The sequence below is a fragment of the Hyla sarda genome, chromosome 1 (assembly GCF_029499605.1).
Source record: "Hyla sarda isolate aHylSar1 chromosome 1, aHylSar1.hap1, whole genome shotgun sequence".
NCBI classification, from domain to species: domain Eukaryota; kingdom Metazoa; phylum Chordata; class Amphibia; order Anura; family Hylidae; genus Hyla; species Hyla sarda.
In genome coordinates this window covers 609042657-609098360 of record NC_079189.1, presented here as the reverse complement: position 1 = coordinate 609098360, position 55704 = coordinate 609042657, and the positions used below count along the sequence as shown (strand labels likewise).

The 55704-nt window shown below is 43.8% G+C and overlaps 1 protein-coding gene across 5 annotated transcripts; it reads right to left on the bottom strand.

The window, feature by feature from the left end:
• Positions 1–23768: 23768 nt before the first annotated feature.
• LOC130298005 (zinc finger protein 436-like) lies at positions 23769–54390 on the bottom strand. Of its 5 annotated transcripts, XR_008849732.1 has the most exons (7): positions 54313–54390; positions 39718–40392; positions 38730–39176; positions 25759–25906; positions 25303–25482; positions 24024–24150; positions 23769–23940 (listed from the first exon to the last, which is right to left on the bottom strand). XR_008849732.1 is itself a non-coding variant. In XM_056550887.1 (3 exons), the coding sequence occupies exons 2-3, from the start codon at positions 40382–40384 to the stop codon at positions 38275–38277; spliced, it is 1569 nt and encodes a 522-aa protein (XP_056406862.1). In that variant the 5' UTR covers positions 40385–40392; positions 54313–54390; the 3' UTR covers positions 38175–38274. The 5 variants fall into 5 exon arrangements, 4 of the variants coding, with proteins under 4 accessions (XP_056406862.1, XP_056406882.1, XP_056406870.1 ...); XM_056550887.1 differs by lacking the exons at positions 23769–23940; positions 24024–24150; positions 25303–25482; positions 25759–25906 and having other exon boundaries at positions 38175–39176; XM_056550907.1 differs by lacking the exons at positions 23769–23940; positions 24024–24150; positions 25303–25482; positions 25759–25906 and having other exon boundaries at positions 38175–39176; positions 39730–40392.
• Positions 54391–55704: the final 1314 nt, after the last annotated feature.

Sequence of the window (55704 nt, the reverse complement as noted above, 5' to 3'; positions counted from 1 at the left end):
CCTACTATTGTGGGGGAGCTGCCTACTATTGTGGGGGGAGCTGCCTACTAATGTGGGGGGAACTCCCCGACCTAATGTGGGGGAACTGGCAATCTAATGTGGGGGGAATCTAATCTAATGAGCGGAGCGCTGCATTTTACCAGAAGACGGGGAGAAGTCATTTTTCGGTACCGGTTTCGGCCGGGACATTTTTTTTTTTATTTCGGTTTTCGTTTCGGTTCTGAAATTTCCATTTAGGTGCACCTCCAATAATAAACACTATTAAAACAAAATCTAATAGAATTTTTTTCAAAGAAATTGGGGATTCAGCCGCAGACCATATAGTTTGGAATACCGCCAAAGAGGAGAAAATTATGTATGCTATTGGGAAAAAAGAGTACACTAAAAAGGAAAAGGAATGAATACAAGATATAACGGAGGCAAAAAAATAAATTTATATTAGAGCAGAGTGAGGCTAACAAAAAAGGGACTGGGAAAAATAAGCAAGTAAAAACTAGAAAACTTATCTAATGGAAAAAAAGTTTGTAACATAGCATTCTTTAAAGGGACAACTGCAGCGGAATTACACAGGATAGGGGATAAGTGTTTTGATCGCGGAGGGTCCGACCGCTGGGGACCCCCCCTCGATCTCCCTAACGGGGCGCTGGCATTAGCACCCATGGTGGACGTAGCGTCTAGGTCGACAGTGTCGTCCCGTCTCCTCCCCGTCCCCATACAGTTTCTATGGGGGGATGCGGGGGAGGCACGAATGCTGCCTCCCCACCTCTCCCATAGAGATGTATGGAGGAGGCGTGCCGGCCGCAACGTCATGCTGCGGCTGGGCACGCCCCCCTGCACGGGGACAGCTGCGGCCTCGTACAGGAGATCGCCGGGGGGCCCCCAGCGTTCGGACCTCCCGCGATCAAAACACTTATTCCTTATCCTCAAGATAGGGGATAAGTGTTTTATAACGCTGGCAGATGTCCTTTAAAGGGACAAGATAAATTTATGGAGGGCGGGTAAGCCAAATAAAAGATTAATGGCTTTAATAATGAAATCAACAGGGAAATAAATCTATCCAAGCAGTGAAAAAATATGAAGGGGGAAAATCAAAAAATGACCCCGTAGAAATATTAAAAGAATTCGAAAGCTACTTTAGTAAATTGTACAGTTCTGAATCGGAAGTGAGCCGATCACAAATAGTTAATTATTTGGAAAAGATATAAAAACTACCGAGCATTCCAGAACAAGAAAATAGGTCTGATTAATAGCCCAATCACAGTAAAGGGAAACATTTAATGCCCTGGCCCACAATTAAAGGGAAACACCGCACCAGGGTTTAGATGGTATACCATTTGAGATATACAGAATATATGGTGAAAATCCTAATACTGGCTCTGGTGAGAGTCATTAAAGGGGTACTCCGGTGAAAAACCTTTTTTTCTTTTAAATCAACTGGTGGCAGAAAGTTAAACATAATTGTAAATTACTTCTATTAAAAAAATATTAATCCTTCCAGTACTTATTAGCTGCTGAATGCTACAGAGGAAATTCCTTTCTTTTTGGAACACTGATGACATCACGAACACAGTGCTCTCTGCTGACATCTCTGTCCATTTTTAGCAACCGTGCATAGCAGATGTATGCTAAGGGCAGCATGGGTGGCTCAGTGGTTAGCACTGCTGTCTTGCAGTGCTGGGGACTTGGGTTCAAATCCCACCAAGGACAACAATAAATAAAGCGTTATTATTATTATAATAACGTCAGCAGAGAGAAACTGTGGTCGTGATGTCATCAGAGAGCATTCCAAAAAGAAAAGAATTTCCTCTGTAGTATTCAGCAGCTAATAAGTACAGGAAGGATTAAGATTTTTTTAATAGAAGTAATTTTACAAATATGTTTTAACTTTCTGCCACCAGTTGATTTAAAAGAAAAAAAGGTTTTCACCGGAGTACCCCTTTAATAGCTCACTGTCAAATGGCAATTTGCCAAGTTCGATGAAGGAAGCCAAAATAATACTTATATTAAAACCAGAGAAAGATAAGTTAGAATTGGAATCTTACAGACCTATCTCACTATTATCAACAGACATAAAAAATAATATCCAAGACCTTAGCAAACAGACTAAAAAAACATCATATCGAAAAATTATTCATACAGACCAATGTGGGTTTTATCCCTAATAGGTCCACCAGACAAAAATATACACAGAGTTATGTCCCAACGTTTCAGATGATCGAGGGAGAGGGGGGTCCCACTCCATCCTGTCCTTTAGATGCCGTTAAGGCATTTTGACAGAGTGGAGTGGGAATACCTATGGGAAAGTTATGAAAAAAATGTGGAGTGGGGGGGGTGATATGATTAATCTGATTAAGTTAATGTATCAAGATGCCACTGCAAAAAATTAGTATAGATGGTTGTTGTTTCTGGCATTTTTCCCATCTGTCAAGAGGTACACGACAAGGATGCCCCCCTCTCCCCCCCTACTATTCGCAATGGCAATAGAGCCACTAGCAATACGGATAAGAAGAGAAGATGCCGTTGCGGGCTTTGGTGTGGGGGGGGGGGAGAGGGGGACAAAAATCACACTATATGCGGATGACATGCTGTTATTCTTAGAGGATCCCTCAATTTCCCTTCCCATAGTAATGGATATAATAGAAAAAAAACTGTAAAATTCTCAGGATCAGCAATTAACTGGAAGAAATCCGTTCTTATGCCATTAGGCTCGGATACAGTAGTATCATTTACATGGTTTAAACCTCTTAAGGACCAAGGGACGTTCTGGAACGTCCCCCGCACCCTGGGCTTTAAGGACCAAGGGACGTTTCCAGAAACGGTTCCTGGTGTTTTCTTCTTCCCCCGGTCCTCTTGCCGCGCGCCGAGCAGAGATCGGAACTGCATTCCTGCTGAAATCCTTCAGCAGGCATGCCGTGCAAAATGCCAAGGGGGGGTCCCCGGGACCCCCCCCCATGTCGGCGATCGCAGAAAAATCGCATGTCAATTCAGAACATGCGATTTTCTTCTATTCCGGGCTGATCAGGTCCTCTGGTGACCCGATCACCCGGAAAAATTGTGATGATCTGACCCTGTCAGTGACAGCCCCCGATCATCCTGAAGGGTAGGAGTTAAGTCGCAATGCTGCGATTTCCTCCTATCCCCTGCCATTGGTCAGAATTGATTCTGACCAATGGCAGAGCAGGACAGTGGGGTTGCCATGGCAACCCCCCATTCTGCCCACCCCTGGATGTCGAGGGGATCGTGGGAAGAAGATCGAGGTCGGTACCTGCAGGAGAAGATGCCTGGAGACCCCGATTGTTTGCTGGAGACTGCTGGATCCTGGGTCAGGTAGGGAAAACTACTGTGGGGCAGGGGGGGAATTGAAAGTGAAAAGTAAAGTGATCTTTACTGTGGCAAACCACTAGGAAGGCCAAAACTGCAAACTCCCAGCATGCCCCAGTGGATTTGGTATTAAAGGCGTTATCATAGACTTGCATTGAGGGGGGCGGGTTGTGATGTCATGAGGGGGGCGGGGGCTATGATGTCACGAGCTCCCCAGCGCCGGCTCCAGTGTTCGGAAACAGTTTATTCCAAACGCTGAGCAGCGGAGTACCCCTTTAATAATTATTTGGAGTATAGTAGGGATTATGAAGACACTTAAATTGGATAAGTTTAAAAATTCATATTAGTTGAAACATTAGTGAGATTATTTAGAGCGGTAATCCAAGATTTCAGTTGGCAAGCTAATTCCTTCTTTTTCCCATTTTTCTTTTGATATACTCTTTCTCATCCCTTGCCCAATTCATCCCTCAAATTATATATATATATTAGGGATCGACCGATTATCGGTAATGGCCGATATTATCGGCCGATAATCACAATTTTTGGGCATTATCGGTATCGGCAATTACCTTGCCAATAAGCCGATAATGCCCCACCCCCCCGCCACCGCCCCCCACCGCACCGCGACCGCCCACCCCCCCCTGGACCCGCCGCACCGCACCCCCCGACCCCACCGCACCGCGTCGCACCCCCCCACCGTGATGCTGGGGCGGTATACCGGTATGGATTTTTTGCCCATACCGCTATACCAGTCGGGCCCCCTCCCCCCACCCTCCGAGTCAATAAAAAAAATTTAACTTACCCGTAATGGGGGTGGTCCGGGGCCATCCATCCTTCCTTCCTGTAGTGTCCGGGGGCGTTCCGGGTGAAGAAGGACAGCCCGGCCCGGTTCACTCTTCACCCGGAACGCCCCCGGACACTACAGGAAGGAAGGATGGATGGCCCCGGACCACCCTGACAGGTAGGGGGGAGAGAAGCGGGGTGGCGGCGGCGGCCTATGGCCCTGCAAAAAGCCACTGCAGATCATTGATTTTAAAGCGCCCGCTTGATTTAAATCAATGATCTGCAGCGGTGTCGCAGGGGGTTAAATAGCCGATAACTTATACCGGAAATATCGGTATAAGTTATCGGCTATCGGCCCCTAACCTGCACCGATTATCGGCATCGGTATCGGCCCCTAAAAAAAACGATATCGGTCGAACCCTAATATATATATACCATTCTTTTTCTTTTGAATCCCCGCTACTTCAGATTGTAACCACTCAAAAAAAAAGGATTAATAATTTTTAATAATTCTCTATTCTGGGTATATCTGTCTGCTTGCTTTATGCTCATTTAAATAGTTGAAACACAAACCTTGCTCCTTTTTTTTTTTATCCCAAAAACCGTGCGTGACCAATTTTACTAAATTCTATTAGCCCCTTGCCGCAAATGGGACGTTTATTAATGTCTGTCTGCGGCTCTCGAGGTATGACGCGCGCTCAGCAGGTGAGCGCACATCATACCCGGTCGGTCCCGGTTGCTATAGGCAACCAGGACCCACGGCTAATGCTGGATATCGCCGATTGGGCTGATGTAAGTCATTTACCCTTTAGACGCATTGATCAAACTTGATCACCGCGTCTAAAATGAAAGTAAACATTGCCGGTTAGCTCAGTGGTGCTGTTCGGGACCGCCGCAGTGAAATAGCGGCCTCCCGAACAGCTTGCAGGAAACGAAGAGGATCCCTACCTGTCTCCTCACTGTCCGATCGCCAAATGACTGCTCCGTGCTTGAGATCCAGGCTGGAGCAGTCAAGTGGCAATAACACTGATCAATGCCAGGCTATTGCATGGCAGTGATCAGTGTAGGAAATCAGTGTGTGCAATGTTATAGTCCCCTATGGGGGCTATAACATTGCAAAAAACTAAGTGAAAATAAAGTGTTAAAGGGGTAGTTCAGTGGTGAAAAACGTATCCCCTATCCTAAGGATAGGGGATAAGTTTGAGATCGCGGGGGTTCCGACCACTGGGGCCCCCTGCGATCTCTCTGTACGGGGCCCCGGCTCTCCGGCCAGATAGCGGGTGTCGACCCCCGCACGAAGCGGCGGCCGACACGCCCCCTCAATACATCTCTATGGCAGAGCAGGAGATTGCCGAAGGCAGCACTTCGGCTCTGCCATAGAGTTGTATTGAGGGGGTGTGTCGGCCGCCGCTTCGTGCGGAGGTCGACATGCCCCCTTCCCGTGGGCTGTCGGGGCTCCGTACAGGAGATCACAGGGGGCCCCAGCAGTCGGACCCCCCCCCAATCGGCAACTTATCCTCTATCCTTAAGATAGGGGATAAGTTGTTCACCACTGAGTCACCACTGGACTACACCTTTAATGTGATTTAACCCCTTTCCTAAGAAAAGTTTGAATCACTCCCCTTTTACCAATGAAAAAATAAAACTGTGCAAATAAAAATAAACATATGTGGTAAATGTCTGAACTATAAAAACAAAATGTTAATTAAACCGGTCAATGGCGTACACGTAAAAAAATTCCAAAGTCCAAAATACCGTATTTTTGGGTGACTTTTTATACCATAAAAAAATAAAAAGTGATCAAAAAGTCCAATCAAAACAAAAAAGGTACCAATAAAAACTTCAGATCATGGCACAAAAAATGAGTCCTCATACCACCCCTTATACGGAAAAATAAAAAAAGTTATAGGGGTCAGAAAAGTACATTTTTCAACGTATTAACTCTGGTGCATGCAGTTATAATTTTTTTTAGTAGTAAAATAAAATCAAACCTATATTAATTGGGTATCCTTGCGACCATATGGACCTATAGAATAAATATAAGGTGCAATTTTTACCCAAAAATGCACTATGTAGAAGCGGAAGCTGCTAAAAATGACAAAATGGCTTTTTGGTTTGGTTTTTTTTTTGCCCCACAAATAGTTTTTTTCTGGTTTTGCCGTAAATTTTGTTGTGAAATTATTAATGGTATTACAAAGTAAAATTGTTGGAACAAGCCCTCATATGAATTTTATGGTGGAAAATTGAAAGTGTTATGATTTTTAGAAGGTGGGGAGGAAAAAACTAAAGTGCAAAAATGAAAAATCGCCAGAGACGGAAGGGGTTAAATTCTCATTATTCCATAACAATGTGAATGGGAAACTCCCTTTAATTTAAAAAAAAAAAAAAAAAAAAAAAAAAAAAAAACCTTAACCACTCCCATGTTTTAGCAAAAACATTTGCACATGTGAATATACGATGGGGTTTCCAAGGAGGACCCCACTGCTGACACAGAGACCTGTAAAAGCAAGATTACATTTTGCCAAAATGAACTTGGGTAAGCCAAAATCCTTCTGGGAAAACGTCTTGTTGACAGATGGGACCAAGATAGAGATTTTTGGTAAAGCACATCATTCTACTGTTTACCAAAAATGGAATGAGGCCTACAAAGAAAAGAACACAGTACCTACAGTGACATATGGGGGAGGTCAATGATGTTTTGGGGATGTTTTGCTGCCTCTGGCACTGGGGGCCTTGAATGTGTACAAGGCATCATGAAACCTGAGGATTACCAATGGATTTTGGGTCGCACTGTACAGCCCAGTGTCAGAAAGCTGGGTTTGTATCCAAGATCTTGGGTTTTCCAGCAGGACAATGACCCCAAACATACGTCAAGAAGCCCCCAGAAATGGATGACAACAAAGCACTGGGGAGTTTTGAAGTGGGAGCAATGAGTCCAGTTCTAAATCCCATTGAACACCTGTGGAGAGATCATAAAATTGCTGTTGGGAAAAGGCGCCTTCCAATAAGAGAGACCTGGAGCAGTTTGTAAAGGAAGAGTGGTCCAACATTCCGACTGAGAGGTGTAAGAAGCTTATTGATGTTATAGGACTGATTTCAGTTATTTTTCATTTTCTTTAAAAATTTCAGGGGTGCCAACATTTACGGCCATGACTGTACATACATATATGCATATATATATATATATATATATATATATATATATATATATATATACACAGATATATATTAGGGCTGCACAATTTGAGGAAAATGTGTAATTGCGATTATGGAGGTAAATATTGCACTTTCGATATGCGATTGCGATATAATAAACAAATGGTGAAATCGATCCTATTTCATGTCCAATCCCCAAATTTCATATAGTCACATCCCCTCCCCCCCCTTGACTTCCTTTTAGGAACAGAATGGGGGGGTTTCCTTCTCGCCTTCTTATAGCCATAACTTAATTTTCCACCAACAGACCCATATGAGGCTTGTTTTATGCGCCACCAATTGTACTTTGTAATGACATCACTCATTATACAGAAAAAAGAGTGGTGATTTAACCTATTATTAGGAGAGGGGCTTATTAACCCCTTAAGGACCAGGGGCATACGGGTACGCCCTGATGTCCTGTTACTTAAGGACCAAGGGCATACCTGTATGCCTGTGGGAATTCCGGTCCCCACCGCTCACCGCGCAGTGAACGGACCGGGATGCCTGCTGAAATCATTAAGCAGGCACCCCGTGAAAACCCCTGGCAATTTGCGGAGATTCCGGGTCAATCGGGTCCCCGGTGACCCGGAAAAAAAGGATGATAGGTGCCGTCCGACACCCTATAGCAGCAGGAGTGAGGTGGCACTGGTGCCACCTCACGATTGTCCTGATTCATCGGCCGTTACCGGCCAAGGAATCAGGACTCCTGCTGTGGGGGTGTCCCTAACAGCACCCGCCTCCAGCTGTTGCAAACTACAACTCCCAGCATACACTGATAGACTGTACATGCTGGGAGTTGTTGTTTTGCAAAGTAACAAACTCTGTGTTTTGCAACCAATGTGCCTCTAGCTGTTGCATAACTACAACTCCCAGCATGTATGGTCTGTCACATGCTGGGAGTTGTAGTTTTGCAACAGCTGAAGGTCCCCCCCCCCCACAGGCCGGGTTTTACAGGGAGTTTTCTGCTGCAAGTTTGAGATGCAGCAAATTTTCTGCCACAGCTCAAACTCCCAGCGAGAAACTCACTGTAAACCCCCCGCCCTAACTGTAAACCCCCCCACCCTAAAAACACTACACTACACAAAATAAAAAGCAAAACACTACATATATATATTCCCCTACACTGTCATCTCATCCCCCCCCCCCCCCCAAAAAAAAAAAAAAAAGGCTTGTATGGCATTGTTTCCAAAACGGAGCCTACAGCTGTTGAAAAACAACAACTCCCAGTATTGTCAGACAGCCACTGACTGTCAAGGCATGCTGGGAGTTTTGCAACAGCTGGAGCCACCCTGTTTGAGAAACACTGCTGTAAGGTATTTTGGTGGTGGAAGCACATCCCCAATTTAGGCCTCAAATACGCATGGCGCTCTCTCGCTTTGAAGCCCTGTCGTATTTCAAGGAAACCATTTAGTGTCACATATGGGGTATTTACGTACTCGGGAGAAATTGCGTTACAAATTTTGTCTTTTTCTCCTTTTACCCCTTATGAAAAGGTAAATTTGGGGTCTACACCAGCATGTTAGTGTAAAAAAATGTAATACTTTTAATTTTCACAAGAGGTAAAAGGAAAAAAACAACAAAATTTGTAACGCAATTTCTCATGAGTACGGAAATACCCCATATGTTGACGCAAAGTGCTCTGCGGGTGCACAACAAGGCTCACGAGCGCACTATGTACATTTGAGGTCTAAATTGGTGATTTGCACAGGGGTGGATGATTTTACAGTGGTTCTGACATAAACGCAAAACAATAAATACCCACATGTGACCCCATTTTAGAAACTTGACCCCTCATGGAACATAACAAGTGGTATAGTGAGCCTTAACACCCCATAGTTGTTTGACGAATTTTCGTTAAAATTGGATGTGAAAATAAAAAAATGTCATTAAAATGCTGGTGTTACCCTACATTTTTTCATTTTCACATGGGAAATATTAATTGGGTATCCCCCCTAAATTTGTAGCCCCATTTATTCTGAGTATGGACATACCCCATATGTGGATGTAAAGTGCTCTGCGGGCAAACTACAATGCTCAGAAGAGAAGGAGCAAAATTGGGCTTTTGGAGAGAGAATTGAAGGCCAGAACAGTGGACCCCCCCCCCACATGTGACCTACACCCCTCACGTAATGTAATAAGGGGTACAGTGAGCATTTACACCCCACAGATGTCTGACAGATTTTGGAACAGTGGTCCATGAAAATGAAAAACATTTTTTTTCATTTGTACAGCCCACTGGTCCAAAAGTCTGTCAAACGCCAGTGGGGTGTAAATGGTCACTGCACCCCATATTACATTCTGTGAGTTTCTGAAATATGGTCACATGTGGGTGGGTCCATTGTTCTCTATAGCACGGGGGCTTTGTAAACGCACATGACCCCCAACCTCCATTCCAAACAAATTCAATCTCCAAAAGCTCAATGGCACTCCTTCTCTTCTGAGCATTGTAGTGCGCCAGCAGAGCACTTTATATCCACACATTGGGTATTTCCATACTCAGAAATGAAATGGGGTTACACATTTTGGGGGGCATTTTCTCCTATAAACTCTTGTAAAAATGGTAAATTTGGAGGAAAAACTGCATTTTAGTGAAAACATTTTTTTTTTTATTTACACATCCGACTTTAACGAAAAGTCATCAAACACCTGTGGGGTGTTAAGGATCACTGTACCCCTTGTTACATGCCTTGAGAGGTGTATTTCCAAAATAGTATGCCATGTGTTTGTTTGTTTTTCGCTGTTCTGGCACCATAGGGGCTTCCTAAATGCGACATGCCCCCCAAAAACCATTTCAGCTAAATTTGCTTTCAAAGAGACAAATGTGACTCTTTCTCTTCTGAGCATTGTAGTGCGCCAGCAGAGCACATGATGTCCACACATGGGGTATTTCTATACTCAGAAGAAATGGGGTTACAAATTTTGGGGGGAATTTTCTCCTATTACCCCTTGTAAAAATTGTAAATTTGGTGAAAAAAACATCATTTTAGTGAAAAAAATGTTTTTTTCATTTACACATCCAACTTTAACAAAAAGTTGTCAAACACCTGTGGGGTGTTAAGGCTCACTGTACCCCTTGTTATGTTCCTTTAGGGGTTTAGTTTCCAAAATAGTATGTCATGTGTAGAAAGGAAGATTGTCCAGCGCCAGATTTCAAATAATCCAACAGAATTCACAGACAGAGGATAATGTCTTAGACAATAGGGTTTATTTACTAACGTGATCCCGACTCTTTTTTGTCGGGTTTTGCGCCCAAATTGTGTCGCATGACACAATTTGCGACCACAAAAGCCAAAACCCTCCATTTTACAAGAAAAATCCAAAAAGGAGCGTGGCCGTGAGATAAAGTGGGCGTGGTCCTGACAGTTTTGAAAAATCCCAACATATTTACAAAGGTTTCCACAGAAAATGTGGTGGATTTGAGCTGAGGAAAACCCAACAGATCCGAACAGTTGTAAAAAAAAAGTAAAACGTAGGGAAAAGTGCAAAATGTAGGGAAACCTTAGTAAATGCCTGGAAAATACCAGTCAGAAATTACCAGTCGAAAATAAAACCAGTCGGAAAAAAAACCCATAAAGAAACCTACACTCCACTCTTAGTAAATAAACCCCAATGTCTTTGACATTATCCTCTGTCTGTGAATTCTGTTGGATTATTTGAAATAAAAGCAAGCTTTTACCTGCACGCCTGGTGTTGGACAATCTTCCTTTCTACTTGTGGCTCAAGGCTGAGGGCGGACCGGCGTGTCCCTGCGCAGGTGTTCTGGTTATTGTTTGGGGAGGTGAGCGTTACAAGCAACTGCTATTGAGTATGCCATGTGTTTTTTTTTTTTTTGCCTGTTCTGGCACCATAGGGGCTTCCTAAATTTGACATGCCCCCCAGAAAAACTCACTCTCCAAAATCCCATTGTCGCTCCTTCCCTTCTGAGCCCTCTAGTGCACCCACAGAGCACTTTATGTACACATATGAGATATTGGGTTACAAATTTTAGGAAGATTTTTCTCCTTTTACCCCTTGTAAAAATTCAAAAACTGGGTCTACAAGAACATGCAAGTGAATTTTCTCCTTCACTTTGCTGCTATTCCTGTGAAACACCTAAAGGGTTAGCACATTTACTGAATGTCATTTTTAATACTTTGAGGGGTGCAGTTTTTATAATGGGGTCATTTATGGGGTATTTTTAATATGAAGGTCCTCCAAATCCACTTCAAAACTGAACTGGTCCCTGAAAAATTCAGATTTTGAAAATTTTGTGAAAAATTTGAAAATTGCTGCTGAATTTTGAAGCCCTCTGATGTTTTCCAAAAGTAAAAACATGTCAACTTTATGATGCAAATATAAAGTAGACATATTGTATATGTGAATCAATATATGATTTATTTGGAATGTCCATTTTTATTATAAGCAGAGAGTTTCAAAGTAAAAAAAAATGCAACATTTTCAAATTTTTCATAAAATGTTGGATTTTTTCACCAAGAAATGATGCATGTATCGATGAAAATTTACCACTAACATGAAGTAGAATATGTCACGAAAAAACAATCTCGGAATCAGAATGAAAAGTAAAAGCATCCCAGAATGCTTAAAGTGACAGTGGTCAGATGTTCAAAAAATGCTTTGGTCCTTAAAGGGGTATTCCAGGAACTTTTTTTATTTGACTATGCTGCAGTGGCTGTAAAGTTAGTGTAGTCCATAATATAGTGTCTGTACCTGTGTGTGACGGTTTTCTCACAATTCTTCTGTGATTTTCACCCCAATATTTATTTTTACCAGCATACAAAATGACTGCGGTCTCAGATTTTTCCCAGCTTGCAATGCGGCTGAGACCTGACTCACTGTTACCCCGAGCGCTCCGGGTCCCTGCTCCTCCCCGGAGCGCTGGTGGCGTTCACCTCCATGCAGCGCCCCGGTCAGACCCGCGGACCAGGAGCGCTGCATCAGTGTCACCGGCGGGGATGCGACCCGCGTAGCGGGACGCGCCCGCTCGCGCATCCCAATCCCCTCACCTGTCCTGTCCTCCGTCTGCGCGGCCCCGTTCCTTAGGGCGCGTGCGTGCCGGCTCTCTGCGATTTAAAGGGCCAGTGCGCCACTGATTGGCGCCTGGCCCAATCAGCACATTCACCTGTGTCCTCTCTATAATACCCACTTCCCCTTCCTAGTATCGCTGGATCTTGTTGCCTCAGTGCCAGTGAAAGCGTTTCTTGTGTATGTTCCAAGCCAGTGTTCCAGACCCTCTGCCGTTGCCCCTGACTACGATCCTTGCTGCCTGCCCTGACCTTCTGCTACGTCCGACCTTGCTCTTGCCTTATCCCTTGTACCGCGCCTGTCTCAGCCGTCAGCTGGGGTTGAGTCGCTATCGGGTAGAACGACCTGGGGGTTACCTGCCGCTGCAAGTCCATCCCGCTTTGCGGCGGGCTCTGGTGAAAACCAGTAACCCCTTAGACTCCGCTCCCCTGGTACGGCCCACGTCATCACCCCACTGACACAGAGGATCCACCACCAGTATCCTCACTGTATACCCATTCGGACCCTGACACTCACTAGTCAGCTGATGACAGGGAGCCTATCTGCTTCAATGGGTGGAGCGATCGCTTGGTGGGAGAGAGATCAATCTGCAACTAATGCAACAGCTGTAGGCACCCTGATTGAAAACCACAGGTCTTTTGATGGATGCAGCTCATTTATATTTTAATGGGTGGGGTGGCTGATGTGTGGGAGGGAGGAAAATGGAATTGTGGGATTTGTAGTCAAAAAAATAAAAGTCAAACAGGAAATACAAGTTCACAAAAAGCTAGCCACAGTGTTATGGTCATCTCATGACATAGCCATTTAGTCACAAGACAAGTGCAGCTCCTTCCTAAGCATGTCCATTGCTGAGTGCCAGGTACGTACTAAAATCACCTTATGGTGGATAACCCCTTTAAGGTGAAACTGGGCTGGGTCCTTAAGGGGTTAAACTTTTTTTTTAACACTTTATTGGTTCACTTTATTGGACTATTAGAAGGAATCATTTGATTCCTCATATATATCACTGAAGTTCTATTGAACTTCATTGATCTGTGTGATCTGTGCTCATTTGGTTGAGCCTGATCCAGGCAGGCTCAATCAAATACAGATGAGGTGAGGTGAGCCCTCTGGCTACCTCCATAGTGGATCGCTCTTCTTCTCCTCCAGCGATAGGATTTCCAAATTCCTGATTATTTATATATATCTTACTATTGTGAGGTACTGTATTTTCTTGCACAGTTATTGAAGTGTCAGAACCACAAATCTTAATCATTTCGTACACAACAAGTGGTGCCAATGGGTTTCCATGGCAGCCAGAGGCCTAAAGCTATTCATAAATGCTTCCGGCCGTATAAGACTTATTAGAATAAGTGAAGTTCCTACATCACAATATCCAATGCTGAAGATGGAACCTAATTTTATGCCTCTAATTTGGTTATGTACCCGAATTTGTGCCTTTTGAATTTCTTTTTGAGGCGGTTTGATCTCCAGAGCCAGAGACCTATGGAGTCTCCCTGTTTGGTCTTCTCGATGAGGAGCAGAGGCTACATCATAATTGTATTGTACTATACGAAACCCTATTCCTAGCAAAACTATAGAGAGATATCGGAGACTGAGATAGCGAAACTGGAGATACAGTATATATATATATTTTATTTTTTTTATTTTTTTTCTACTGCTCTTTATTGTCCTAAACAATAATATCCAGCTGTATTTCTATTGGCATAGAAGAAAACAATACCATTCCAAGTACTTACTGTACACTCTGACCTCACTATACAAAGTGGCTTACTACCAGCCACCCGACAAAACAAATTTTAAATTTGTTACCTCATACAACTGACAATAGTCCCAGGAGAGGCCAGCAGACCTCAGGACTTAAGACCGAGTCACACATCCTCCCAAGGCAGACTGACTCTCCACTATTCTTACAGCCCAGTAATGAGCTGTGTCCAGCACCTGTGCTGATCTGGGCTCATCTGAATACCTGGAGTGGCCTAGGAAGCAGGATGAAAGGCCCCAATACCAACTTTCCTTTCATTCTATAAAAATCCATGCCAAAAATAGGACTTAATAAAATCACATAGTAAGTCTAATCTTGCTAGAGATTTAACAATCTCCTGGATTCCCCATAACTCACCCAGCTTCTTCTGGACGAGACATGTGCTTCCTGGAACTTGGTGTCCACAGAAGACCACAAAAGTACCTTGGGAAAATATAATTGTCACACACTGCGCTCCAGCCGCAAGCACCGGCCGTGAGCGCATGGTCCCTGAATCCCCGACCGCTGGCGGGGCCGGGATTGGCATTGCGGGATGCGCCCGCATACGAATCCCAGCCAGTCACTCACCATGCTCTGCTGCCGCCTCCTCCTCTGTGTCTCAGCTCCGGCATGCGCGTCTCCCAACTCCTAGGGCGTGCGTGCACTCTGGAGCTCTGAAATTTAAAGGGCCAGTACGCCCATAATTAGTTGTTGCACCTGACACTACATTATAACGTCCCTGTACCTCCCACACTTCCCTGCCGGATCTTCAGTGCCCCTAGCCTCAGTTTAAGCGACCCTTATAGCCTGTTATTGTTACGCCGAGCGCTCCGGGTCCCCGCTCCTCCTCCTCCCTCGCAACATCCTCGCTACTGCAGCGCCCCGGTCAGATCTACTGACCGGGTGCGCTGCGATACCGCCCCCAGCCGGGATGCGATTCGCGATGCGGGTGGCGCCCGCTCGCGGAGCGCTCGCGATGCGCACCCCGGCTCCCGTACCTGACTCGCTCTCCGTCGGTCCTGTCCCGGCGCGCGCGGCCCCGCTCCCTAGGGCGCGCGCGCGCCGGGTCTCTGCGATTTAAAGGGCCACTGCGCCGCTGATTGGCGCAGTTGGTCTAATTAGTGTGTTCACCTGTGCACTCCCTATGTATGCCTCACTTCCCCTGCACTCCCTCGCCGGATCTTGTTGCCATCGTGCCAGTGAAAGCGTTCCCTTGTGTATGTTCCAAGCCTGTGTTCCAGACCTCCTGCCGTTGCCCCTGACTACGATCCTTGCTGCCTGCCCCGACCTTCTGCTACGTACGACCTTGCTCTTGTCTACTCCCTTGTACCGCGCCTATCTTCAGCAGTCAGAGAGGTTGAGCCGTTGCTAGTGGATACGACCTGGTTACTACCGCCGCTGCAAGACCATCCCGCTTTGCGGCGGGCTCTGGTGAAAACCAGTAGTAACTTAGAACCGGTCCACTAGCACGGTCCACGCCAATCCCTCTCTGGCACAGAGGATCCACCTCCTGCCAGCCGAATCGTGACAGTAGATCCGGCCATGGATCCTGCTGAAGTTCCACTGCCAGTTATCGCCGACCTCACCACGGTGGTCGCCCAGCAGTCGCAACAGATAGCGCAACAAGGCCACCAGCTGTCTCAACTGACCGTGATGCTACAGCAGCTACTACCACAGCTTCAGCAATCATCTCCTCCGCCAGCTCCTGCACCTCCTCTGCAGCGAGTGGCCGCTTCCGGCCTACGACTATCCTTGCCGGATAAATTTGATGGGGACTCTAAGTTTTGCCGTGGCTTTCTTTCACAATGTTCCCTGCACTTGGAGATGATGTCGGACCAGTTTCCTACTGAAAGGTCTAAGGTGGCTTTCGTAGTCAGCCTTCTGTCTGGGAAAGCTCTGTCATGGGCCACACCGCTCTGGGACCGCAATGACCCCGTCACTGCCTCTGTACACTCCTTCTTCTCGGAAATTCGAAGTGTCTTTGAGGAACCTGCCCGAGCCTCTTCTGCTGAGACTGCCCTGCTGAACCTGGTCCAGGGTAATTCTTCCGTTGGCGAGTACGCCATCCAATTCCGTACTCTTGCTTCCGAATTATCCTGGAATAATGAGGCCCTCTGCGCGACCTTTAAAAAAGGCCTATCCAGCAACATTAAAGATGTTCTGGCCGCACGAGAAATTCCTGCTAACCTGCATGAACTCATTCATCTAGCCACTCGCATTGACATGCGTTTTTCCGAAAGGCGTCAGGAGCTCCGCCAGGATATGGACTTTGTTCGCACGAGGCGTTTTTTCTCCCCGGCTCCTCTCTCCTCTGGTCCTCTGCAATCCGTTCCTGTGCCTCCCGCCGTGGAGGCTATGCAAGTTGACCGGTCTCGCTTGACACCTCAAGAGAGGACACGACGCCGCATGGAGAATCTTTGCCTGTACTGTGCCGGTACCGAACACTTCCTGAAGGATTGTCCTATCCGTCCTCCCCGCCTGGAAAGACGTACGCTGACTCCGCACAAAAGTGAGACAGTTCTTGATGTCAACTCTGCTTCTCCACGCCTTACTGTGCCTGTGCGGATATCTTCTTCTACCTTCTCCTTCTCTACTATGGCCTTCTTGGATTCCGGATCTGCAGGAAACTTTATTTTGGCCTCTCTCATCAACAGGTTCAACATCCCGGTGACCAGTCTCGCCAGACCCCTCTACATCAATTGTGTTAACAATGAAAGATTGGACTGTACCGTGCGTTACCGCATGGAGCCCCTCCTAATGTGCATCGGACCTCATCACGAAAAAATTGAGTTTTTGGTCCTCCCCAATTGCACTTCCGAAATTCTCCTTGGACTACCGTGGCTTCAACGCCATTCCCCAACCCTTGATTGGTCCACAGGAGAGATCAAGAACTGGGGTACTTCTTGTTTCAAGGACTGTCTTAAACCGGTTCCCAGTACTCCCTGCCGTGACCCTGTGGTTCCCCCTGTAACCGGTCTCCCTAAGGCTTATATGGACTATGCTGACGTATTTTGCAAAAAGCAAGCTGAGACTTTACCTCCTCACAGGCCTTATGACTGTCCTATTGACCTCCTCCCGGGCACTACTCCACCCCGGGGCAGAATTTATCCTCTGTCCGCCCCAGAGACTCTTGCTATGTCTGAATACATCCAGGAAAATTTAAAAAGGGGGTTTATCCGCAAATCCTCCTCTCCTGCCGGAGCTGGATTTTTCTTTGTGTCCAAAAAAGATGGCTCCCTACGTCCTTGCATTGATTACCGCGGACTTAATAAAATCACGGTAAAGAACCGCTACCCCCTACCTCTTATCTCAGAACTCTTTGATCGCCTTCAAGGTGCCCACATCTTTACCAAACTGGACTTAAGAGGTGCTTATAATCTCATCCGCATCAGGGAGGGGGACGAATGGAAAACTGCATTTAACACCAGAGATGGACACTTTGAGTATCTGGTCATGCCCTTTGGCCTGTGCAACGCCCCTGCCGTCTTCCAAGACTTTGTTAATGAAATTTTTCGTGATCTCTTATATTCCTGTGTTGTTGTGTATCTGGACGATATTCTGATTTTTTCTGCCAACTTAGAAGAACATCGCCAGCATGTCCGCATGGTTCTTCAGAGACTTCGAGACAATCAACTTTATGCCAAAATGGAGAAATGTCTGTTTGAATGTCAATCTCTTCCTTTCCTAGGATACTTGGTCTCTGGCCAGGGACTACAAATGGATCCAGATAAACTCTCTGCCGTCTTAGATTGGCCACGCCCCTCCGGACTCCGTGCTATCCAACGTTTTTTGGGGTTCGCCAATTATTACAGACAATTTATTCCACATTTTTCCACTATTGTGGCTCCTATCGTGGCTTTAACCAAGAAGAATGCCAATCCTAAGTCCTGGTCTCCCCAAGCGGAAGACGCATTTAAACATCTCAAGTCTGCCTTTTCTTCTGCTCCCGTGCTCTCCAGACCTGACCCATCTAAACCCTTCCTATTGGAGGTTGATGCCTCCTCAGTGGGAGCTGGAGCGGTCCTTCTACAAAAAAATTCTTCTGGGCATGCTGTTACTTGTGGGTTTTTTTCTAGGACCTTCTCTCCGGCGGAGAGGAACTACTCCATCGGGGATCGAGAACTACTGGCCATTAAATTGGCACTTGAGGAATGGAGGCATCTGCTGGAGGGATCAAAATTTCCAGTTATCATTTACACCGATCACAAGAATCTCTCCTATCTCCAGTCTGCCCAACGGCTGAATCCTCGCCAGGCCAGGTGGTCGTTGTTCTTTGCCCGTTTTAACTTTGAAATTCATTTTCGCCCTGCCGACAAGAACATTAGGGCCGATGCTCTCTCTCGTTCCTCGGATGCCTCGGAAGTAGAGGTCTCTCCACAACACATCATTCCTCCTGACTGTCTGATCTCCACTTCTCCAGCCTCCATCAGGCAAACTCCTCCAGGGAAGACCTTCGTTTCTCCACGCCAACGTCTCGGGATTCTTAAATGGGGTCACTCCTCCCACCTCGCAGGCCATGCGGGCATCAAAAAGTCCTTGCAACTCATCTCTCGTTTCTATTGGTGGCCGACTCTGGAGACGGATGTTGTTGATTTTGTGCGGGCCTGTACTGTCTGTGCCCGGGATAAGACTCCTCGCCAGAAGCCTGCTGGTCTCCTTCATCCTCTGCCTGTCCCCGAACAGCCTTGGTCTCTGATTGGTATGGACTTTATTACAGACTTACCCCCATCCCGTGGCAACACTGTTGTTTGGGTGGTCGTTGATCGATTTTCCAAGATGGCACATTTTATTCCTCTTCCTGGTCTTCCTTCAGCGCCTCAGTTGGCAAAACAATTTTTTGTACACATTTTTCGTCTTCACGGTTTGCCCACGCAGATCGTCTCGGATAGAGGCGTCCAATTCGTGTCAAAATTCTGGAGGGCTCTCTGTAAACAACTCAAGATTAAATTAAACTTCTCTTCTGCTTATCATCCTCAATCCAATGGGCAAGTAGAAAGAATTAACCAGGTCCTGGGTGACTATTTACGGCATTTTGTTTCCTCCCGCCAGGATGACTGGGCAGATCTTCTACCATGGGCCGAATTCTCGTACAACTTCAGAGTCTCTGAATCTTCTTCTAAATCCCCATTTTTCGTGGTGTACGGCCGTCACCCTCTTCCCCCCCTCCCTATTCCCTTGTCCTCTGGTTTGCCCGCTGTGGATGAAGTGACTCGTGATCTTTCCACCATATGGAAAGAGACCCAAAATTCTCTTTTACAGGCTTCATCTCGCATGAAAAAGTTTGCCGATAAGAAAAGAAGAGCTCCCCCCATTTTTGCCCCCGGAGACAAGGTATGGCTCTCCGCTAAATATGTCCGCTTTCGTGTCCCCAGTTACAAACTGGGACCACGCTATCTTGGTCCTTTCAAAGTCTTGTGCCAAATTAATCCTGTCTCTTACAAACTTCTTCTTCCTCCTTCTCTTCGTATTCCCAATGCCTTTCATGTCTCTCTCCTTAAACCACTCATCATCAACCGTTTCTCTCCCAAACTTGTTTCTCCCACTCCTGTTTCCGGTTCTTCTGACATCTTCTCCGTGAAGGAGATACTGGCCTCCAAGACGGTCAGAGGGAAAAAATTCTTTTTGGTTGATTGGGAGGGCTGTGGACCTGAAGAGAGATCCTGGGAACCTGAGGACAACATCCTAGACAAAAGTCTGGTCCTCAGGTTCTCAGGCTCCAAGAAGAGGGGGAGACCCAAGGGGGGGGGGTACTGTTACGCCGAGCGCTCCGGGTCCCCGCTCCTCCCCGGAGCGCTCGCAACATCCTCGCTACTGCAGCGCCCCGGTCAGATCTACTGACCGGGTGCGCTGCGATACCGCCCCCAGCCGGGATGCGATTCGCGATGCGGGTGGCGCCCGCTCGCGATGCGCACCCCGGCTCCCGTACCTGACTCGCTCTCCGTCGGTCCTGTCCCGGCACGCGCGGCCCCGCTCCCTAGGGCGCGCGCGCGCCGGGTCTCTGCGATTTAAAGGGCCACTGCGCCGCTGATTGGCGCAGTTGGTCTAATTAGTGTGTTCACCTGTGCACTCCCTATGTATGCCTCACTTCCCCTGCACTCCCTCGCCGGATCTTGTTGCCATCGTGCCAGTGAAAGCGTTCCCTTGTGTGTTCCTAGCCTGTGTTCCAGACCTCCTGCCGTTGCCCCTGACTATGATCCTTGCTGCCTGCCCCGACCTTCTGCTACGTCCGACCTTGCTCTTGTCTACTCCCTTGTACCGCGCCTATCTTCAGCAGTCAGAGAGGTTGAGCCGTTGCTAGTGGATACGACCTGGTTACTACCGCCGCTGCAAGACCATCCCGCTTTGCGGCGGGCTCTGGTGAAAACCAGTAGTAACTTAGAACCGGTCCACTAGCACGGTCCACGCCAATCCCTCTCTGGCACAGAGGATCCACCTCCTGCCAGCCGAATCGTGACAGTTATCCTTACCCGTGTATCCAGAAGTTCCGCTACGTTATTAGACTCAGCACCTTTGCTGCCTGCCTTGACCTTCTGCTACGTTTGACTACGCTACTGCCTTATCCTTTCGGTAGCTCGCCTAGCCGAGCTACCTGTGTCGAGCCATGTCAGGGCTAGCGGCCTAGGTGTCTCCTGCCGCAGCAAGCCCATCCTGCCTTGTGGCGGGCTCTGGTGAAGACCAGCGGCACCTTAGACTCCGCTCCCTGATACGGTCCGAGTCATCAGCCACACAGGTTAAAGGATCCACATCCTGTGATATTGTGAACCAGAAACCTGGACTGTTACAGACTGGAACAATATTGTATTTAGTGATGAATCCAGGATCTGTTTGGGATCTGACAATGATCGGGTTGGAGTATGGAGGCCTTGTGGTGAGCGCTTCAGTCCTGCCTTTGGAGCTACACACTGCCCCCTGTTGGTGTGATGATCTGGGGAGAGATCACATATGACAGTCGGTCACCCCTAGTAGTGAGGGACACTAACAGCTCAGTGATATGTGCAGGACATCCTGCGGGCACAAGTGTCACCTCTCATGGCTTGTCAATGAGTGTATATATATATATATATATATATATATATATATACACCAACTATTCTATACACACGGATAATACATAGATGTGTTATCTGGATTTTATTTGCTTTTTAGATACTGGACAACTGGTGGTAATGTCAGATATTTTTTAAATATAATTTCATGCTCTAAATTTTTTCTCCCCTGTGTAAAATTTTTGATAAGTTTTTCTTTCCAATTTCAAACATTTCCCACATTCTAGGCATAAAAATGGCTTCTCCACATGTGAATTATCTGATGTGTAAAAAGACCTGGTTTTGGGGTAAAACATTTCCACATTCTGAACATGAAAATGGCTTCTCTCCTGAGTTCTTTGATGTTCAATAAAACTTTATTTTCTGGTAAAACATTTCTTATATTCCAGGTATGAATATGGCTTCTCTCCCCTGTGAGTAGTTTTTAATGTTTAATAAGATCTGGTTTCTAAAACTAACTTTGTTCATATTATGCACGCAAAAAATCGTATGTGAACTTTTTGATGTTTAATAAGAACTGATTTCTAAGTAAAACATTTTCCACATTCTGAACATGAAAATGGCTTCTCTCCTTTGTGAGTTCTTTGATGTTTAACAAGATAGTATTTTTGAGCAAAACATTTTCCACATCTTGAACAGGAAAAACGGCTTCTCTCCAGTGTGAATTCTTTGATGTTGAACAAGATTTGATTTCTGAGTAAAACATTTCCCATATTCTACACAAGAAAATGGATTTTCTCCCACGTGAAATTTCTGATGTATAATCAGAAGTGATTTTCTATTAAAACATTTTCCACATTCTAGGCATAAAAATGGCTTCCTCCCTGTGTGAGCATTTTGATGATAATCAAGATCTGATTTCTGAGAAAAACCTTTCCCACATTCTAAACATGCATATGGCTTCTTCCCTGTGTGAATTCTTTGATGTTTGACAAGATATGATTTCTGAGAAAAACATTTCCCACATTCTGAACATGAAAATGTCTTCTTCCCTATGTGAACTTTTTGATGTATAATAAGACTTGATTTCTTAGTAAAACATTTTCCACATTCTTGGCATAAGAATGGCTTCTCTCCTGTGTGAATTCGTAGATGATCAACAAGACTAGCCTTTGCAGTAAAACATTTCCCACATTCTGGGCATGAAAACAGATTTTCCCCTGTGTGAGTTCTTTGATGTCTAATGAGTTGTGATTTCTGATTAAAACATTTACCACATTCTGAACATGAAAAGGGCTTCTCCCCTGTGTGAATTCGTTGATGTCTAATAAGTATAGATTTCTGAGCTTCTCTATCAGTGTAGGCACTTCTCCTTTATAGTTATAGCAGACTTAAAGGGGTAGTCCAGTGGTGAAAAACTTATCCCCTATCCTAAGGATAGGGGATAAGTTTGAGATCGCGGGGAGTCCGACCGCTGGGGCCCCCTGCGATCTCTCTGTACGGGGGCCAGGCTCTCCGGCCAGATAGCGGGTGTCGACCTCCGCACGAAGCGGCGGCCGACACGCCCCCTCAATACATCTCTATGGCAGAGCCGGAGATTGCCGAAGGCAGCGCTTCGGCTCTGCCATAGAGTTGTATTGAGGGGGCGTGTTGGCCGCCGCTTCGTGCGGAGGTCGACACGCCCCCTTCCTGTGGGCTGTCGGGGCTCCTTACAGGAGATCACGGGGGGCCCCAGCGGTCGGACCCCCCGCGATCTGCAACTTATCCCCTATCCTTAGAATAGGGGATAAGTTGTTCACCACTGGGTTCACCACTGGACTACTCCTTTAATACATATTATTCCATAAACCAGTGGTTCCTAACGAAGATGCCTCCAGCTGTTGCAAAAATATAACTCCCAGCATGCCCAAACAGCCGAAGGCACCCTGGTTGGGAAACACCACCATAAATTCATCAATCACCACATTTTTATTATCCAACACGTTTTAACTACTAAGTTGTCGTCATGAACGCTATAGCACAATGTACGTTGCAAACATCTTAACAGGAACAGTCGTATCCGTAACCCACCTCCCCTTAAATGTCAATAAAAAACAGGACATTCTGACACGCTGCCCTGACACATGATAGCATCGGGTCTCACTCATGAGATTGTGAGTTATAAGCCAAAAAAGCGAAAAGTCAGGGGTTAAAATGCAATCATAGTCGGTCTCAAGAGTTTTACCGATGCAATCAAATCTTTCGTCATGTTTGGGAAACACGTCAAAAGTTGTTTTTAACACCATTAACGCTATAAAGAAACATAAACCATCACTTTCACAAAAAAATGCATACATTTTCCTTACAAAACAGATAAAACACCTAAACATATTTGACATCATTATGTCTGTATGGACCCGAACTGTAAAAATATACCATTATCTGATAAATTTTTTAAGGTGTGGCCTATGGTCCACACACAGCTGAGAAGACTGTGACTCTACTGTGCATTTAGTGGTTATTACTCACCTAGGCAGTTACCTGTAGTAATGTCCTCCTTATACTGCTCATCACCGCTCACATCTGTCTCTTCTTTTTTCCTTATGTCTGTAGCATTAATATAGATCAGATCTTTCCCTGTAGGAATGTCCTCCTTATACTGCTCATCACCGCTCACATCTGTCTCTTCTTTTTTCCTTATGTCTGTAGCATTAATATAGATCAGATCTTTCCCTGTAGGAATGTCCTCCTTATACTGCTCATCACCGCTCACATCTGTCTCTTCTTTTTTCCTTATGTCTGTAGCATTAATATAGATCAGATCTTTCCCCATAGGAACGTCCTCCATATACTGCTTATCAAGAGGACAGGGACACCTCTCTGGTGCTGTTCTCTTACTGGATCTGACTGTAGGGAACACAAACAGAGACTGAATTCATTCTTTACATACAAATAATGAGAGGACGTGTGTGTATAGTCATGTCTATTACCTGGTGATGTGAGGGGCTGCTGATCCTCCATCATCACCTGATCCTTGTACTGATCCTTGTGTCCTTCTACATACTCCCACTCCTCCATGGAGAAATAGACCGCCACGTCCTGACACCTTATAGGAACCTGACACACAATGATACAGTCATCACCCCGACCCCTCCAGTGGTGTTACTGTATAATGTCCCAGCATTCCCAGCAGTGTCACCTCTCCAGTCATCACCAGACCCCTCCATTACTGTATAATGTCCCAGCATTCCCAGCAGTGTCACCTCTCCAGTCATCACCAGACCCCTCCATTACTGTATAATGTCCCAGCAGTGTCACCTCTCCAGTCATCACCAGACCCTTCCATTACTGTATAATGTCCCAGCAGGGTCACCTCTCCAGTCATCACCAGACCCCTCCATTACTGTATAATGTCCCAGCAGTGTCACCTCTCCAGTCATCACCAGACCCCTCCATTACTGTATAATGTCCCAGCAGTGTCACCTCTCCAGTCATCACCAGACCCCTCCATTACTGTATAATGTCCCAGCAGTGTCACCTCTCCAGTCATCACCAGACCCCTCCATTACTGTATAATGTCCCAGCAGTGTCACCTCTCCAGTCATCACCAGACCCCTCCATTACTGTATAATGTCCCAGCAGGGTCACCTCTCCAGTCATCACCAGACCCCTCCATTACTGTATAATGTCCCAGCATTCCCAGCAGTGTCACCTCTCCAGTCATCACCAGACCCCTCCATTACTGTATAATGTCCCAGCAGTGTCACCTCTCCAGTCATCACCAGACCCCTCCATTACTGTATAATGTCCCAGCAGTGTCACCTCTCCAGTCATCACCAAACCCCTCCATTACTGTATAATGTCCCAGCATTCCCAGCAGTGTCACCTCTCCAGTCATCACCAGACCCCTCCATTACTGTATAATGTCCCAGCAGGGTCACCTCTCCAGTAATCACCAGACCCCTCCATTACTGTATAATGTCCCAGCAGTGTCACCTCTCCAGTCATCACCAGACCCCTCCATTACTGTATAATGTCCCAGCAGGGTCACCTCTCCAGTAATCACCAGACCCCTCCATTACTGTATAATGTCCCAGCAGTGTCACCTCTCCAGTCATCACCAGACCCCTCCATTACTGTATAATGTCCCAGCATTCCCAGCAGGGTCACCTCTCCAGTCATCACCAGAACCCTCCATTACTGTATAATGTCCCAGCAGGGTCACCTCTCCATTACTGTATAATGTCCCAGCATTCCCAGCAGGGTCACCTCTCCAGTCAGCAGCTCCATCATCTTGTTGATGAGTTCTAGGATCTTCTGTTCATCCATTTCCTCATGTATCAGGGAGTGAGGTGGGGGCCCCGGGATTGGGCTCAGGGTTCTTTTCCATCCTTCACACACAGGGGCCCGACAGCGCCCACTAGAGGACTTCTTCACTACTGTGTAATCCTGTGTATGGAGAGACACATTAATATCACTACATACATTCCCAGAATCCCTCACCTCTCCAGTCATATCCATCTGTTATTACATAGATAAGAATGAGGTCATGTGACATCACTCCCAGGATCCCTCACCTCTCCAGTCATATCCATCTGTTATTACATAGATAAGAATGAGGTCATGTGACATCACTCCCAGAATCCCTCACCTCTCCAGTCATATCCATCTGTTATTACATAGATAAGAATGAGGTCATGTGACATCACTCCCAGAATCGTTCACCTCTCCAGTAAGCCGGAAGAGTATCTGTAGGGTGAGGTTTATGATCCTGTCGGCCATCTTGTTCCTGTCTCTGTCCATGGTTGATGGGTCATCCAGAAGAATTCTCTTATATAGAAGATATCAGCAGAGGATCTTGGATTGGAGAAACCTGAAGGGAAGAAGAGGAGACGATGAGAATGGCGGCTGCTAATAGAAACAACAACAGACGGCGACAGAGAAAGAGACAAATGCACAGAAAGTTCTGGATCTTGTGATCAATGAGAAAAACCCATAAGAAGTGATGAGAGGCCGAGATATCATCTATGAAGCCTCCTCATCTGACCATAAGTCTATGAGGGGAATGGTTACAGGAGAAAAGAGTGATTATATGAGGGGAAATGGCTTTATGAATTTCATAGAGCCGTTCCCCCTCATATAGCCTATGTTACCCCCTCCTATAGCCTATATTTACCCTTCTACAGCCTATATTCACCATCATATATCCCATACTTACCCTCCTATAGCCTATATTCCCCTTCCTATATCCTATACTTACCCTCCTATAGCCTGTATTCCCCATCCTATATTTACCCTCCTATAGCCTATATTCCCCTTCCTATATCTTATACTTACCCTCCTATAGCCTATATTCCCTATTCTATATTTACTTGGGGTGTAAGAAAAAATCGATTTACTCGATTATCGAGATTTTTCCTTTGGCGATACTGTATCGATTCAAAATATTTTTGAATCAATCTTTTTAGGGATGTGGAATTCGTATGTCCCGACGCCCGGGACATGCAGTTCCAGGCGCCGGGCAAGTGAATTTTTCCGGGTTGTGCAAGCAGGGCCGGACCTGACAAGCGCAGCGGCGCTCTGAGTGTATGGAATGGGACTCGTGCCCGCTCCATACTCTGCGGCCTCGGCTGGCTAGTAACCCTTTAGATCACCACTGTCAAAGTTGACAGCTGCGTCTAAAGGGACCTGTGAATACTCCCTGGTGGGCTAGTGGGGTGAATCACCCCCCGGCTGCGTGATTGCGGGTGGGTGATCCACTGTGGAGGTAGCCGGAGGGCTTACCTCTGCTTCCTGCTGTCCCGTGGCTCTGTCATTGATAGATCCTGGCTGGACAAGGCTCTATCAATGGATCAAAGAGTAATGGAATTCAAAAGAACTCCATTCATCTGTCTGAGGACTCTAATGATTCCTCCTAAAAGTCTAATAAAGTGTATAAAAAAAAATGTTTTAATAAAAGTTTAAAGGATAACTGTCAGCGCCGCTTATGAATATTCATCCCCCCCCCCCTCCCTCCAGTTAGGAGCAGCAAAGAGAGGGGGATGAATATTCATAAGCGGCGCTGACATCAGTGCCAGTTAAGCTGCAGGAGCCCCGACCGTGCCAGTTACAGCAACATATAGACATAGAATAAAAGTACAATTGCGGGTGAACGGCCGGGCGGATCCAGGTAAGGTAGGGCTCGTTTTAATCAGTGTCTCCCGCACCATCCACCAGTACTGTGGATAGTGCGGGAGAAAATATCTGACAGTTTTCCTTTAAAAGACACACATTAACCCCTTCCATATTAAAAGTTCAAATCACCCCCTATTCCTATATAAAAACATGTAAACATAATAAAAATAAAACATATTTGGTATCACTGAGTGAGTAAAAATCGCAATATATCGTTTTTGAGACAGAATCTGGATATATCGCGATATATCGTATCGTCATACGTGTATCGCGATACGTATCGTATCGCCAGGTTCTTGCCAATTCACACCCCTAATATTTACCCTCCTATAGCCTATATTCCCCTTCCTATATCCTATATTTAACCTCCTATAGCCTATATTCCCCTTCCTATATCCTATATTTAACCTCCTATAGCCTATATTCCCCTTCCTATAGCCTATAATGACCCTCCTTTAGCCTATATTCCCGCTCCTATATTTACCCTCCTATAGCCTATATTCCCTATCCTATACTTACCCTCCTATAGCCTATATTCCCTATCCTATACTTACCTCCTATAGCTTATATTCCCCATCCTATATTTACCCTCCTATAGCTTATATTCCCCATCCTATATTTACCCTCCTATAGCCTATATTCCCCTTCCTATATCCTATATTTAACCTCCTATAGCCTATATTCCCCTTCCTATATCCTATATTTAACCTCCTATAGCCTATATTCCCCTTCCTATAGCCTATAATGACCCTCCTTTAGCCTATATTCCCGCTCCTATATTTACCCTCCTATAGCCTATATTCCCTATCCTATACTTACCCTCCTATAGCCTATATTCCCTATCCTATACTTACCTCCTATAGCTTATATTCCCCATCCTATATTTACCCTCCTATAGCTTATATTCCCCATCCTATATTTACCCTCCTATAGCCTATATTCCCCATCCTATATCCTATATTTACCCTCCTATAGCCTATATTCCCTATCCTATACTTACCCTCCTATAGCCTATATTTCCCATCCTCTATCCTATATTTACTCTCCTTTAGTCTATATTCCCCATCCTTTAACCTATTTGGCGGGAGTTGTAACCTTCAGGACAGCAGCAGATGACTCTGGCTACTACGGCTCTGGTTCTGGGCAACCGATGAACGGCAGTCCGCACATCCCGAGTGGTTTCGGTGGGGCCAATACTGGGGGGATGCAGGTAGGTCACTGAGGAGTGCCTCAGCCAGGGTCAGGTCCGTATACATGACTGTCGAGCAGTGTTATAATCATTACTGGTCATAGGTGTCTGTTGGCTCTGCCTGCAGCAGCCACGGAAGTCGGAACGCAGGTACAGGGGTTCAGCTGTAACAGGCTCTGACCGGAGCAGTGGCGTCTGGTGTTTAGCTCCCTTGGGCCTTGTTTTCCAATGCTCAGCATCACTTTGCAGCTCCTCTATGGTCTTTGCAGGTTTAAATTCACCAATAATGTGGATAAGGCTGATCCAGAATATGGAGGCTCCTCTCAGTGTACACTGAAGATGTGGTTGGAAGCGGCAGTCTTGTATGCCTGCAGCCTTTGTCTGTTGGGACATGCTGGGAGTTGTAGTTTGCCAAAAGCATATATATCAGGCATCAGTCACCATAAGCATACCATGAACATATATTACTATAGCATTAGACCATGCATACGTTATTATAGTGTTAGTCCTTGCATATGTTATCATAGCATGTATTCTATGCATACTTTACTATAGCATCTGTTCTTTGCATACTTTACTATAGCATCTGTTCCTTGCATACTTTATTATAGCATCTGTTCTTTGAATACTTTACTATAGCATCTGTTCTTTGCATACTTTACTATAGCATCTGTTCTATGCATACTTTACTATAGCATCTGTTGTATGCATACTTTACTGTAGCATCTATTCTACGCATACTTTACTGTAGCATCTGTTCTACGCATACTTTACTGTTGCATCTGTTCTACGCATACTTTACTATAGCATCTGTTCTATGCATACTTTACTGTAGCGTCTGTTCTATGCATACTTTACTGTTGCATCTGTTCTTTGCATACTTTACTATAGCATCTGTTCTTTGCATACTTTACTATAGCATCTGTTCTATGCATACATTATAATAGCATCTGTATCATACATACGTAATGATAGCATAATACCATGGATATGTTACTCTAGCTGATATACCACGCATACGGTGCTATAGCATACATATCTGCCATACCACATGTAGGCCATGTACCGATCACCATCACAAATGTATGTGTAAGGTACATGTCATGTCAACATCTTTCAGGAATTAGAGGAAAACTGTCATCACCCACACTAAACCCAATACACCAGGTTATAGTGTAGGTGACCAGGAGTCCACAGAGGGTTCAATTACTAAAACCAGTCCAGTGGTTCCGGCGATATGGGCTCCAGAAGTTCTTAGCCTATATTCAGTCAATTGCCGGCTGGCCGCCCCCTGCCTCCGTCTGTCTCCTTACTTTTAATTACCCCTCAATTAACATATTCATCTTCAGCGACTCCATGTCCTAGTGACACAGACTCGCTGGTCACATGATCGCTCTGCTCCATTAGCGAAAGTGCATGTTTGGGCGGAATATATACAGCTCTCACGTCATAATGACCCGATTACTGTGCTAGATATAGAGTTTAGCGATCACATGACTGGTGACTCTACTTCACTAAGACATGGAGTCCACTAGGTAGGAATCACACCAGAGGCGTAACTAAGGTCAAGGCGAGTATAGCTCCGCGCCCAGGGAACTACTTACAGAGCAGCGGGGGAGACCTTATAACTTCATGTCCTCACCAACCCTGAGGGCTAAAATGTCCCCCGAGGATAATAAGGATAAAGATTTTACCATGTATAACACGGTGCTAACCTACCTATGGTATAAAATATTGTAAAACTAATGATTGGTTCCCTTCAACTATCCTGTTAAAATGGTTTTTAATCCTTTTATCTATCCTATCGGATATTTACCCCTTTAATTTACCCTACGGCGCCAAGGACACAACTCAAACCAAATCCATATACAGGGTAAGGTTCACTATGCGGGTTGTCATGACAACTATATATATATATATATATATATATATATATATATATCTTTGTATATACACACACCTACATATACAGTGGTCCCTCAACATACGATGGTAATTCGTTCCAAATGAGCCATCATTTCTTGAAACCATCGTATGTTGAGGGATCCGTGCAATGTTAAATATAGGAAGGTATACTCACCTGTCCCCGCCTCTCCGGACCTGACACTGCTGCCCTGGATGTCGCCCTCCATCGCTGTTGCCGCGTCCCCGTCGCTCCAGACTGTCTCCGCTGCCCGGGATCGTCGTTCCTTATCGCCGTCATCATGTCGCTACGAACGCCGCTCCAATTGGATGACGGGAAGCCGTGCGCAGAGACGTGATGACGACGAGCAACGGCGATGCAGGGGATCCTGAAGAGAATGGTCCGGAGCACCGGGGGCAGGTAAGAGACCATCACCGGAGCACACGGGCACCTTAAACGGCTATCCGGTGGCAGTTGAAGCAGTCTGCACTGCCAGATAGCCGTTTATGCGATGGCCCCGACATACAAAAGCATCGTATGTTGATGAGGCCATCGCATGTTGAAAATATCGTATGTCGGGGGGGTCACTGTATAAATAAACATATACCTGTAGAGGAACCATATACTTACAGGACCTGCGATGATGTCACCGTCATGTGATCAGTCACATGGAGGAGGAGGAGTCACATGATCAGGGGCTGCTGCTCTAGGCTCATCTGCTCAGTGTATGCAGGACTCTGCTGTGCTGGTTGTGATCGCTGCTGGATGAGCTGAAGTTATGTGTATGCAGCAGAGCTGTGTGTGTGTGATGTGCGTGGTGCAGAGCTGTGTATGTGTGTGTTATATATGTCTGCAGCAGAGCTGTGTGTAATGTGCATGTAGCTGAGCTGTATGTGTACACAGTAGTGCTGTATATGTGTAATGTACATGTAGCTGAGCTGTATGTGTACACAGTAGAGCTGTATATGTGTAATGTACATGTAGCTGAGCTGTATGTGTACACAGTAGAACTGTATATGTGTAATGTACATGTAGCTGAGCTGTATGTGTACACAGCAGAGCTGTATATGTGTAATGTACATGTAGCTGAGCTGTATGTGTACACAGTAGAGCTGTATATGTGTAATGTGCATGTAGCTGAGCTGTATGTGTACACAGTAGAGCTGTATATGTGTAATGTACATGTAGCTGAGCTGTATGTGTACACAGTAGAGATGTATATGTGTAATGTACATGTAGCTGAGCTGTATGTGTACACAGTAGAGCTGTATATGTGTAATGTACATGTAGCTGAGCTGTATGTGTACATAGTAGAGCTGTATATGTGTAATGTGCATGTAGCTGAGCTGTATGTGTACACAGTAGTGCTGTATATGTGTAATGTACATGTAGCTGAGCTGTATGTGTACACAGTAGAGCTGTATATGTGTAATGTGCATGTAGCTGAGCTGTATGTGTACACAGTAGAGCTGTATATGTGTAATGTACATGTAGCTGAGCTGTATGTGTACACAGTAGAGCTGTATATGTGTAATGTACATGTAGCTGAGCTGTATGTGTACACAGTAGAGCTGTATATGTTTAATGTGCATGTAGCTGAGCTGTATAAGTACACAGTAGAGCTGTATATGTGTAATGTACATGTAGCTAAGCTGTATGTGTACACAGTAGTGCTGTATATGTGTAATGTACATGTAGCTGAGCTGTATGTGTACACAGTAGAGCTGTATATGTGTAATGTACATGTAGCTGAGCTGTATGTGTACACAGTAGACCTGTATATGTGTAATGTACATGTAGCTGAGCTGTATGTGTACACAGTCGTGCTGTATATATGTAATGTACATGTAGCTGAGCTGTATGTGTACACAGTAGAGCTGTATATGTGTAATGTGCATGTAGCTGAGCTGTATGTGTACACAGTAGAGCTGTATATGTGTAATGTGCATGTAGCTGAGCTGTATGTGTACACAGTAGAGCTGTATATGTGTAATGTACATGTAGCTGAGCTGTATGTGTACACAGTAGAGCTGTATATGTGTAATGTACATGTAGCTGAGCTGTATGTGTACACAGTAGAGCTGTATATGTTTAATGTGCATGTAGCTGAGCTGTATAAGTACACAGTAGAGCTGTATATGTGTAATGTACATGTAGCTAAGCTGTATGTGTACACAGTAGTGCTGTATATGTGTAATGTACATGTAGCTGAGCTGTATGTGTACACAGTAGAGCTGTATATGTGTAATGTACATGTAGCTGAGCTGTATGTGTACACAGTAGACCTGTATATGTGTAATGTACATGTAGCTGAGCTGTATGTGTACACAGTCGTGTTGTATATATGTAATGTACATGTAGCTGAGCTGTATGTGTACACAGTAGAGCTGTATATGTGTAATGTGCATGTAGCTGAGCTGTATGTGTACACAGTAGAGCTGTATATGTGTACACAATAGAGCTGTATATGTGTAATGTACATGTAGCTGAGCTGTATGTGTACACAGTAGAGCTGTATAAGTGTAATGTGCATGTAGCTGAGCTGTATGTGTACACAGTAGAGCTGTATATGTGTAATGTACATGTAGCTGAGCTGTATGTGTACACAGTAGAGCTGTATATGTGTAATGTGCATGTAGCTGACATGTATGTGTACACAGTAGAGCTGTATATGTGTAATGTACATGTAGCTGAGCTGTATGTGTACACAGTAGAGCTGTATATATGTAATGTACATGTAGCTGAGCTGTATGTGTACACAGTAGAGCTGTATATGTGTAATGTGCATGTAGCTGAGCTGTATGTGTACACAGTAGAGCTGTATATGTGTAATGTGCATGTAGCTGAGCTGTATGTGTACACAGTAGAGCTGTATATGTAATGTACATGTAGCTGAGCTGTATGTGTACACAGTAGAGCTGTATATGTGTAATGTGCATGTAACTGAGCTGTATGTGTACACAGTAGAGCTGTATATGTGTAATGTGCATGTAGCTGAGCTGTATGTGTACACAGTAGAGCTGTATATGTGTAATGTGCATGTAGCTGAGCTGTATGTGTACACAGTAGAGCTGTATATGTGTAATGTGCATGTAGCTGAGCTGTATGTGTACACAGTAGAGCTGTATATGTGTAATGTACATGTAGCTGAGCTGTATGTGTACACAGTAGAGCTGTATATGTGTAATGTACATGTAGCTGAGCTGTATGTGTACACAGTAGAGCTGTATATGTGTAATGTGCATGTAGCTGAGCTGTATGTGTACACAGTAGAGCTGTATATGTGCATGTAGCTGAGCTGTATGTGTACACAGTAGAGCTGTATATATGTAATGTACATGTAGCTGAGCTGTATGTGTACAGTAGAGCTGTATATGTGTAATGTACATGTAGCTGAGCTGTATGTGTACACAGTAGAGCTGTATATGTGTAATGTGCATGTAGCTGAGCTGTATGTGTACACAGTAGAGCTGTATATGTAATGTACATGTAGCTGAGCTGTATGTGTACACAGTAGAGCTGTATATGTGTAATGTGCATGTAGCTGAGCTGTATGTGTACACAGTAGAGCTGTATATGTGTAATGTGCATGTAGCTGAGCTGTATGTGTACACAGTAGAGCTGTATATGTGTAATGTGCATGTAGCTGAGCTGTATGTGTACACAGAGCTGTATATGTGTAATGTGCATGTAGCTGAGCTGTATGTGTACACAGTAGAGCTGTATATGTGTAATGTGCATGTAGCTGAGCTGTATGTGTACACAGTCAAGCTGTATATGTGTAATGTGCATGTAGCTGAGCTGTATATGTGTACACAGCAGAGCTGTATATGTGTAATGTGCATGTAGCTGAGCTGTATGTGTACACAGTAGAGCTGTATATGTGTAATGTACATGTAGCTGAGCTGTATGTGTACATAGTAGAGCTGTATATGTGTAATGTACATATAGCTGAGCTGTATGTGTACACAGTAGAGCTGTATATGTGTAATATACATGAAGCTGTGCTGTATGTGTACACAGTAGAGCTGTATATGTGTAATGTACATGTAGCTGAGCTGTATGTGTACACAGTAGAGCTGTATATGTGTAATGTACATGTAGCTGAGCTGTATGTGTACACAGTAGAGCTGTATATGTGTAATGTGCATGTAGCTGAGCTGTATGTGTACACAGTAGAGGTGTATATGTGTAATGTAGCTGAGCTGTATGTGTACATAGTAGAGCTGTATATGTGTAATGTTCATGTAGCTGAGCTGTATGTGTACAGTAAAGCTGTATATGTGTAATGTTCATGTAGCTGAGCTGTATGTGTACAGTAGAGCTGTATATGTGTAATGTACATGTAGCTGAGCTGTATGTGTACACAGTAGAGCTGTATATGTATAATGTGCATGTAGCTGAGGTGTATGTGTACACAGTAGAGCTGTATATGTGTAATGTACATGTAGCTGAGCTGTATGTGTACACAGTAGAGCTGTATATGTGTAATGTACATGTAGCTGAGCTGTATGTGTACACAGTAGAGCTGTATATGTGTAATGTACATGAAGCTGAGCTGTATGTGTACACAGTAGAGCTGTATATGTGTAATGTACATGTAGCTGAGCTGTATGTGTACACAGTAGAGCTGTATATGTGTAATGTACATGTAGCTGAGCTGTATGTGTACACAGTAGAGCTGTATAGGTGTAATGTACATGTAGCTGAGCTGTATGTGTACACAGTAGAGCTGTATATGTGTAATGTACATGTAGCTGAGCTGTATGTGTACACAGTAGAGCTGTATATGTGTAATGTACATGTAGCTGAGCTGTATGTGTACACAGTAGAGCTGTATATGTGTAATGTACATGTAGCTGAGCTGTATGTGTACACAGTAGAGCTGTATATGTGTAATGTGCATGTAGCTGAGCTGTATGTGTACACAGTAGAGGTGTATATGTGTAATGTAGCTGAGCTGTATGTGTACATAGTAGAGCTGTATATGTGTAATGTTCATGTAGCTGAGCTGTATGTGTACAGTAAAGCTGTATATGTGTAATGTTCATGTAGCTGAGCTGTATGTGTACAGTAGAGCTGTATATGTGTAATGTACATGTAGCTGAGCTGTATGTGTACACAGTAGAGCTGTATATGTATAATGTGCATGTAGCTGAGGTGTATGTGTACACAGTAGAGCTGTATATGTGTAATGTACATGTAGCTGAGCTGTATGTGTACACAGTAGAGCTGTATATGTGTAATGTACATGTAGCTGAGCTGTATGTGTACACAGTAGAGCTGTATATGTGTAATGTACATGAAGCTGAGCTGTATGTGTACACAGTAGAGCTGTATATGTGTAATGTACATGTAGCTGAGCTGTATGTGTACACAGTAGAGCTGTATATGTGTAATGTACATGTAGCTGAGCTGTATGTGTACACAGTAGAGCTGTATAGGTGTAATGTACATGTAGCTGAGCTGTATGTGTACACAGTAGAGCTGTATATGTGTAATGTACATGTAGCTGAGCTGTATGTGTACACAGTAGAGCTGTATATGTGTAATGTACATGTAGCTGAGCTGTATGTGTACACAGTAGAGCTGTATAGGTGTAATGTACATGTAGCTGAGCTGTATGTGTACACAGTAGAGCTGTATATGTGTAATGTACATGTAGCTGAGCTGTATGTGTACACAGTAGAGCTGTATATGTGTAATGTACATGTAGCTGAGCTGTATGTGTACACAGTAGAGATGTATCTACTGAGTGCTTGTACCTACTGAGCGCTAAGGTGATCAGCACCAATATATATTCAAATTGAGAAGACGGGGGCCTCCTCCTGCACACAATGCAGGAGAAGACGTGGCCACAGGAGAAGACCTGATCAGTGAGGAGGGTCTCTCTGTGTTTTCCAGCATTAGGCAGTGAGGGTTGCTCTGTTTTTTTTCTTACATTAGGCAGTGAGGGTTGCTCTGTTTTTTTTTCTTACATTAGGCAGTGAGGGTTGCTCTGTTTTTTTTCTTACATTAGGCAGTGAGGGTTGCTCTGTTTTTTTTCTTACATTAGGCAGTGAGGGTTGCTCTGTTTTTTTTCTTACATTAGGCAGTGAGGGTTGCTCTGTTTTTTTTCTTACATTAGGCAGTGAGGGTGTTCTCTGTTTTTCTGGTATCGGGAGACTCAGTTATTCCCAGTATATTCTATGTGTAAGGTCTCCTTGCTTCCTCCTGTCAGAGATGTTCCCTGTGACTGAAAGGTCTAGGTTTTACCTAGTGTCATTACTATGTTGTGGCCTTCCTGTGCACGTCTCATGTCCGGGCCGGTGGGTGGGCATGACTCCTCTGCCCGTCCGATTCCCGGACGTCTCAGAGTCTTGCAGCATAGCTAGGTGGTCTCCAGGACGTTTCTCTCAGGCTAAGGTGTAGGCCTTGTGTTCCCTGTCTTGGCACTCAGACGGGTGGAGAGTAGCTTTCCGGCCACCTTCACCAGTCCTGCCCGCTCATATTTCAATATGCCCCCTTATGTATAAAAAATGTCCCCTGTGCACTCCTATATATTAATATGTGCACCTGTGTCTTCCTCAAATATTTAAATGTACAAACCAGTACTGCATAGCAGTATATGAATGGACAGGATATCTCTTATTTGCGGGAGATCGAAATTTATCGATAGTAAATTTTATTGAAAGTGTTTTTATTACCATATATCACTGTTTTTAGGGGAAGCTGTCATGCCCCCTCCCATAGGCTTGCATTGAGGGGGCAGAGCCGTGACGTCACACGGGGGCGGAGTCGTGACGTCACTATGCTCCGTTTGATGCCAATGGGGTGCGATGTGGAAGATCACAGGGGTCCCGAGCGGCGGGACCCCCGCGGTCAGGCATCTTATCCCCTATCCTTTGGATAGGAGATAAGATGTCTTAGCGCCGGAGTACCCCTTTAAGTTCCAGAAGTCACCCCCCCCAGCAACATGATTAAAATGTTTAAATGCTGAAGTGACTATATAAAATAGAGTTTAAAAAAAAAAAATGGTGAACTCTTTGAGTTACCTGGATTTCTTTACTCCGTGTGCTCAATAAAAGACATAAAACTCTTATTAGTACAAAGAACTGTCCAAGATATAAAGACACAAAGAAGTCACCATAGAAACCATAAAAAGGTAACTGAGCCGTCACTTCTCTCCCACAATCCTGTGCACAGACACCTAGAGAGTCCCAGGAGCAGAGTTCCTGCTTAACACGCTGTCAGTATTCTACACTACTCATCATTTCTATTAATATGTGAGATGGCTCCGCCCCCTCTGTCTATACCCACCTTCTATTACCTTAGGACTATGCTCCCCTATACACATAACAAGTGACCCCTCCCCCGAGGAGCCTCATCCACCCAATCCCCATATCAGCAGCTGTGTGCGCTGGAAGATCTTATCTCATATATTCCTTACTTCTTATATATCCTTGTACAGTTATTATTAGAACCACAAACATTAACCCTTACTTACCCTGTTCCCCCATCAGACCTGTGTAATATGGAGGCAGGGGGCCTATGGTACGCCATGACAGCCGGGGCCAACAATTGTCTATAAATGTTCCCCAACACCTATAGGACTTTGTATAATGTGTAAAGTTCTTCCATCAGAATAATGTCCTAGAAGCCAGAAGATAGAAGTGATTTTGTGTCTCTTATCTGGTCATGTCCTGGAATTCTTCATCACTGGAATAAGTCCCTTCTCTCTGAGGTGTTTGGGTCTCCAGTAGCAGCTCCCCATGGATTATGCCTGTTGGGTCTTCTCCATGAGGAGCAGTGAATATCACAACCATATATCACACTCTTTTCCTACCATGTAAACTATAGTGATGACATCGCTGGATCGGTGACTACGTTCTAAAAGAAAACTTTTATTAACAATTGGGAACAAGTTTGGAGATGCAGTATATGATATATGTATAAATATCAGATATTCTATGCACGTGGTTAATATATAGATGTACTATCTGCATAATTTATTGCCAATTGTCTTCTCTACTGTGTGAATTCTTGTATGTCTGATAAGTGTTGCTTTCCCAGAATAACATTTCCCACATTCTGAACATGAAAATGGCTTCTCTCCTGTGTGGGTTCTTTGATGTTTAACAAGTTGCGATTTCTGAATAAAATATTTTTCACATTCTGAACATGAAAATGGCTTCTCTCCTGTGTGAATTCTTAGATGTCTGATAAGTGTTGATTTCTGGGAAAAGTATTTTCCACATTCTGAACATGAGAATGGCTTCTCTCCTGTGTGAGCTCTTACATGTGCGATAAGTAGTGATCTATGAGTAAAATTTTTTCCACATTCTGAACATGAAAATGGCTTGTCTCCCGTGTGACCTTTTCCATGTAAAACAAGGTGTGATCTATGGGTAAAACATTTTCCACATTCTGAACATGAAAATGGCTTCTCACCTGTGTGAATTCTTCGATGTTCAACAAGAATTGAATTCTGACTGAAACATTTTCCACATTTTGAACATGAAAATGGCTTCTCTCCTGTGTGAATTCTTTGATGCTTAACAATACTTGATTTCCGAGTAAAACATTTTCCACATTCTGAACATGAAAATGGCTTCTCTCCTGTGTGAGTTACTTGATGTTTAACAAGATATGAATTCCGAGTAAAACATTTCCCACATTCTGAACATGAAAACTGCTTTTCCTTATTTTTCTTAACAGACTGAGATGAATCTTTAGGTTGGACTTGTATAACAGGATGAGATGAGAGATCTTGGCTGTGAAGGGCTGAGGGTGTATCTGGGATAATGGAATGTTCTTCATATGTATCTTGTGTGATATCATCATCTGCTTTATAATCTGAAGATATAAGATTCTCCTCTGATCTCCTGGTACAGTCATCTGCCAAGGATGAAACAGATTTTATTTTTAAGCAATAACCTTAACAACCCAGGAAATAACATTTTTTACTTTTAAGAGATATTGGGGGAGATTTATCAAAACCTGAGTAGAGGCCCATCACAACCAATCAAATTTCTTCTTTCATTTTAAAGAGTCCTGTGAAAAAGGAAAGAAGCGATCTGATTGGCTATACAACACACAGTTTTTACATTTTCAAAAACTTCTGCCGCCAATGTAACACATACACAATCGATAGCCACGCTTGTTGGGGATCAGGGACATAAATTTGTGTAGTCCTAGCCGGAGTTCCCGCCCGCAGGAACTCCGGCTAGGACTACACAAATTTATGATTGTGGACCTGAGGATGGCGCCAGCGAGCGCCCAAACGCGTTGTCCTGTTTTTACTGTCTTGACTTCTTTTTTCAATAAAAGTTAGTCCTGCATAAGTGCTGGCTCATACCGTTTCTTGACTTCAACCATCGCCATCTGACAGTAGCGCTCTCAACATACCCCCCATTTTTACTCCTCCTACTTTACTCACCTGGATGGTTACCTGTAGGAATGTCCTCCTTATACTGCTCATCACCGCTCACATCTGTCTTTTCTTCTTCCTTTATGTCTTTAGCATTAATATATATCAGATCTTTCCCTGTAGGAATGTCCTTATACTGCTCATCACCGCTCACATATGTCTCTTCTTCTTCCTTTATGTCTGTAGCATTAATATAGATTGGATCTTTCCCTGTAGGAATGTCCTCCTTATACTGCTCATCACTGCTCACATCTGTCTCTTCTTCTTCTTCCTTTATGTCTGTAGCATTAATATAGTTCAGATCTTTCCCTGTAGGAATGTCCTCCTTATACTGCTCATCACCGCTCACATCTGTCTCCTCTTCTTCCTTTATGTGTGTATCATTAATATACATCAGATCTTTCCCTGTAGGAATGTCATCCTTATACTGCTCATCACCGCTCATGTCCGTTTCCTCTTCTTCTTCCTTTAGGTCTGCAGCATTAATATAGATTGGATCTTTCCCTATAGGAACGTCCTCCATATCCTGCTCATCACCGCTCACATATGTCTCCTCCTCTTCTTCTTCCTTCATGTCTGAAGCATTAATATATTTAAGATCCTTCCTTGTAGGAAGGTCCTCCTTATACTGCTCGTCACTGCTCACATCTGTCTTTAGAACATTAATATTGTTCATATCTTCTCCTTGAATATTAAAATGTGGAAGAAATATTGTAACAGTCATCAGACAGTAGGAGAAGTCATGTTAAATGATTTATATGAGCAGAAAAGATAATTAATTATCACATGGACCAAAAATAACAAAAGGAGTTATCTGAGCCCCATTAATACAATGTTCCCCCATGTTTATAAACAGGGGAGGTTACATTAAGGATAGAGCAGACAGTGTGACGCATACATAATCAAAAGCCACGCTCATTCGGGAATCAGGGACTTGCGGGCCAGGTCACAGTCACACCCCCTTTCTACCGTGATCCTTACATTCCTATACATAGGTATATTTCCTGCCCATATTACACCTGTATTCTGCATCTATATTATAATTCTATTATCTCCCATAACTGAGTCACAGGATTGCCAGAATGGAGGAACATACAGCAGAAAAGACCAACAGGACAGAGAGCTTAACCCCTTAAGGACCAGGCCATTTTACACCTTAGGACCAGAGCGTTTTTTGCACATCTGACCACTGTCACTTTAAACATTAATAACTCTGGAATGCTTTTAGTTATCAATCTGATTCCGAGATTGTTTTTTCATGACATATTCTACTTTAACTTAGTGGTAAAATTTTGTGGTAACTTGCATTCTTTCTTGGTGAAAAATCCCCAAATTTGATGAAAAATTTGAAAATTTTGCATTTTTCTAACTTTGAAGCTTTCTGCTTGTAAGGAAAATGGATATTCAAAATATATATTTTTTTTAATTCACATTTCCAATATGTCTACTTTATGTTTTCATCATAAAATTGACGAGTTTTTACTTTTGGAAGACACCAGAGGGCTTCAAAGTTCAGCAGCACTTTTCCAATTTTTCACAAAATTTGGAACCTCGCTTTTTTTCAGAGACCAGTTCAGGTTTGAAGTGGATTTGAAGGGTCTTCCCATTAGAAATACCCCACAAATGACCCCATTATAAAAACTACACCCCCCAAAGTATTCAAAATGACAATCAGTAAGTGTTTTAACCCTTTAGGTGTTTCACAGGAATAGCAGCAAAGTGAAGGAGAAAATTCGCAATCTTTATTTTTTACACTCGCATGTTCTGGTAAACCCAATTTTTTAATTTTTACAAGGGGTAAAAGGAGAAAATGTATACTTGTATTTGTAGCCCAATTTCTATGTAAAGTGTTCGGCGGGCGCAGTAGAGGGCTCAGAAGCGAAGGAGCGACAAGGGGATTTTGGAGAGTACGTTTTTCAGAAATGGTTTTTGGGGGGCATGTTGCATTTAGGAAGCCCCTATGGTGCCAGAACAGCAAAATAACCCACATGGCATACCATTTTGGAAACTAGACCCCTTGGGGAACGTAACAAGGAATAAAGTGAGCCTTAATACCCCACAGGTGTTTCACGACTTTTGCATATGTAAAAAAAAAAATTTTTTTTCACTAAAATGTGTGTTTTCCCCCAAATTTCACATTTTTGCAAGGGTTAATAGCAGAAAATACCCCCCAAAATTTGTAACCCCATCTCTTCTAAGTATGGAGGCACCCCATAAGTTGGCCTGAAGTGCATTACGGGCGAACTACAATGCTCCGAAGAGAAGGAGTGATATTTGACTTTTTGAGAGCAAATTTTGCTCGGGGGGCATGTCGCATTTAGGAAGCCCCTATGGTGCCACAACAGCAAAAAATACCCACATTGCGTACCATTTTGGAAACTAGACCCCTTGAGGAACGTAACAAGGAATAAAGTGAGCATTAATACCCCACACGGGTTTCACGACTTTTGCATATGTAAAAAAAAATATGGACCTGAAGTGGACCTGAAGTGCATTACAGGCGAACTACAATGCTCAGAAGAGGAGGAGCACCATTGAGCTTTTGGAAAGAGAATTCGTTTGGAATGGTAGTCAGGGGCCATGTGCATTTACAAAGCCCCCCGTGGTGCCAGAACAATGGACCCCCCCCACATGTGACCCCATTTTTGAAACTACACCCCTCACAGAATTTAATAAGTGAGCATTTACTGGCATTTGACAGATCTTTGGAACAGTGGGCTGTGCAAATGGAAAATTAAATTTTTCATTTTCACGGATCACTGTTCCAAAAATCTGTCAGACACCTGTGGGGCGTAAATGCTCACTGTACCCCTTATTACATAACATGAGGGGTGTAGTTTCCAAAATGGGGTCACATATGGGGGGGGGGGTCCATTGTTCTGGCACTATGGGGGCTTTGTAAACACAAGTGGCCTTCAATTCCGGACAAATTTTCTCTTCAAAATCCCAATGGCGCTCCTTCTCTTCTGAGCATTGTAGTTCTCCCGCCGAGCACTTTACATCCACATATGGGGTATGCTCTTACTCAGAAGAAATTGGGTTACAAATTTTGGGGGGCTTTTTTTTATTTTCCCTTGTGAAAATGAAAAATTTAGGGTGACACCAGCATTTTAGTGAAAAAAATTTTTTTTTTCATTTTCCCATCCAACTTTAATGAAAATTTGTCAAACACCTGTGGGGTGTTCAGGCTCACTATACCCCTTGTTACGTTCCGTGAGGGGTGTCGTTTCCAAAATGGGGTCACATGTGGGTATTTATTTTTTGGGGTTTATGTCAGAACCGCTGTAAAATCAGCCACCCCTGTGCAAATCACCAATTTAGGCCTCAAATGTACATGGTGCGCTCTCACTCCTGAGCCTTGTTGTGCGTCCGCAGAGCATTTTACGCCCACATATGGGGTATCTCCGTACTCAGGAGAAATTGCGTTACAAATTTTGGGGGTCTTTTTTTCCTTTTACCTCCCGTGAAAATAAAAAGTAAAGGACAACACCAGCATGTTAGTGTAAAAAAAATTTTTTTTTTTACACTAACAGGCTGGTGTAGACCCCAACTTTTCTTTTTCATAAGGGGTAAAAGGAAAAAAAGCCCCCAAAATTAGTAGTGCAATTTCTCCCGAGTACGGAGATACCCCATATGTGGCACTAAACTGTTTCCTTGAAATACGACAGGGCTCTGAAGTGAGAGAGCGCCATGCGCATTTGAGGACTAAATTAGGGATTGCACAGGGGTGGACAGAGGGGTATTCTACGCCAGTGATTCCCAAACAGGGTGTCTCCAGCTGTTGCTAAACTCCCAGCATGCCTGGACAGTTAGTGGATGTCCGGAAATGCTGGGAGTTGTTGTTTTGCAACAGCTGGAGGCTCTGTTTTGGAAACACTGCCGTACAATACGTTTTTTATTTTTTTGTTAGGGCGACCGTGTAAGGGGGTGTATATGTAGTGTTTTACTCTTTATTATGTGTAAGTGTAGTGTAGTGTAGTGTTTTTAGGGTACGTTCACACTGGCGGGTTTACAGTGAATTTACCGCTAGGAGTTTGCGCTGCGGTGAAAAATTTGCCACAGCTCATACTTGAAGCAGAAAACTTACTGTAAACCCGCCAGTGTGAATGTACCCTGTACGTTCACATGGGGGGGCAAACCTCCAGCTGTTTCAAAACTACAACTCCCAGCATGTACTGACAGACCGTGCATGCTGGGAGTTGTACTTTTGCAACAGCTGGAGGCACACTGGTTGGAAAACCTTCAGTTAGGTTCTGTTACCTGACTCAGTATTTTCCAACCAGTGTACCTCCAGCTGTTGCAAAACTTCAACTCCCAGCATGTATTGATCGCTGAAAGGCATGCTGGGAGATGTAGTTATGCAACAGCTGGAGGGATCGCAACTACAACTCCCAGCATGCAGAGACAGCTGTTTGCTGTTTAGGCTTGCTGGGAGTTGCAGTTTTGCAACATTTGGAGAGCTATAGTTTAGAGACCACTGCACAGTGGTCTCCAAACTGTGGACCTCCAGATGTTGCAAAACTACAACTCCCAGCATGCCCAGACAGCAAACTGCTGTCTGGGCATGCTGGGAGTTGTAGTTTTGTAAGATCTGGAGGTGCACAGTATAGAGATCACTTTGCAGTGGTCTCAAACTGTAGACCTCCAGCTGTTGCAAAACTGCAACTCCCAGCAAGCCTAAACAGCTCTCTGGGCATGCTGGGAGTTGTAGTTTTGCAACATCTGGAGGGTTACAGTTTAGAGACCACTATAGTGGTCTCAGACTGTAGCCCTCCAGATGTTGCTAAGTAACTCACCGGCTTCCGTTGGATCCAGGGAGCTGCGTCGCGGTTCTCTTCTTCCGCCAATCGTCGCCCGCTGCTGCCGCTGATCGTCGCCTGCTGCCGTCGCCGATGGGTAAGTGGATCTTCGGCGCCGGTCCCTGTCGGTTTCCCCGTCCTGCCCCGCCTATTGTGGGAGGGCAGGACGGGGAAAACGAAAGTAAACCCCTCCGCCCCCGATCTGCTATTGGTGGTCGCGTCTAGACCACCAATAGCAGAGATAGGAGGGGTGGCAACCCTGCCACCTCACTCCTATAGCTACAGGGGGATCGTGGGTGTTTAGGACACCCGCGATCCCCCTTCTATTCCGGGTCTGCGGGTCACCATAGACCCGTATGATGCGGAATCGGCGCAAATCGCAAGTGTGAATTCACTTGCGATTTGCGCAGATCGCCGACATGGGGGGGGGGGGTCTAATAACCCCCCTGGGCATTTGCGCGGGGTGCCTGCTGATAGATATCAGCAGTCACCCCGGCCCGATCCCTGCCCGGCGCGCGGCGGGGACCGAAATTCCCACGGGCGTACAGGTACGCCCTTGGTCCTTAAGTACCAGGGAGCAAAGGCGTACCTGTTCGCCCTTGGTCCTTAAGGGGTTAAAGGGGTACTCCGGTGGAAACCTTTTTTTTTTTTTTTTTTTTTTTTTTTTTTTATGAACTGGTGCCAGAAAGTTAAACAGATTTGTAAATGACTTCTATTAAAAAAAATCTTTATCTTTCCAGTACTTATTAGCAGCTGTATGCTACAGAGGAAATTCTTAGATTTTCTAATTTCTTTTTTGTCTTGTCAACAGTGCTCTCTGCTGACACCTCTGTCCCTGTCAGGAACTGTCCAGACTAGCCTAGGTTTGCTATGAGGATTTTCTCCTGCTCTGGACAACACCTGATACGGGCATCAGGTGTCATCAGAGAGCACTGTGGACAAGATAAAAAAGAAAAGAATTTCCTCTGTAGCATACAGCTGCTAAAAAGTACTGGAAGGATAAAGATTTTTTAATAGAAGTAATTTACAAATCTGTTTAACTTTCTTGCACCAGTTGATTTAAAAAAAAGTTTTCCACTGGGCTACCCCTTTAACCACTTAAGGATACATGACGTTCTCATACGTCTCCATGTCTGAGTCCTTAAGGACACATGACGTATGAGAATGTCATGCGCTTTCCCGGCCCCCCGCAGCCATTAGGAGTGGAGCCGGTGCCCGATGCCTGCTGAAATCGTTCAGCAGGCATCGCGGCATATCGCCCAGGGGTTCATGATGACCCCCCATGTCGGCGATCACAGGGCACCGTTCGTCAATTCAGATGAGCGATGCGCTGCGATTCCGTTCCCCGCCCCGCCACTCTCCGGGCGGGGGTCGGAGCCGGATGTCTGCTGATTTAATTCAGCAGACATCCTGGCAGTGTGCCGGAGGAGGTCCGGCATTCTGCAGCGATTCCGCGTCATCAGGGTCACGTGTGACCCTGTGACCCGTATATAGATGGTGACTGGTGGTGTAATATACACCACCAATCACCATCCGTGCTGTACTGGGGGCTGGCATTGTGGCCACCCCCCTCAATACAGGTGATTGGGTGGCCAAAGTGGCCACACCAATCACAGTGTAATGGGAGGGGATGGTGGGGGCTGGGAGCATGTTGCTCCGTTCTGCCCGCCATTCCACAGAGATCTGGCAAGCAGGACGGAGCCCCGTGCAGCCCACCATCCCCTCAGTTAAAAAAAAGTGCCCCTTGCCCCCTTTCTGTGGCCCCTTGGCACAGAAATCACCCAGGGTTAGCTTTAGATTAGGTAGGGACAGGTTAGGGTTAAAAAAAAAGTTTTTTTTTTTGGCGTACCTCAGTGGGTGTCCGTGGGTCCGTAGCACCTTTAGCTGCGTGACCCCGGCCCTGCTGGGTCGCTGTGGTCTGCCGCCAGCCTTTTTTTGGGCGCAGATCTTTTTTTTTTCCTAAGCGTGTGTGCGGACCCTCTTAGTTATAAAAGAGCGGTCCGCCACAGTTTGTTAAAGCCCACCCGCCGCTCATCAGTCCCGTAGTACTGATCAGCATTTTTTTTTTGGTGCCGGCGCTTTTTTCCCCGCGTTTTCTAGCGCTTTTTTGCACCCATAGGCGGTCCGTGCCACCAGTAGCAGGCGTGTACTGTGTGTGCAGCGTGCCTCACCGCTGTCAGTGATTTATCACTGATCAGCGTTTTTTTTTATTGGTACTGGCACTTTTTCGGTTAACGCGTTTTTTTTTTGGCACCCATAGGCGGTCCGTGCCACCAGTAGCAGACGTGTACTGTGTGGAAGAACCGTACCTGTGTGTGCAGCCTGTACCACCGCTGTCAATGATTTTTCACTGATCAGAGGTTTTTTTTTGGTTCAGGCGGGTGCATTTTTTTCGGGGTAAAGCGTTTTTTTAATTACATTTTTCGTTTTTTTTTTTTGTGTGGGGGTCTGTGAACAAGCCACCAGCCACTGTTCTGGGCTGAGTGGCCGGACCCCCCACTGACTTCTGCGCCCCCTGCCGCCACAAGCGCTAATCAGTGTCCACACCACTGATTAGATAAACACTTTTTTTTTTTGGTGCAGAGTTTTCTTGGCGCTAGAAGTCCCCCTTTTTTTTTTTTTTTTAAAGTCCCCTTTTTATTTTATATTTTTTTCTGTTAGGGCTTGTTAGTTTAGTTAGGTTAGGGCGGGTTAGGGAGGTAGTCTCGCACCACACACAGCACATACACCAATAAAGTTTTCCCCCACACACACACACACCCGTATCCCCATTAGAGTAGGGAAATGGCCCGCAGAGTGTTTTCGGCGGAGGAGGCATATGACATAATTGCCTCTGACGATGAAGACCCCACCTTCCTTATTTCATCGTCCTCATCATCTAGTTCTGATGATGAGCCACCAAGGCGGTGAACTCGCCGCCGTGCGGCGCCGCAAACCTCCTTTGCCCTTGACCCTGTGCTCCATGCTAGTATGAGTCCCCCTGGCGCTCATACTAGTGAAGCCCCCCTGCCAAGGTCACTGGTACCTCGTACCGGAGAACTTGTCTGGACTCAGCCAGCGGACCATGAGCCCGTGATTCCTGAGTTTGTTGGCGACTCAGGAATCAAAATTAACATCGTCGGGTTCACTGAAAAGGACTTTTTCGGTCATTTTTTCAGTGACGACTTTGTTAATTTGATGGTTACACAGACAAATCTGTACGCCCAACAGTTCGTCGCCGCTAACCCGGGCTCACTTTTAGCTAGACCCGGCGGCTGGACTCCAGTCGATGCAGCCGAAATGAGGACCATTTGGGGCCTCGCGCTGCATATGGGTCTAGTTAAAAAACCCAGTGTCAGGCAATATTGGAGTGGGGACGTCTTTTACCAGACACCCCTCTACAGTATGGCCATGGCACGTTCCCGGTTCGAGGCCATTCGGAGATGTTTGCATTATGCTGATAATGCGGCATGTCCCCCCCGAACTGATCCCGCTGTATAAAATCAGGCCGGTCATCAATCACTTCAGGGCCAGAATTTGGGAGGCCTATGTCCCAGGGCGGGAGGTCTCTATTGATGAGTCGCTCATCGGCTTCAAGGGGAGACTCAGCTTCCGGCAATACATCCCGACCAAGCGAGCGCAGTATGGCGTGAAGATGTATAAACTTTGTGAGAGTACATCCGGGTACACTTGCAAGCTTATAGTGTATGAGGGATGAGATTCCCGTTTTGAACCCCCAGAATGTCCCCCCACTCTGGGTGTTAGCGGGAAAATCGTTTGGGGCCTTTTGCACCCATTGCTAGATAAAGGTTACCACCTTTACGTGGATAACTTTTAGACTAGTATCCCTCTCTTTTCATCCCTTGCCGCCAGATCCACGGTCGCTTGTGGGACAGTCCGGAAGAATCAAAGAGGCCTTCCGCCCCATAATTCCCTACATGCTCCTATCCCCCGGGGTGAGTCCCGTTCCTTTTCCCATGAGAACCTGTTGTTGGTCCGGTATAAGGACAAGAGGGATGTCCTTATGCTCACCACTAGTCATGGGAACTGCAGCACCCCTGTACCTGTGCGAGGTCCTCAAGCCCGATTGTATTCTGGACTACAATCGGTATATGGGGGGGGGGGGAGTTGATCTTTCTGATCAAGTCCTCAAACCATATAACCCCATGCGGAAAACACGTGTATGGTATAAAAAGGTTGTGGTCTACATGTACAACTCTTTTATACTGTACAAGTATGCTGGCAACACAGGGACATTCCTGCAGTTCCAAGAGGTAGTTCTAAAGGCCCTCATCTATGGTGACTGCCAAGGAGTGGGTCAGAGCACCTCTGGAACTTTAGGTCCCCGGATCGTCCGCGGCCAACACTTTCCAGGTGTGATCCCCAACACTGGAAGGTCGGGACGTACCCAGAAAAGATGCAGAGTGTGTCACAAGAAGAGGAGACGGAGGGACACCACCATTCAGTGTGACACTTTCCCTGATTATCCGGGCCTCTGCATAGGCTGCTTCAGGGAGTATCACACTTCCATGGAGTACTAAATTTTCCATCCTTTGCCCTAAATTTCATTCCCCAGAATTCGGCTCCAATGTACCAGTCCAGGGCACATTGTCTTCCAAATTTTATACCAAAATACCCTACCCCCAAAAAATCTAACCCAAAACCTCTTTCCCAATGCCCCTCATAATATCTTCGTGCCCCAAAAAATGGGTCATGGGACACATAGTCAACCGCATTGGAGGTTTGCAGTTGCCTCAAATGCGCAACGCTCTCTCCCCACCTGAGCGGGTTGCGCATTTGAGGTAACAGAATAGGGACGGCCCCACACATCCCCTTCCCAGAATGATGATTCAGAGTATAGGGTTTGGGGCGGGCATCATTTTTACTTTTGGCTGTACTCTGGGTCATCATTCTGGGAAAATAATTGGCATATCAGAAAAAATGCAATTTTCTTCCCCCCATAGTACACTTCATCCATTCCTGGAAAATGAATGAAGGCAACACCCGTTGGTTCCAAATCTCCACTTCACCCTATACACCTTCCCTAGGGGGTGTAGTTTGTAATAGGTTCACATGTGGGTGTTCCTTTCTTGTATTTTCCTCTGAATGTATGTAACTGTTAGGTCCGTAACAAACATCCGCCTCAAATGCGAAGAGTTCTCGCTGAGCTCTGTCGTATTTCCAGGCGACAATTCGGAGTCACATGTTAGTTGTTTCCAGAAAGATGAAGCATAGGTTGAAAATTGCAATTTTCAAAAGCTTCATCCATTCCTGGAAAATAAATTTAGGAAACACCTGTGCGTTAAAAATTTCCTCTTTACCCCTATACCCATTCCTCAGGGTGGGTACTTTCTGTAATGCTGAATCGGGAGAAATTGGACTTCAAATTTTGGGGGGAATTTTCTGCTATTACCCTTTTAAAAATGTAAATTTTTTGGGAAAACAAGCATTTTATGCAAATTTTTTTTTAATTTTTTTACATGTGCAAAAGTCATGAAACACCTGTGGGGGGATTAAGGCTCACTTAATTCCTTGTTACGTTCCCCGAGGGGTCTAGTTTCCAAAATGGTATGCAATGTGTTTTTTTTGCTGTTCTGGCACCATAGGGGCTTCCTAAATGTGACATGCCCCCCAAAAACCATTTCAGAAAAATGTTCTCTCCAAAATCCCCTTGTCGCTCCTTCCCTTCTGAGCCCTCTACTGCGCCCGCCGAACAATTTACATAGACATATGAGGTATGTGCTTACTCGAGAGAAATTGGGCTACAAATACAAGTAAACATTTTCTCCTTTTACCACTTGCAAAAATTCAAAAATTGGGTCTACAAGAACATGCGAGTGTAAAAAATGAAGATTTTGAATTCTCTCTTTCACTTTGCTGCTATTCCTGTGAAACACCTAAAGGGTTAACACACTTACTGAATGTAATTTTGAATACTAAATACTAAATTTTACTAAAAAAAAGAATACATAAGCAAACATTGATAAATGTCCCTCAATGAGGGACATTTATCAATGTTTGCTTATGTATTCTTTCTTTTAGTAATTTTTTCCTTACTTTTTTTTTGCTTATGTGTGACGTATTTATCAACTGGTTTCCGCCTGTTGATAATTTTCTTTCTCGTAAGCAATTTTTCCTTTATTACTTTGGTAGTAGCTTTTTCTGCTCCATGTTTGAGCTGGAGTAAATTTAGTCAATTTTTAACGCTGTTGCGACTTTTTTTTGCGCAGTTGCGACTGTCGCAGTTAATAAATACCTGACTACCCGTAGTCCATTTTAAAATTATTACTACATTGTAAATTTTAGGAAAACTTGCTTTTCTCGCTTTCCAGTCAAAATGTTGCACGAAAAATCGTGTAGTCGCAGTTGAGACAATTTTGCGACAATTATAGTAAAGAAAACCTGACTAAACCCGTTGATAAATGTCCATAAATATGATTAAAATGATACGCATGATTATACACTTTTCTATTACTGTTGCGCTTAAAAAAAAATCGCGAACTTTTTAACCAAATTAGTACGTTTAAAATCCCCCTATTTTGAAGACCTATAACTTTTCCATTTTTCCGTATAAGCGGCGGTATGAGGGCTCATTTTTTGCCCCGTGATCTGTACTTATTAATACCATATTTACTTATACAAAACTTTTATTACATTTTTTATGAAATTTTTTTTAAATACATTTTTTTTTTATAAAAAAGACGCTATTTTGGACTTTTTTTTTACGTTCACGACGTTCACCGTACGGGATCATTTACATTTTATTTTAATAGTTCGGATATTTACGCACGCGGCGATACCAAATATGTATATAAAATAATTTTTTTTACACTTTTTGGGGGTAAAATAGGGAAAATGGGACAATTTACGTTTTTATTGGGGGAGGGGGTTTTTCACATTTTTTTCACTTTATTTTTTTACTTTTATTTTTACACTCTTATAGTCCCCATAGGGGACTATTTATAGCAACCGTTCGATTGCTAATGCTGTTCAGTGCTATGTATAGGACACAGCACTGATCAGCTTTATCGGTCATCTTCTGCTCTGGTCTGGTCTGCGGGAAGGCAGATCAGAGCAGAAGACTCCCAGAAGGAAGCGGAGCCAGGTGAGGGGACCTCCGTCTGCCGTGCAGGATGATCGGATCGCCGCGGCAGCGATTCGGGCGATCTGATCATCCTGTTAAGTGACCGCGATGCTGCAGATGCTGTGATCTGTATTGATCACGGCATCTGAGGGGTTAATGGCGGACATCCGCGGGATCGCGTGTGACCGCCATTACCGGCGGGTCCCTGGCTGCGATCCACAGCCGGGACCTGCCGCGCATGAGGACTGCATCGCTCCGATGCCCGCGGTTATGCTCAGGACGTAAATGTACGTCCTGGTGAGTTAAGTACCACATCACCAGGACGTACATTTACGTCCAAAATTTTAAGCAGAAAAGATCGGCCAAAATGTTGAAATCTGACTGGAAATAGAGATGGCGCCATAAGGGATATACTGCAGGATTCTGACAATCAAACTTACGTGTAAATATATTCCATACAGATTTCAGAGACCATGGGAGGCCACAAATCTTCACCTGTTTGGAGCCCCACCTGGAGGATGCCTCTTGTGTACGCTAGTCCTGATGAGGAAGAAGGGGCTACACCGCAACAATCCTTCAGGTTAGGGTTAGGAGACTATGGCGCAGTAAATTATTCCCAGTTTCTAACTTCCATGTCAGGGAAATCCCCCCCGGAGATGATCTATTTCACACTCAGAGACCAGTGAAAACAAGCATTTCCTCCAGCTCATTCGGGTTTTTCGGGATCACCGCGGTTTCTCGATCAGTTTAGAGGACAATGGGAGGGTCCTTACCTGCCTCCTCACTGTCCGATCTCTTCAGCGATGCTCCAGCCTGATGAGCCGAGCGCAGATAACACTGATCAATGCTATGTAAAATGATTGATGTCACTACAAAGTAAAATTGGTGGCGCATAAAACAAGCGCTTATATAGATCAGTAGGTGAAAAACTGAAAGCGTTAGGATTTTTAGAAGGTGAGGAGGAAAAAACAAAAGTGCAAAAACCCCGAGTCCTTAAGGGTTAAAATTGTCCTCTTCTTACCCCTATAACTTTTTTTTACTTTACGGGGCTGTGTAAGAATCATTTTTTGCGCCATGATCTGTAATTGTTATCGGTACCGCTTTCAATGGGACTTTTCGCTCACTTTTTTATTTGGTACATGAAGTGACCAAAAATACGCAATTCAGGTATTTGACATTATTTTTATGTTTCTGCCCTTGTCCGTGCGGTTTCTTTAACATTATATGTTATTAGTTCAGACACTTACACACGCGGCGATACTACAGTTGTATTTGTGTTTATATTATTTTATTTAAAAAATGGGGAAAGGGGGGTATCAACTTTAATTAGGGGAGGGGCTTATTCACTTATTAACTTTAATTTTTTTAGTCCCCATTGGACAGTGTGTGTGTCTCCAGCTGTTGCAAAACGACACCTCCCAGCATACCTTTGGCTGTCCGGACATGCTGGGAGTTGTAGTTTTACAACAGCAGGAGACACACTATTTGTAAACCACTGCACTATGGGGACTATTACAATTTTGGCCGCACATTTTTTGCAAAGGAATAATCGACATAATACAGAACAAAAAAACTGCAATGTGATTGTGATATATTGTGCAGCCCTAAGATATGTATATATACACATTATATACTATATATACACATTATATACTATACACACATTATATACTATACATACACATTATATACTATATATACACATTATATACTATACATACACATTATATACTATACACACATTATATACTATACATACACATTATATACTATACATACACATTATATACTATATATACACATTATATACTATACACACATTATATACTATACATACACATTATATACTATACACACATTATATACTATACATACACATTATATACTATATATACACATTATATACTATACACACACATCTATATACTATATATACACATTATATACTATACACACACATCTATATACTATACACATTATATACTATACACATACACATTATATATATTATACAGACACATACATACATATATGTACTCGCACACACATGTTATATATATATATATATATATACACACACACATATACATAGAGGACATAGTTTTATATTAGAGGGTAAAGGTTTATGCAGTAATATGAGGAAGTATTACTTTACAGAGAGTAGTGGATGCATGGAATAGCCTTCCTGCAGAAGTGGTCGCTGCAAATACAGAGAAGGAGTTTAAACATGCATGGGATAAGCATAAGGCTATCCTTCATATAAGAGAGGAATAGGAATAAGTCTATCCTTCATATAAGATAGGGATAAGTATAAGACTATCCTTCATATAAGATAGGGATAGGCATAAGGCTATCCTTCATATAAGATAGGGATAGGCATAAGTCTATCCTTCATATAAGATAGGGATAGGTATAAGGCTATCCTTCATATAAGATAGGGATAGGTATAAGGCTATCCTTCATATAAGATAGGGATAGGTATAAGGCTATCCTTCATATAAGATAGGGATAGGTATAAGGCTATCCTTCATATAAGATAGGGATAGGTATAAGGCTATCCTGAATATAAGATAGGGATAGGTATAAGGCTATCCTTCATATAAGATAGGGATAGGTATAAGGCTATCCTGAATATAAGATAGGGACTATTAATAGTATTCAGAATATTGGGCATTCTATATGGACCAAATGGTTCTTATCTGGCGACAAATTCAATGTTTCTATGTAGATATATCCACATACCTCCACACACAGAGCAGTACAGGAACCATGTGTGTAAAGGACCTGCGATGATGTCACAGTCAGGTGATCAGTCAAATGGAGGAGGAGTCACATGATCAGGGGCTGCTGCTCTAGGCTCATCTTGCAGTATAGACATAATAAATAACACCTAGCACAGTAATTATATATAACATAATACAACATATAATTCCACAATACTCACATATGTCTGGATAAAATCGAGATAAATGAGTAAATCCGTATAATAGTCTATATGTCAGAGGACGGTGACTGTAGGTGTCTGTATTATAGTATATACATGTATTATAGTATTATAGTGTATACATGTATTATAGTATTATAGTATATACATGTATTATAGTATTATAGTATATACATGTATTATAGTATTATAGTATATACATGTATTATAGTATTATAGTATATACATGTATTATAGTATTATAGCATATACATGTATTATAGTGTTATAGTATATACATGTATTATAGTATTATAGTGTATACATGTATTATAGTATATACATGTATTATAGTATTATAGTGTATACATGTATTATAGTATATACATGTATTATAGTATTATAGTATATACATGTATTATAGTATTATAGTATATACATGTATTATAGTATTATAGTATATACATGTATTATAGTATTATAGTATATACATGTATTATAGTATTATAGTATATACATGTATTATAGTATTATAGTATATACATGTATTATAGTATTATAGCATATACATGTATTATAGTGTTATAGCATATACATGTATTATAGTATTATAGGATATACATGTATTATAGTATTATAGCATATACATGTATTATAGTATTATAGCATATACATGTATTATAGTATTATAGGATATACATGTATTATAGTATTATAGTGTATACATGTATTATAGTATATACATGTATTATAGTATTATAGTATATACATGTATTATAGTATTATAGTATATACATGTATTATAGTATATACATGTATTATAGTATTATAGTATATACATGTATTATAGTATTATAGCATATACATGTATTATAGTATATACATGTATTATAGTATTATAGTATATACATGTATTATAGTATTATAGTGTATACATGTATTATAGTATTATAGTATATACATGTATTATAGTATTATAGTATATACATGTATTATAGTATTATAGTATATACATGTATTATAGTATTATAGTGTATACATGTATTATAGTATTATAGTATATACATGTATTATAGTATTATAGTATATACATGTATTATAGTATTATAGTATATACATGTATTATAGTATTATAGTGTATACATGTATTATAGTATATACATGTATTATAGTATTATAGTATATACATGTATTATAGTATTATAGTATAT

Excerpts from the sequence above, each read along its gene's own strand:
- LOC130298005 (XM_056550887.1), bottom strand. The coding sequence starts at position 40,384 with ATGAACAATATTAATGTTCTAAAGACAGATGTGAGCAGTGACGAGCAG. Across the intron at positions 39,177-39,717 it reads TCCTACAGGTAACCATCCAG|ATGACTGTACCAGGAGATCA; the intron begins GTGAGTAAAGTA and ends CATCCTTGGCAG.